Below are 70,762 nucleotides of genomic sequence, written 5' to 3'. Positions count from 1 at the left end.
AAAACACACAGCTAAAAGCACCCAAGAATGGAAAAGAACAAAACATTGGACTATTCTGAAGTGGCCTTCTATGAGTCCTGATCCGAATCCTATCGAACATGTATGGAAAGAGCTGAAACTTGCAGTCTGGAGAAGGCACCCATCAAACCTGAGACAGCTGGAGCAGTTTGCTCAGGAAGAGTGGGCCAAACTACCTATTAACAGGTGCAGAAGTCTCATTGAGAGCTACAAAAAACGTTTGATTGCCTCTAAAGGTTGTGCAACAAAATATTAGGTTAGCGGTCCCATCATTTTTGTCCATGCCATTTTCATTTGTTTTATTATTTACAATATTATGTTGAATAAAAAATCAAAAGTAAAGTCTGATTTCTATTAAATATGGAATAAACAATGGTGGATGCCAATTACTTTTGTCAGTTTCAAGTTATTTCAGAGAAAATTGTGCATTCTTCGTTTTTTGTGGAGGGGTACCAACAAATTTGAGCACATCTGTATGTATATATATATATATATATATATATATATATATATATATATATATATATATATACCCCTTCATCAGGGACCCGCTTCGAGGCGTTGGGCCCCGGGGAAATTTCCCTATCCTCTCGGTGGGCCTGTTCATACCAGGTGGTTCCCGGTTCAAATCCCAACTCGCACTGTGTGTGACCCAGAGCAAATCACTTTGTCTCCTTGTGCTCCGTCCTTGAGACGTAAAACTGAGGTCCTATTGGAGGTGACTGTGATGCATAGTTTGCCCCTAGTCTCTGGAAGTCGCTTTGGATAGAAGCATCTGCTAAAATGACCAATTATAATAATGAATTATTAAGAGGCAAAACTGCTTGATGCAGAAACTCCAGACCGCACCCAAATTCCCATTGAGAACGGGTAATAACCATTCCTTTTTACTGCTTACTACTTAATATTGTTTGGTACTGTACTGGAAGTTAAATAAAGGTTTTGTTGATTGATGGGTTACACTTGCATCAAGTGTCTGATTTATTACTAACACCTTCCAGGAATATTCTAAAACATTTGCGAGGTTTAAAAATCTTACACTCTTGAAAAAGTATTCCAAGAAACCGTATTTCAGGGGTTCCAAATAGTACACAAAGAACCTTTTTAAACAGCAGGCTAATCAACCATAAATAAATGTTGGAATCTCGAAGGATTAATAAGAAACCCTAAAACACCCAAGGAACCCACTGGGGTTCTGATCTACAGAGCCTTCTAATACTAAAAAAGCCATGCAAATTGATTAAAACGCACAGATTTTGTGCATGGCTCCACATTTGAAAGCCATATATTCAATTAGACTTCAGCAGTAAATACCGCGTAAACATTCCGCTACTTATTAGCAATAAAGGTGACACTGTAGCGAGGGCTAAACCGAGTTTAAAATATAATTTATGGTAGCTGCCTATGCCACTGAAGGCACTACCTTAAAATTAAGTTAAATATTTTAGGTTGTTATCACCAGGTTATTTTATAACAGGGGATAAGGTCTTGACCAAATACAACACAATCACAATATAAATGGCAGGGATGTAAAATAGTCAAATTTATTTAAAACACAATTTCATTTCAATTCTCATATTGCACAAACTAGTGCTGTCTGTTAGTTACAGCCAAATACTTCAATTCGATACATTTTTCAGGGGTTCAGTCGTTCTCTCAGGCATTACACTGTTACATAGTTTACTATAGCAGCAACTCATTTAGAGCAAGAATACATTGTTTCATTTCTCTCTCGTATTCACACACACACACAGCACTAGACAAGACAGGAGGTTTCCAAATTAGACAAAAGCGATTAATGAAAATGTTTATTCTGTTTATTTTATTTATGCATATGACACGCAATGTAAAAACAAATTCAATTTTGAAGAAAATGGGAAATGCATCAAGGTTTCTGTATTTGAAGTCACCCTGCATAACATTAAAATCTAAACTGTTTTTCTTTGTTTGCTCGTTTTTCCTTACATGTTGTAAACTACATAATTGTGTGTTTGCTTGCCTTTGCACTGAATTTGCATTGTATCCATTTTTTATGAAATATACTGTATGTATATATGAATATGTTAAATACATTTAAACTTTATCATTGTAAGCAAGAACAAAAGTTGTGAAACTGTTGCAGCTATATATATACACGTGTTATTTTTTAAATCACATATATACTAACGGTTACAGTTAGGGGCTACCAGCAATTCTAGACCTTTGCAATGGTTCTACTTGTGCAAATACTGTTACTTTATCACCTCCTTCCCTGCAAAGTAGAAAGAAGGCCTCACTATATTCCACTATAAAGAAAAAGATAAAAACTATGTTATTCACTATGGTTCTGCTAAAATAATATTAAATAAATAGATAATATAAAAACAAAATAAATAGTTTTATTACTCGGAATGGGCAGTTAAAGGTGGGTTCTCTCAAAGGTGTTATGTTGTTCTCACTTAGTTGTATTGTGTGTATCATTGTCATAATCTTTGCAGCTTCGGAACCCCGTGCTCAGGACGGTTTTGTCTATACAGCTGTTTATTGCACGGAATGAGCAGTTAAAGGTCAGTTTGGTGGGTTTTTTCAATAATGTCATGTTGTTCCCACTTAGTTGCATTGTGTGTATAATGTTCGTCGTCTTTGCACCTTCGGAACCCAGTGTTCCCAGGAGCTTTTTGGTGATAAAAAGGGTTCTGGCCCCGAACAGGTTAATGACAGCGCGTTATTAATCGGTTCTGATTGTTAAAATATTCTCCCCATGTGTCTAACTTTTTATGCTGTTTTTAAAAGCAATTGAATTCATTAAAGTTCAGTTCCAGCTTTTACCCCATCCCCAGTATTAGACTTGAGTTGAAAACAAAATAAATCGGTTATAATAGACAGTTAATAGTACTATCATTTTCCACGAACAACCAGCTTACATTTTCGTCCTCACTGTCAGACTGATGATCTTGTAAAATATTAACAAAGGTGTTTTCAATCATTGTGTTTCTCACCGGCGACTTCCATTTTCAAACCATTTTAGGTCGTTGAAAAACTAAAAGAAAAAAAATGCTCTTAAGCACCTAAGGAGATTCCTCGGATGCTCTTTCAGTGTCAGATTGAGTTTATGAACACACCCGATCTTTCTAGGAAATTTGAATCAATGGATTATTTTCTTTTTTGGGAAAATAATTCTGTAAACGTGCCTGAGAAGTAATTAGGCTATTTGTATTTAGCTGTATCAATTTACTGTAATGAATTACAATTGACCTATAAAAGAACTGCTTCATTGACACTTCAATACAAAAAGTGGGCATTCCAGGTTTCCCAGGATGCTTGGAACACATTAATGTGATCTGGCAACAAATTCAATCGGCTAAAAAGGAGAGGAAGGAGCTCCATGTGACATTCCTGGATTTGGCTAATGCACCATTTCTCCACTGGCTTTTACCATGGCAATGGAAGCAATCATTAGGGCATCAAATTGGGTAAAGGTGAGGCAATACCAAGAATGTCTGAGAAGCCAGTGAAGAGTCTTGGGAGATGGTACGACAGCGATCTAAAGGACACAGTTTGTGTGGGAGAAGTTAGACAACAAGCAGTGGAAGGGTTGAAGAGCATAGACAGCAGTGCTTAACCAGGCAAACTAAAACTCTGGTGCTTTCAGTTTGGTCTACTGCCGAGGTTGCTGTGGCCACTGACTGTGGACGAGGTTTCTTTGACAACAGTAGAGAAGCTGGAAGCTTTAATCAGTTCATACATCAGGAAATGGTTGGGAGTTCCACGCTGCCTCAGCAGAGTGGGACTTTATGGTAAAAGAATACTGCAGCTACCAGTCTCCGCTCTAACCGAGGAGTTTAAGTGTGCCAAGGTCAGCCTGGAAATGACATTAGTAGAGTCACGCGACAAATGCGTAAGGGAGGCAGCACCTGTGTTGAAAACTGGAAGAAAGTGGACAGCAAAGAAAGCTGTGGAGGATGTAGGCTGCCCATCGAATTGGTGATATCATGGGGCAAGTTCAGCATGGAAGAGGGGGTCTTGGTCTCAGTTCAGCTCCTTGGCCAAGAGTTGCATTGCACAGTGAATAACTTATCTGAAGTTATCTGACTGGCTGTGGTTGAGACGGAAAGATTCTGGCTGGGGATCTCAAGCACAACAGAAAAGAAAGAAACGCTGATGTATGGGTAAGTAAACTGGGCTGAGTTGAGTGGGGGACGGAGTGGGGTGATGCTGGGACACCAGAATCACCATCGACACCTTGAGGTATCGTGGGCTAGTCGACGAAACACAGAGGATGGAGACCGCACTGTGGTTGATCCCCGGAGCCAGCATCGCAGCCGTTGTGTGTGCTGATGCGCTAGGGAGGCAATAAGCCGATCCCTGGAGCCAGCATTGCACTTCAGCCATCAACACCAGACAGAAGGATATCTACATCATCATATGGAAGGAAGCGCAAATGGATGGGAGACAGAGATGGTTCACATTAGTTTACTGTAAAGCTACGTCTTAGTTGGTGCTTATCTTGGCGAGAGCCAAGTTCAAATCAGCATGAAGTTTTAACATCTACTCTCGTGTAATGGAAATCATGTGTTCAAGTAACCTTTTAAATTGACGTGTTGCAACCATTAAATGGTAAAGTTGCTTATCATCTTGAACATGCCTTTTTAATAATGAAAATTTCAAATCAAAACATTGATGGCAGAGGCGCTTAACATAGTTAAAAATATCAATAAAACTGCATGAGCCATAAAAACATCAGAACAGTAAGAGTCATATAAGAATGGAAACGATAGATCATAAATTAATTTTCAGTCTTGACAAATTGCAACGGGTGAGGCCTCCAATAGAGCCAGGGACAGCGTTCCACAGTACAAGGGCCCTATAACTGAACTCTCTACCTGTGTTTTACTTCAAAGCCCTTGGGATCGTAAGGGCCCTTCAGGGCTTCATAGGTTAGCAGCAGGACCTTAAAATCCACTTGTAGACCGCACCGGGAACCCATTTAGGGCTGCTAGCACAGGGGAAATATGTTCACGTGTTTTTGTTCTGTTGGAACCCTGGCCGCAGCTAAATAAACATGGATATTAACTTGTGATATGGTTGGTAGAGTAATCAACAAAACAGAGTTATTTTTTTAAAAAAGGTCAGGTTCTCTATTTTATTCAACATAGCAAAATCTGATGCATTTAAATCATTTGTTTCAGATATGGGATAGTTTACAGAGTGTCTCGGATTGAAGTGTTTTTTTTTTTTTTTACTACCTAGGCAACTGCCTAAACTTGTGCAAAACTACAATTGGGGTAAAGAAATAGCAATAGTGGCCAATCTGGGGGAAACAAGCAAACACAAAATCAGTATAAATATACACGATCAAAACCAAACACAAATGAAACAGCCACATTATCAACACCAAGCAAATCAAATTATATTGTATCAAGAAACCACAAGCAGCACGCAACAAACATATTCCTTAATCTAATTCATAGCACACAGTTTTTAAAAGATTTAAAACCTTTTCAAACAGTTAAAGCATCCTTCCAAACAAAGCTGCCCCAATGCCACAGGTGTTCTCAGTTTATACAAATAAAATCCAGGGTGCGTCCACCAGAGGTAACTCTAACTTAACCCATTTCCTGCCAAACTGGCCACATGAGTTTGAACTTTTAGTTTCCTTTTTGGATTCTTGGCTCACCTCTTATTCTCATTTGTTTCATTTCATTTTTTATAATGATCAAAAAGATGACATACCAAAATGTTAGTGTCTTATGAACACCTCCCGTGTCTGCTGGCTTTCATTCCTGCCTAACTCCCAGCTAACTAGGCCCTTCATTTCACGGATCATTTTTAATAGCCAGTTAATACTTGTTTTCACCTTTAAAGTTGGAGATTTCAAGTTAGCTATAACATTATCAGTCCACTAACTTTAACTCTGCAACTGTTTAGAGCTGAAAACCAATTAAAAGGATCTAATTAAGTCAATTATCAGTTCAATTGTTAATATTAAAGCTTTTCTGACCGTCGGGGATCGCTTTTGTGGCGGGATTTTAACTTTCCGACTTGTTCCGAGCAAAAATCCCTGATTCAGACAGTATGAAGGATGTTATGCAAATTAAGCGGGTACTTAATTAACATTCGCTCTCAAATGTAATTTACGGTTTATCTTCTCTATTTGATTTTGCTGTTACTACTAACTATATTGTAATTTTAACTGCTTTTATATGTAATGTGATATTTTGTAACAACTGTAAGCCGCCCTGGCTAAGGGCATCTAAGAAATACATTTAAAAAAATAAAAGGCTACAGTAAAATAGGAGCTCTTCCTCTTTGTCCTGATGTACTTGCTTTATTATTGTGTTCTATTAAATGTCTCCTCTCTGCTTCTCCTGAAACAGGCGTCTTATTTTTCTCCACCTTTATTATTATTATTCTGATTTATTTCTTAGCAGACGCCCTTAAGGCACCGACGAGAGGGGAGGCATGCCTGCATTTAGTCTTTTCAAATAACGAAGACAGAATAACAGAGAACCATTGGGAAACTCAGACCACAACATGGTCTCATTTGAAATGTTTTCTAAAACCCCAAAAGTAATGACTAAAGCTAAGGTTTACAATTTTAGAAAAGCAAACCATGAAGGTATGAAACAGAGACTAACAAAACTAGATTGGAGTAAAATAGAGAAAAAATCCACAGAAAAAGGATGGCTGTTTTTTAAAAATGTGCTACTAGAGGCGCAAAACAATTCAATCCCAAAAGTAGACAAATCTAAACCTAAAACAAAATGGCCAAAATGGTTTAATAGATCAATTAAAAAAATATTCAGTGAAAAAAGGCACTTTACAGAGCGTTTACAGGGACCAAAAACAAAGTTCACAGAAAGAGTACTTGGAACTGCAAACACAAGTCAAAAAGGAAGTTAGAAAGGCCAAGGGAGAGATGGAAATCAATATTGCTCAGGGGGCTAAAACCAATTCCAAAATGTTTTTCCAATATTATAACAGCATGAGAACATTCAAAGAGCAGGTTAAATGTCTAAGAGACACAAATGGCAAAATCATAGACGAAAAAAAACAACAAATATATTAAAGGATTACTTTTCACTGTTTTTTACAAAAGAGGACATGGACAACATGCCCCACATTTTGACCTGTTCCTATCCAGTTTTAAATAACTTTAGCATAACAGAGGCAGAAGTGTTAAAGGGACTAGGAGCTCTTAAAATAAACAAATCCCCTGGGCCTGATGAGATCCTCCCAATAGTACTCAAAGAAATGAGAGAAGTTATTTAACAATCATGCAACAGTATCTTGACACAGAGGTTGTACCGACAGACTGGAAAATTGCAAATGTAATACCGATCCACAAAAAGGGAGACAAAACTGAGCCAGGTAACTACAGATCAATAAGCCTGACTTCTATTATATGTAAACTTATGGAAACTATAATAAGATCTAAAATGGAAAATTACCTTTATGGTAACAATATCCTGGGAGACAGTCAGCATGGTTTTAGGAAAAGGAGATCATGTCTAACTAACCTGCTTGATTTTTTTGAGGATGCAACATCGACAATGGATAATTGCAAAGCATACGACATGGTTTATTTAGATTTCCAGAAAAGCTTTTGACAAAGTCCCGCATAAAAGATTAATTCTCAAACTGAACGCAGCAGGGATTCAAGGAAATGCATGCACATGGATTAGGGAGTGGTTAACATGTAGAAAACAGAAAAGTACTGATTAGAGGAGAAACCTCAAAATGGAGCGAGGTAACCAGTGGTGTACCACAGGGATCAGTATTAGGTCCCCTGCTATTCCTAATCTACATTAATGATTTAGATTCTGGTATAGTAAGCAAACTTGTTAAATTTGCAGATGACACAAAAATAGGAGACGACTACGTGGTGATCTGATTCAAGCATTCAGAATCCTAAAAGGTATAGACAATGTCGACCCTGGTGACTTCTTTGACTAGAAAAAAGAAACAAGGACCATGGGTCACAAATGGAGATTAGATAAAGGGGCATTCAGAATAGAAAATAGGAGGCACTTTTTTACACAGAGAATTGTGAGGGTCTGGAACCAACCAGTGATGTTGTTGACACTGAAACCCTGGGATCATTCAAGAAGCTGCTTGATGAGATTCTGGGATCAATAGGCTATTAACAACCGAACGAGCAAGATGGGCTGAATGGCCTCCTCTCGTTTGTAAACTTTCTTATGTTCTTTTGTTCTAATACGTATCATTTTGATTGATGATCGCTTGTTGTCAAACTTTGTTATGCAATAATATTTAACTTAAATGCATTAGTTAGCATCTTCTGGAGGCAGTGGGAAAAGGGTAGGAAAGTAAATAAAATGACTTCTAGCCTGATCCAGTTTTTTCTCGAAGAAATGGGAAATGTGTTACTACCGATGCTAACAACTCCACATATTGCTAATGGTACGGGTACCCTTTAATAATCAACATGATTAATATACACAAAAAATTATGTTGTAATCTAGAAAATATTATAGCGGCCCAGGCAAAAGACAGAGACTTTGGATATTTATAATAGTAAACAGTTGCCTATGCGTTTGTGTAGAACAGTCTATGTCTGTGTGTTGGAACTTTGTTAGAGACTGGGTCTGGCTTTAGTCCAATCATCAGCGTGCATTGCAGGTTGAGGTTTGGGGCTTGCAGATGTGTGGCGATGGTTGGTCGCCTTGTGTGGGAAAAGTGTGTTCTGCAGGGATTGGAGTGCGTTTGTCGCTCTCACATGTTATTGTGGGGTGTTGGTTGGCTGTGTGGGAGGGCGAAAGAGGGTGGAGAAAAGTAACTGCAAAAGCTCTATTCTGTTGGATCCGGGATTTTAAACTTACATTGTGAAGGAACTGAGATGGTCAAACAGCACTTGCAGCAAGGCTGTTTATCGTTGTCCTTTTTGCAGATTTAAGTTAGTCATGCTGATTTTGCAGGGCTGTCCTCATCATAGGTGGAAACATGGGCAAAGCTCCTACAACTCCAGAATTTGCATGTACCTCGCGTAGAGGTGCATGCAAGACTCTGAAAAAAGAATAAATTATGGAGTCACAAATTTTATAAATGTATAATAACTAAAGCATTTAAAATGTGTTAGAAATGTGATTGATTACATTGTTTCAACGTCACACTTAATGTGTACCACAACAAAATGCATAGGTCACAGTAAATTGTATTGGTAAATTGTTAAAAAGGAGAGGAAAAAGTCGTCAAAAACCAAAAGCACCAATTAAAATGTATTTACAGGTCAATGTGTGACGCGTTTGGCTTTTAACTTATTTTAATTAGCGGTTCTCATAACGGGGGGCACGGAATGTAGGCTATGGGGGGACGTGAAAAGCTTTAGGAAAAAATAGTTACGTCAAACGTATTATGTACTGTAACTGTATATTTGAATGGCTGTGTTTGAATGAAATCCTTACAGTTCTTATTTAAGGAGTTTAACGTAGTTTCTGGTACTTGGGGGTGGGTGTTGTTACGTAATTACCCAGACACCACAAATTGAGTCCCGCCCAAATATCCTTCCCTCTTTGCAGTCACCCTCCTTTCAAAAGCACATTCTGTCGCTGTCCACTCCAGAGCTGCGGACTCCATCCACCTGTCACCCGTTGGCGCCTCGATCACCATTATGTGGGTGACGTCACTCGCACACAGACACTCACGCAGGCAGGCAGGCAGGCAAGTCTGCCAGTGAAACAGAAATTTATTCACGCACGCAGCAGTACACGAAACAACTACGCTTTTACGGTGTCAGACACGCGTAACTTACTGTTTCATTTCGTACAGATATATATATATATATAATATTGTTTTGCTCACATAATCAATTACTAAATCCTACAAACACTTGTATCTGCCTCATAGGCAGTAACCGGCTGTTATCGAGTTTCGTATTAACTTGAAGGGAGGGAAGGCGGTCAGAATTCTCAATTTGAAAATCACAACATTCTTCTCAGGCGCCGCTTGATTTTCTTGGCCCGCTAAACTCCACCTATGACGTTTTTTTCGATTTTCTCATCTGCGCTTTAGGGCTTTGGCAACTTTCGAATATACAATATTCAATTTATGTTTTTATATAGCGGCTAAACATTAAAAGTTTCCTCAAAGCGCTGTACAGGAGAAAAATAAATACAAATAAAACAGAATCTTAATTCTTAAAAGGAACACAACAAATGAATACATTGGTATAAATACATTAATAAAGAGCGGTAAAAACTTAGGCTAACAATAGGTAACGTTATTATTTCTAGCAGCAAATTAAAATATTGGCTATAAAGTGTAAAGGGATTTAATTACCAACCGCTTTCCTCCAAGTCTGGAACGCCTCTGACAATTATATTGAGATTCCCTCGAGGCAGAGACTCACGAGACATGTTGAACTGCCTATTTTAAAATGGTTCTTTAAAAGAACCCTTTGACTTGAGAATGAAAACGGTTCTATATGAAACCATTGAATGCTGTAAAGAACCCTTAAAGGGTGCAAAGAACCATTTTCTCTAGGGTGTAGCTACGCCGCTGGACTGATGGTATTCTATCGACGCAAAAAAAAAAAACCCACACACCACACCTGAACAGAAGCAGACTTAATTACAGTAATATAGTATTAGGGGATGGGGTAAAAGCCGGAACGAGGCGGAACGGTACTTTAATGAATTCAATTGCTTAAAAAAACAGCATAAAACGTTAGACATATGAGGAGAATATTTTAACAAATCAGAACCAATTAATAACGCGCTGTCATTAACCCGTTCCGGGCCAGAACCCTTTCTATCACCAAAAACCTCCCGTAACACTGGGTTCTGAAGGTGTAAAAGACGACGAAAATTACACACACACACACACACACACACACACACACACACACACACAATACAACTAAATGGGAACAACATAACTTTAAAAATACGACCCAGGATGCAGGAAATTGATTTTCCGCACTGACGCGCTATATTTTTTAATAATAAACACAAAATCAAACAAACAAAACAGTACACAAAATAAACACCAGGTTATTTTCCTCACTAACTCGCAGGACGGCTAGGCCGTTTACCTGCCAAACACCAAAACCACACGTGCTTAACACAGCACTTACTTTTAATTAGGGCTACTCGGAGACAGCACCTCTTCTGCCTCCTTCTATTCAACAGCCTTGAGCAGTCTGACTGCTCCTCTTAAATACCCTGCACCTGGTCCCAATTTAACAATAGCTACCAGGTGCAGGGGATAATTAGTAATAAAACAATTAACAAATTAAATGAAACAATAAAACCAAACAATCAAACAAAAAGGTGCATTCTGCACGTTTCTCTCGCAGGGAGGTTTTAACCCCCTCCCTGCTGTCTCACATTCCTGCTGCTGTTACACCAGGTAACTACAGACCAATAAGCCTGACTTCTATTATATGGAAACTATAATAAGATTCAAAATGGAAAATTACCTATATGGTAACAATATCCTGGGAGACAGTCAGCATGGTTTTAGGAAAGGGAGATCATGTCTAACTAACCTACTTGACTTTTTTGAGGATGCAACATTGAAAATGGATAACTGCAAAGCATACGACATGGTCTATTTAGATTTCCAGAAAGCCTTTGACAAAGTCCCGCATAAAAGATTAATTCTCAAACTGAACGCAGTAGGGATTCAAGGAAATGCATGCACATGGATTAGGGAGTGGTTAACAGGTAGAAAACAGAAAGTACTGATTAGAGGAGAAACCTCAAAATGGAGCGAGGTAACCAGGGGAGTACCACAGGAATTAGTATTAGGTCCTCTGCTATTCCTAATCTACATTAATGATTTAGATTCTGGTATAGTAAGCAAACTTGTTAAATTTGCAGACGACACAAAAATAGGAGGAGTGGCAAACACTGTTGAAGCAGCAAAGGTCATTCAAAATGATCTAGACAGCATTCACAACTGGGCAGACACATGGCAAATGAAATTTAATAGAGAAAAGTGTAAAGTATTGCATGCGGGAAATAAAAATGTACATTATAAATATCATATCGGAGATAGTGAAATTGAAGAAGGGAACTATGAAAAAGACCTAGGAGTTTATGTTGACTCAGAAATGTCTTCATCTAGACAATGTGGGGAAGCTATAAAAAAGGCTAACAAGGTGCTCGGATATATTGTGAGAAGTGTTGAATTTAAATCAAGGGAAGTAATGTTAAAACTCTACAATGCAGCAGTGTGGAGTAGTGGTTAGGGCTCTGGACTCTTGACCGGAGGGTCGTGGGTTCAATCCCCGGTGGGGACACTGCTGCTGTACCCTTGAGCAAGGTACTTTACCTAGATTGCTCCAGTAAAAACCCAACTGTATAAATGGGTAATTGTATGTAAAAATAATGTGATATCTTGTAACCATTGTAAGTCGCCCTGGATAAGGGCGTCTGCTAAGAAATAAATAATAATAATAATAATAATGCATTAGTAAGACCTCACCTAGAATATTGTGTTCAGTTCTGGTCACCTCGTTACAAAAAGGATATTGCTGCCCTAGAAAGAGTGCATGTCGTATGCAGACAGGCTAAAATAATTGAATCTATTCAGTCTTGAAGAAAGAAGACTACACGGCGATCTGATTCAAACATTCAAAATACCTAAAAGGTATAGACAATGTCAACCAGAGGGACTTCTTTGACTTGAAAAAAGAAAAAAGGACCAGGGGTCATAAATGGAGATTAGATAAAGGGGCATTCAGAACAGAAAATAGGAGGCACTTTTTTACACAGAGAATTGTGAGGGTCTGGAACCAACTCCCCAGTAATGTTGTTGAAGCTGACACCCTGGGATCCTTCAAGAAGCTGCTTGATGAGATTCTGGGATCAATAAGCTACTAACAACCAAACGAGCAAGATGGGCTGAATGGCCTCCTCTCGTTTGTAAACTTTCTTATATTCTTATGTTCTTATGAATGAGGCAGGCATTTAGGATTTTTTTTTTTTACAACACAACACAAGCCATTGTTTATAAGAAAAAGGTAACGGGAACCCGGAGCAAATAAAAGACTGAAGTTATTTGTAAACCCCGGCGGCCACGACAAAGCCCAATAATAAACCCCCCCAGATAACCCCACAATCACACTCCACACACTTGCTCACAATATCCAGCCATTCAGTAATTGCTCACTCCCTCCCTGGCCGAACAACCAACAATAGCCCCCAACACAACCCTGCCCAAAACACCTCCTCCTCCTGTTACATTAGTAAATGTGCTCCCTCTGTGCACAGAATATTATAGGCTACAGTGTAATTATTGGACTAACTGTCATGCACTTGGCTAAGAATGACATAAGAAAAGAGCGAGAGTCGAGAGTTAAAAATGTGAATTAGCTAGGTATTCGATGAAGTGGGTAAGGTCCCAGTGGTTAAAGACAAAGGCTTCATACCCAGGACCGCCGAGAGCCGTCATGGGCCACGGGGAAGGATTGGTATGTCCCCCTCCCCCTCCCCCTCCATGGTACTACATTCATTCGACTTTGTAGTGTACTGTAGTCTAAACCAAGCTTCTAAACAAAGCAGTAATACTTGCAATCTTAGCAGTGTCTGAGGAAGAAGATCATTTCAACCGATACATTATTTTGATCATGGGTTTGAAGGAAACTGTCAACGATGCCTAGAAGTTTCAATATCTCAATTAAAATCTGCAGCAGGATAGTTTACTTTTTCTCAAAGTAATTGTTTAAGTTATTTACAGTATTAAATTTTTTTTTTAGGTAAATGAATAAATATTTTTGTACAAACGCCACGTGTAATAGTCACTAACCGGAAGCTTACTTAACTTGAAATAACATACGTTTTTAGCATAAACTACATTTTAATGGTGTTGCTATACACTATTTTATTTATCCCGTGCAAAAATAAACCACTCATCTCTGCTCTTAACCAATAGCCTGTATTGGTAAATTTGTATTTTAAGCAATACCGATCATTCTCTAATTGTGTTTACCACCAGGTGAAGAAAGTACTTTAGTTTACACAAAACCATTCTTCTAACAAACTGCTGCATCACCTTGTTTTGAGCAAATTATAGATCTTAATAGAATAATTCATACTGTGGTAAATTTTGTGCAACTTTAGGGTTCTTTTAAAGTTTTTAAAAGTCTTAAAAAAACACAATATTGCTATGCCTTTTTTCAGCTTTTTGGTGTAGTAAAATATGAAATGCGAAAGTTCAAATCATTGTGTGAAAGGAAGTGTTTGACAGTGCCTGGATACACAATCATTACACACAGAAGCACATTGGCTCGGTGTGCAGTACGGCAGTTTTTCTTTTTAATGAGGTGGTGGGAAGAAAGAGTCTTGTGCAGGGCTAGTTTTAAAATATTTTATAGGAATATATATATATATATTTAAAAAAAACATCAGGGACCCCCTTCGAGGCGTTGGGCCCCGGGGAAATTTCCCTATCCTCTCGGTGGGCCTGTTCATACCAGGTGGTTCCCGGTTCAAATCCCAACTCGCACTGTGTGTGACCCAGAGCAAATCACTTTGTCTCCTTGAGACGTAAAACCGAGGTCCCATTGGAGGTGACTGTGATGCATAGTTTACCCCTAGTCTCTGGAAGTCGCTTTGGATAGAAGCATCTGCTAAAATGACTAATTAATAATAATAATGAATTATTAAGAGGCAAAACTGCTTGATGCAGAAACTCCAGACCGCACCCAAATTCCCATTGAGAATGGGTAATAACCATTTGTTTTGACTGCTATGGCTTAATATTGTTTGGTACTGTACTGGAAGTTAAATAAAGGTTTTGTTGATTGATGGGCTACACTTGCATCAAGTGTCTGATTTATTACTAACAGGAATAGTCTAAAACATTCGTGAGGTTTAAAAATCTTACTCTCTTGAAAAAGTATTCCAAGAAACCGTATTTCAGGGGTTCCAAATAGTATACAGCTCGCCAAATGGTACCTGTCACCTCCTCAGCACGCGTACTGGACCAGCGACCCTACGCGGGGTCCCAGCTGCACGCCAAATGTTCCTGGCACCTCCCCAGCATGCGAACGGGGCCCAGGGACCCCGGGAGGGGCCCCAGCGGCTTCCCAAAGGGTCCCTTGCACCTCCCCAGCACGCGCAGGGGTCCCAGCGGCTTGCCAAATAGTGTGTGGCCCCTCCACAGCATGCGCACAGGCCCCAAGCGGTTCACCAAATGGTCCCTGGCACCTACACAGCGCGCTCACGGGAGGGGCCCAGCAACCCCGCTCGGGATCCCAGCTGCTCGCCAAAGAGTCCCTGGCACCTCACCAGCACGCGCACATGTACCAGCTATCCCATGCGGGGTCCCAACGGCTCGCCTAACCGTCCCTGGCGCCTCCCCAGCACGCGCACAGGCCCCAGTGACCCCGTACGGGGTCCCAGCTGCTCGCCAAATGGTCCCTGGCACCTCCCCAGCACACGAACAGGGCCCAAGGACCCCGGGAGGGGCCCCAGAGGCTTCCCAAAGGGTCCCTTGCACCTCCCCAGCACGCGCACGGGTCCCGGCGACTTCGCACAGGGTCCCAGCGGCTTGCCAAATAGTCCGTGGCCCCTCCCCAGTGCGCACACAGGCCCCTGAGACCCTGTGCGGGGCTCGTACAGCTCACCAAACGATCCCTGGCACCTCCCAAGCACACGCACGGGCCCTAGCGACTTGGTGTGGGGTCCCAGCAGCTCGCCAAATGTTCCCTGGCACATCCCCAGCACGCGCATGGGCCCCAGCGACTTCGTACTGGGTCCCAGCTGCACGCCTAACGGTCTTTGGCACCTCCCAAGCACGCCAGTGGGCACGAGCGACCCCATGTGGGGTCCCAGCAGCTCGCCAAATGTTCCCTGGCACCTACCCAGCGCACGTACATGGCCCAACGACCGCATGCGAGGTCTTAGCAGCTCGCCAAATGTTCCATGGCACCTCCCCAGCGCGGGCACAGGGCCCAACGCCGCTGCGCGGGGTCCCAGTGGCTTGCCAAATGGTAACTGGCACCTCCCCAGCACACGCGCAGGGCCCAGCCGCTCACCAAATGTTCCCTGGCACCTCCGCAGCGCGCGCACGGACCCTAACAACTTCGCACGGGGCCCAGCGAACGTGGGCGTCGTCCCAGCGGCTCGTCAAATGGTCCCTGGCACCTCCGCAGCGCACGCACTGGGCCCAGCGACCGCATGCGGAGTCCCAGCGGCTCGCAAAATGGTCCCTGGCACATCCCCAGTGAGCGCACGGGACCCTGTGACTTCGCGCGGGGTACCAGCGGCTAGCCAAATCGTCCCTGGCCCCTCCCCAGCACGCGCACGGGCCCCAACAACTTTGCTCGGGGTGCCAGCGGCTCGCCAAATGGTCCCTGGCACCTCCCCAGCACGCACACCGGGCCCAGCGACACCGTGCGGGTTCCCAGCGGCTCTCCAAATCGTCCCTGGCACCTCCCAAGCGGGCACGGGGCCCAGCGACCTTGTGCAGGTTCCCAGCGGCTCTCCAAATGTTCCCTGGCACCTCCCCAGCGCGTGCACAGGGCCTAGCGACCCAGCTTGGGGTCCCAGCGGCTCGCCAAACGGTCCCTGGCACCTCCCCAGCACGCGCACAGGCCCTAGCGACCCCGTGCGTAGTTCCTGCGGCTCATCAAATGATCCCTGGCACTTCCCCAATGCGCGCACGGGCCCCAGCGACTTCGCTCGGGTTACCAGTGGCTTGCTAAATAGTCCCTGGCACCTCCCCAGCGCGCACACAGGCCCCAGCAACCCCGCATGGGGTCCCAGCGGCTCGCCAAATGGTCCCTGGCACATCTCCAGCCCGCGCACAGGCCCCAGCAACCCAGCGTGTTCCCAGCGGCACGCCAAACGGTTCCTGGCACCTCCCCAGCACGCGCATGGGCCCCAGCGACCCCGCGGGGTGTCCTAGTGGCTCGCCAAATGGTCCCTGGTACCACCCTGGCACGCACCCTGTGCCCAGCGACCCCTCGTGGTGTCCGAGCAGCTCACCAAACGGTCCCTGGCACCTTCCCAGCATGCGCACTGGGCCCAGCGACACTGTTCGGTGTCCCAGCGGCACGCCAAACATTCCCTGGCACCTCCCCACCAAACGCATGGGGCCCACCGACCCCACTCGGTGTCCCAGGGGCTCACCAAATGGTCCCTGGCACCTGCCCAGCACACGCACGAGACTCAGTGAGCCTGAGTGGAGCCCCAGCGGCTTGCCAAAAGGTCCCTGGACCCTCCCCAGCATGCACACTGGGACCAGCGACCCCGTGCGGGGTCCCTGCGGCTCGTCAAATGGCCCCTGGCCCCTCCCCAGCGCGAGCACGGGGCCCAGTGACCCCGTGCTTGGTCCAACCAGCTCACAAGCTTTCCCTGGCATCTCCCCAGTGCGCGCACGGGACCCATCGACCCCGAGCGGAGTCCAGCGGCTCGCCAAATGGTCCCTGGCACCTCCCCAGTGCGCGCACGGATACCAACGACCCCGAGCGGAATCCCAGCAGCTCGCCAAATGGTCCCTGGCACCTCCCCACCGCGCTCACGGACACTATTGATCCCACCCGGGGTCCCAGCGGCTCGCCACACGGTCCCTGGCACCTCCCCAGCGCACGCATGGACCCCAGCGACTTCGCGCAGGGTCCCAGCAGCTTGCCAAATGGTCCCTGGCCCCTCCCAGCGCATGCACGGGCCCAGCAACCCCGCGCAGGGTCCCAGCAGCTCTCCAAAACGACCCTGGCACCTCCCAAGTGCGTGCATGGGAAACACCGACCCCGCGCGGGGTCCCAGCAGCTCGCAAAACGGTCCCTTCCACCTCCCCATCCCGCACACAGGTCCCAGCGACCCCGCTTGGGGTCCCAGCGGCTAGTAAAAATATCCCTGGCACCTCCCCAGAGCACGCACAGTCCCCAGCGAATCAGCGTGGGGTCCCAGTTGCTTGCCAAAATGACCCTGGCACCATCCCAGCGCGCGCACTGGGACCAACGACCCCGCGCAGAGTCACAGCGGCTCGCCAAACGGTGCCTGGCACCTCCCAAGCGCGCGCACGGGCACCAGCGACCGTTTGCAGTGTCTGAGCGGCTCGCCAAATGGTCCCTGGCACCTCCCCAGCATGAGCACGGGCCCCAGCGACATGGCGTGCAGTCCCAGCGGCTTTCCAAAGGGTCCCTGGCACCTCCCCTGAGCACGCACAGTCCCCAGCGAATTATTATTATTATTATTTATTTCTTAGCAGACGCCCTTATCCAGGGCGACTTACAATTGTTACAAGATATCACATTATACATTATTTCACATTATACAGATATCACATTATTTTACATACAATTACCCATTTATACAGTTGGGTTTTTACTGGAGCAATCTAGGTAAAGTACCTTGCTCAAGGGTACAACAGCAGTGTCCTCACTGGGGATTGAACCCACAACCCTCCGGTCAAGAGTCCAGAGCCCTAACCACTACTCCACACCGCTGCCCAAAGGTCCCTGGACCCTCCCCAGCATGCACACTGGGACCAGCGACCCCGTGCGGGGTCCCTGCGGCTCGTCAAATGGCCCCTGGCCCCTCCCCAGCGCGAATCAGTGTGGGGTCCTAGTTGCTCGCCAAAATGACCCTGGCACCTCCCCAGCGCGCGCACAGGGCCCAATGTCCCTGCGCGGGGTACGAGTGACTCGCCAAATAGTCCCTGGCCCCTGCCCAGCGCACGCACAGGGCCCTGCGACCCCGCACGGGGTCCCAGCGGCTCGCCAAACAGTTCCTGGCACCTACCCAGCGAGTGCTGTGGCCACAGCGACCTCGCGCAGGGTCACAGCAGCTCGCCAAACTCTCCCAGGCAGTTCCCCAGTGCACACACGGGCACTAGTGACCCCACGCTGGGTCCAAGCTGCTCGGCAAATGGTCCCTGGTACCTACCCATTGCGTGCAAGGGGCCCAGCAACTGCGTGCGGGGTCCGAGCGTCTCTCCAAATAGTACCTGGAACCTCCCCAGCACAAGCACGGGCCCCAGCGCCCCCACGCGGGGTCCCAGCGGTTCGCCACACAGTCCCTGGCACCTCCCCAGCATGCGCACTGGGCCCAGCGACACCGCTTGGGTCCCAGCGGCTCGCCAAAATATCCCTAGCACCACCCCAGCGAGAGCACGGGCCCCAGCTACTTCGCGTGAGTCCCAGCAGCTCATCAAATGGTCCCTGGCCTCTCCCAGCGCGCGCACGGGGAATGGCGACCCCCCGAGGAGTCTCACCGACTCGCCAAATGCTCCCGGGCACCTACTCAATGTGAGCACGGTCCCGGAGACCCCGCGCGGGGTCTGAGCGGCTCTCCAAAGGGTCCCAGGCACGTCCCCAGCGCGTGCACACTGCCCAGCAACCCAGCTTGGGGTCCCAGCGGCTCCCCAAACTGTTCCTGGCACCTCCCCAGCAGCGCACGGACACTAGCGACCCCACGTGGGTTCCCAGCGGCACACCAAACGGTCCCTGGCACCTCCCCAGCACGCGCACATAGAACAGCGACCCCACGCAGTGTCCCAGTGGCACGGCAAACGGTCCCTGGCATCTCCCCAGCGCGCGCACAAGCCCCAGCGACCCCACGTGGGATCCCAGCTGCTCGCCAAATAATCCCTGGCACCTCCCCAGCACGCACACAGGCCTCAGTGAGCATGCGCGGTGCACCAGCAGTTTGCCAAATGGTCCCTAGCACCACCCCAGCACACGCACGAGACCCAGCGACTTTTGCGCAGGGTCCCGGCAGCTCGCCAAATTGTCCCTGGCCCCTCCCAAGCACGCACAGGGGTCCCAGCGTCACCGCGCGGGGTCCCAGTGGCTTGCCAAACGGTCCCTGGTACCTCCACGGCACGCGCCCTGGGCCCAGCGACCCCGCGTGGTGTCCAAGTGGCTCGCCAAATGGTCCCTGGCACCTCCCCCGCACGCGCACTGGACCCAGCGACACTGTTCGGTGTCTCAGCGGCACGCCGAACGTTCCATGGCACCTCCACACCAAACTCACGGGGCCCACCGACCCCACTTGGGGTCCCAGGGGCTCACCAAATGGTCCCTGGCAGCTCCAAGCACACGCATGAGCCCCAGTGTTGCCGCCGGGGGTCCCAGCGGCTTGCCAAATGATCCCTGGTACCTCCCCAACACGCGCACTTGGCCCAGCGACCCCACTCGGTTTCCCAGCGGCTCACCTGATGGTCCCTGGCCGCTACCCAGCGCGTGCACATGGGGTTCCAGCAGCTCGCCAAATGGTCCCTGGTACTTGCCCAGCACGCACGGGCCACAGCAACTTTGCGGCGGATCCCAGCGGCTCGCCAAACGATCCCTGGGACCTCAACAGCACGCACACGGGGCGTAGCAACCACATTCGGGGCCCCAGCGGCACAAAAAACCGGTCCCTGGCACATACCCAGCGAGCGCCCTGGACCCAGCGACCCTGCGCGGGGACCCAGTGGCTCGCCAAACGGTCCCTGGCACCTCCCCAGCGAACGAACTGGGCACAGCGACATCGCACGGTGTCTCTGTGGCTCGCCAAATCCTCCCTGGCACCTCCCCAGCATGCGCATGTGCCCCAGAGGCCCCGTGCGGGGTCAGAGCAGCTAGCCAAATGGTCACTGGCCCCTCCCCAGCGCGCAAGCGTCCTAGTGACCCCACTCGGAGTCCCAGCGGCACAGCAGATGGTCCCTGGCCCCTACCCAGCGCGTGCACAGGGCCAGCGACCCCGCGCGGGGTCCCAGCGGCTTGCCAAATGGTCTCTGGCACCTCCCCAGCGCGCATGGGCCCCAGCGACCCTGTGCGTGGTCCTAGCGGCTCGCCCAATTGTCCCTGGCACCTCCCCAGCACGCGCACAAGCCCCAGCGACCCCACATGGGATCCCAGCGGCTCGCCAAGTAGTCCCTGGCACCTCCCCAGCACATGCGCAGCTGCGTTCAGGACTGCACAGCCCTTTTATATTTGGTGACGTTTTGCGCATATGAATGGTAAAATGCAGTTTTGAACGGCGAACGCAAACGCATGCGCAGCTGGGTAGTTTTAGCCGAGTTTCTACGCATGCGCAGCTGTATAGTTTTAGCCGAGTTACTGCGCATGCGCAGCTGCGTTCAGGACTGTGCAGGCCTTTCATTTTTGGTGACATTTTGCGCATATGAAAGGTAAAATGCAGTTTTGAACGGCGAACGCATGGGCATGCGCAGCTGTATAGTTTTAGCAGAGGCTCTGCGCATGCGCAGCTGCATAGTCTTAGCTGAGTTGCTGCGCATGCGCAGATGCGTTCAGGACTGCGCTGGCCTTTCATTTTTGGTGACGTTTTGCGCATATAAATGGTAAAATGCAGTTTTGAAAGGCGAACGCATACGCATGCGCAGCTGGGTAGTTTTAGCCGAGTTACTGCACATGCACAGCTGTGTAGTTTTAGTCGAGTTACTGCGCATGCGCAGCTGCAAAGCTTTCGACGAGTTGCTGCACATTAGCGGGTGTGTTCAGAACTGCGCAGGCCTTTCATTTTTGGTGTCGTTTTGCGAATATGAATGGTAAAATGTAGTTTTAAACAGCTAACCCTAACCCTAACCCTGACCCTGACGCTGACCCTAACCCTAACCCTAACCCTAAGGTCTGCACATTTCTGAACCCTAACCCTAACCCTAACCCTAACCCTGACGGTGACCCTGACCCTGACCTTGACCCTAACCCTAACCCTGACCATGACCCTAACCCTGACCATGACCATAACCCTAACCCTAACCCTGACCCTGACCCTAACCCAAACCCTAACCGTTCAGGACTGCGCAGGTCTTTCATTTTTGGTGTCGTTTTGCGCATATAAATGGTAAAATGTAGTTTTGAACGGCTAACCCTGACCCTGACCCTGACCCTGACCCTAACCCTAATCTTAAACCTAACCCTAACCCTAACCCTAACCCTAAAGTCTGCTCATTTCTGAACCCTAACCCTAACCCTAACACTGACCCTAACCCTAACCCTAAGTGCTGCGCATTTCTGAACCCTAACCCTGACAATGACCCTAACCCGCTGGGACTCCGCGCGAAGTCGCTGGGGCCCATGCTCATGCTGGGGATGTGCCAGAGACTATTTGCGAGCCGCAGGGACCCCGCACGGGGTGGCTCGGGACCGTGCGAGAACTGCTGAGGTGCCAGGGAACATTCGGTGAACCAGTGGGACCCCGCGCGGGGTCGCTGTGCCCCGTGCGCGCACTAGGGATCTGCCAAGGACTATTTGCGAGCTGCTGGGATGTCGCACGTGGTTGCTGGGACTTCTGCGCGTGTTGGTTAGGTGCCAGGGACTGGTTGCAGAGCCAATCGGACCCTGCGCGGGGTCTCTGGGGCCCGTGCGTGTGCTGGGGAGGTGCCAGTCACTGCTTGGCGAGCCGTTGGGAACCAACGTAGGGTCGCTGGGTCCAGTGTGTGCGCTGGGAAGGTACCAGGGACCATTTGGCGAGCCGCAGGGACACTGTTGTGATGCCAGGGACCATTTGCGAGCAGTTGGGACCGCGCGTGATGTCGCTGGGGTCGTGTGCGTGCTGGGGAGGTGCCAGAGACCATTTGGAGAGCCGCTCGGACCGTGCGCGAGGTTGCTGGGCCCCATGCGCGCGTTGGGGAGTTGCCAAGGACCATTTGGTGAGCCGCTTTGACACTGTGCGAGGTCACTGGGGCTCTTGCGATCGCTGGGGAGTTGTCAAGGACCGTTTGGTAAGCTGCTGGAACCCCACGCAAAGTCGCTGGGGCCCGTGCGGGTGCTGGGGTGATGCCAGGGACCATTTGGCAAGCCGCTTTGACCCAGCGCGATGTCGCTGGGACCCGTGCATGCGCTGCGGATGTGCCAGGGACCATTTGCAATCTGTTGGGACACCGCGCGATGTCGCTGGGGACCGTGTGCGTGCTGGGGATGTGCCAGGTATCATTTGATGCACCTCTGGGACTCTGCGCGAGGTTGCTGGGGCTCGTGCGATCGCTGGTGGGTGTCTGGGACCGTTTGGCTGGCCGCTGGAACCTTGCGTGAAGTTACTGGGACCCATGTGCGTGCTGGGGAGGTGTCAGGTACTGTTCGGCGGGCCGCTGGAACCCCACGCGAAGTCGCTGGTGACCGTGCGCATGATGGGGAGGTGCCAGGGAACATTTGGCGAGCCGCTTTGACCCCGTGCAGGGTCGCTGGGCCCCATGCGTGCACTGGGGAAGTGCCAGGGACAGTTTGGCAAGCCGCTGGAACCGCACACGAAGTCGCTGGGGCCCGTGTTCATGCTGGGGAGGAGCAAGGGACCATTTGGCGAGCAACTCGGACCCAGAGCAGGGTCGCGCGCGCGCGCTGGGGAGGTGCCAAGGACCATTTGGCGAGCCGCTGGGACACCACGCCATGTCGCTGGGGACCCTGCGCGTGCTGGTGAGGTGCCAGGGACAGTTTGGGATGACACTTGGAGTCCATGCGGGGTCGCTGGGGCCTGTGTCCGGGCTGGGGATGTGCCAGGGATCATTTGGCAAGCCGCTGGGACCCCGCACGAAGTTGCTGGGACTTCTCTGCGTGTTGGTTAAGTGCCAGGGACTGGTTGTAGAGCTGCTCGAACTCTGCGAGGGGTCTCTGGGGCTCGTGCGCGCACTGGGCAGGTGCCAGTGACTGCTTGGCGAGCCGCTGGGACCCTGTGTGGGGTCACTGGGTCCTGTGCATGCGCTGGGAAGGTACCAGGGACCATTTGGTGAGCCGCAGGGACACCGCACGGGGTCGTGGGGGCCTGTGCGTGTGCTGCTGAGGTGCCAGGGACCGTTTGGTGAGCCGATGCGACCCTGTGCGGGATCACTGGGCCCCATGCGCATGCTGGGGAGGTGCCAAGGACCGTTTGGTGAGCCGCTGGGACCCCGCGTGGGGTATCTGGGCCCAGTGCTTGCGCTGGGGATGGACCAGGGACTATTTGGTAATCTGCTTTGACCCCACGCGAAGTCGCTGCGGCCCTTGCGCATGCTGGGGAGGTGCCAGGGAACATTTGGCGAGCCGCTGGGACCCCGCGTGAAGTTGCTGGGACCCGTGTGCGTGCTGGGGAGGTACCAGTGAACATTTGGCGAGCCGCTGGGACCCCGCGTGAAGTTGCTGGGACCCGTGTGTGCGCTGGGGAAGTGCAAGGGACAGTTTGGCGAGCCGCTGGAACCCCACATGAAGTCGCTGGGGCCCGTGTGCATGCTGGGGATGTGCCAGGGACCATTTGGCGAGCCGCTTTGAACCTGTGCAAGGTCGTTGGGGCTCGTGCGATCGCTGGGGAGGTGTCAGGGACCATTTTGCAAACCGCTTTTGCCACGCGCGGGGTCTCTGAGGTCCATGCACGCGCTGGGGATGTGTCAGGGACAATTTGCGAGCCACTGGGACCCAGCGCAAATTCGCTGGGGCCCGTGCACGTGCTGGGGATGTGCCAGTTATAATCTAGCCAGCTAATCGGACCCCGTGCGGGGTCGCTGTGGCCCGTTCACGTGCTGGGGAGGTGCCAGGGACCATTTGGCAAGCCACTTTGATCCTGCGCGAAGTCGCTGGGGCCCGTGCGTGCGCTGGGGATGTGCCAGGGACCATTTGCGAGCTGTTGGGACACCACGATGTAGCTGGGGCCCGTGCGTGTGCTGGGGAGGTGCCAGGGACCATTTGATGAGCCGTCGGGACCCTGCTTGGGGTGGCTGGGCTCCATTCACACGCTGGGGAGGTGTGAGGGATCTTGGCGAGCCGCTGGGACCCTGCGCGGGGTCACTGGGCCCCATGTGCGCGCTGGGGAAGTGCCAGGGACAGTTTGGCGAGCCGCTGGAACCCCACACGAAGTCGCTGCGCGAAGTCGCTGGGGCCCGTGCGTGTGCTGGGGAGGTGCCAGGGACCAGGGAACATGGGCTAGGGAGGTGCCAGGGACCATTTGATGAGCCGTCGGGACCCTGGCTGGGCTCCATTCGCACGCTGGGGAGGTGTGAGGGATCTTGGCGAGCCGCTGGGACCCTGCGCGGGGTCACTGGGCCCCATGTGCGCGCTGGGGAAGTGCCAGGGACAGTTTGGCGAGCCGCTTGAACCCCACACGAAGTCGCTGCGGCCCGTGTGCGTGCGCTGGGGAGGTGTCATGGACCATTTGCGAGCAGTTGGGACCCTGCACGATGTTGCTGGGGCCCAGTGCTTGTGCTGGGGAGGAACCAGGGACCATTTGGCGATCCTCTGGGACCCTGCGCGAGGTCGCTGGGGCTCTTGCGATCGCTGGGGAGGTGTCAGGGACCGTTTGACGGGCAGCTGGAACCCGACGCGAAGTCGCTGGAGCCCGTGCGCGTGCTGGGGAAGTGCCAGGGACCATTTGACGAGACTCTTGGACCCCACACGAAGTCGCTGGAGCCCGTGTGCGTGCTGGGGAGGTACCAGGGGCCTTTTGGCGACCTGCTGGAACCCCGTGCTTGCGCTGGGGAGGTGTCAGGGACCATTTGCGAGCAGTTGGGACCCTGCGCGATGTCGCTGGGGCCCAGTGCTTGCGCTGGGTAGGGACCAGGGACCATTTGGCGAGCCTCTGGGACCCTGTGCGAGGTCGCTGGGGCTATTGCGATCGCTGGGGAGGTGTCAGGGACCGTTTGTCGGGCCGCTGGAACCCCACGCGCAGTCGCTGGGGTCTGTGCGCGTGCTGGGGAAGTGCCAGGGACCATTTGGCGAGACTCTGGGACCCCGTGCGGGGTCGCTGGGCCCCATGTGCACGCTGGGGATGTGGCAGGGACAGTTTGGCGAGTCGCTGGAGCGTGTGTGCTGGGGAGGTGCCAGGGGCCTTTTGGCGAGCCGCTGGGACCCCGCACGTGCGCGCGCAGGGGAGGTGTCAGGGACCATTTGATGAGCCGTCGGGAACCTGCTCGGGGTGGCTGGGCTCCATTTGCGCGCTGGGGAGGTGAGATGTATCTTGGCGAGCCGCTGGGACCCTGTGCGGGGTAGCTGGGCCCCATGCGGGTGCTGGGGTGATGCCAGGGACCATTTGGCAAGCCGCTTTGACCCTGCGCGATGTCGCTGGGGCTCGTGCGTGCGCTGCGGATGTGCCAGAGACCATTTGCAATCTGTTGGGACACCGCGCGATGTCGCTGGGGACCGTGTGCATGCTGGGGATGTGCCAGGTATCATTTGGCGAACCTCTGGGACTCTGCGCGAGGTTGCTGGAGCTCGTGCGATCGCTGGTGGGTGTCTGGGACCGTTTGGCTGGCCGCTGGAACCCTGCGTGAAGTTACTGGGACCCATGTGCGTGCTGGGGAGGTGTCAGGTACTGTTCGGCAGGCCGCTGGAACCCCACGCGAAGTCGCTGGGGCCCGTGTGCATGCTGGGGAGGTGCCAGGGACCATTTGCGAGCAGTTGGGACCCCGTGCGAAGTCTCTGCGGTCCGTGTGCGTGTTGCTGAGGTGCCAGGGACCATTTGATGAGCCGCTCGGACCCCGCGCTGGGTCGCCGGGCCCAGTGCATGCGCTCAGGTGGTGTCACAGACCATTTGCAAGCAATTGGGACCGCGCGTGATGTCGCTGGGGTCGTGTGCGTGCTGGTGAAGTTCCAGAGACCATTTGGAGAGCCGCTCGGACCCTGTGTGGGGTTGCTGGGCCCCATGCGCGCGTTGGGGAGTTGCCAAGGACCATTTGGTGATCCGCTTTGACACTGTGCGAGGTCACTGGGGCTCTTGCGATCGCTGGGGAGTTGTCAGGGACCGTTTGGCAAGCCGCTGGAACCCCACGCGAAGTCGCTGGGGCCTGTGCGGGTGCTGGGGTGATGCCAGGGACCATTTGGCAAGCCGCTTTGACCCTGCGCGATGTCGCTGGGGCTCGTGCGTGCGCTGTGGATGTGCCAGGGACCACTTGCAATCTGTTGGGACACCGCGCGATGTCGCTGGGGACCGTGTGCGTGCTGGGGATGTGCCAGGTATCAGTTGACGCACCTCTGGGACTCTGCACGAGGTTGCTGGGGCTCGTGCGATCGCTGGTGGGTGTCTGGGACCGCTTGGCTGGCCGCTGGAACTTTGCGTGAAGTTACTGGGACACATGTGCGTGCTGGGGAGGTGTCAGGTACTGTTCGGCGGGCCGCTGGAACCCCACGCGAAGTCGCTGGTGACCGTGCGCATGCTGGGAATGTGCCAGGGATCATTTGGCGAGCCTCTGGGACCCTGCGTGAAGTTTCTGGGGCTCGTTCGATCGACTGGGAAGGTGTCAGGGACTGTTTGGCGGGCCGCTGGAACCCCACACGAAGTCGCTGGGGCCCGTGCGCGTGCTGGGGAGGTTCCAGGGACCATTTTGCAAACCGCTTTTGCCACGCGCGTGGTCTCTGAGGTCCGTGCATGCGCTGGGCATGTGTCAGGGACAATTTGCGAGCCACTGGGACCCAGTGCAAATTCGCTGGGGCCCGTGCACGTGCTGGGGATGTGCCAGTTATAATCTGGCCAGCTAATCGGACCCCGCGCGGGGTCGCTGTGGCCCGTTCACGTGCTGGGGAGCTGCCAGGGACCATTTGACAAGCCACTTTGATCCCGCGCGATGTCGCTGGGGTCCATGCGTGCGCTGGGGATGTGCCAGGGACAGTTTGGCGAGCCTCTGGGACCCTGCGTGAAGTTGCTGGGGCTCGTTCGATCGCTGGGAAGGTGTCAGGGACCGTTTGGCAGGGCGCTGGAACCCCACGCGAAGTCGCTGGGGCCCGTGCGCGTGCTGGGGAGTCGCCAGGGAACATTTGGCGAGCCACTCGGACCCAGAGCAGGGTCGCTAGGCCCCATGCGCGAGCTGTGGATGTGCCAGGGACCATTTGGTGAGCTGCTGGGACCCCGCGCGGGGTCGCTGGGCCCCGTGTGCGCGCTGGGGAGGTGCCAGGGACCATTTGGCAAGCCGCTTTGACCCCGCGCGAAGTCGTTGGGGCCCATGCGTGCGCTGGGGATGTGCCAGAGACCATTTGCGAGCAGTTGGGACCCCGTGCGAAGTCTCTGGGGTCCGTGTGCGTGTTGCTGAGGTGCCAGGGACCATTTGATGAGCCGCTCGGACCCCGCGCTGGGTCGCCGGGCCCAGTGCATGCGCTCAGGAGGTGTCACAGACCATTTGCGAGCAATTGGGACCGCGCGTGATGTCGCTGGGGTCGTGTGCGTGCTGGGGAAGTGCCAGAGACCATTTGGAGAGCCGCTCGGACCTTGTGTGGGGTTGCTGGGCCCCATGCGCGTGTTGGGGAGTTGCCAAGGACCATTTGGTGAGCCGATTTGACACTGTGCGAGTTCACTGGGGCTCTTGCAATCGCTGGGGAGTTGTCAGGGACCGTTTGGCAAGCCGCTGGAACCCCACGCGAAGTCGCTGGGGCCCGTACGGGTGCTGGGGTGATGCCAGGGACCATTTGGCAAGCCGCTTTGACCCTGCGCGATGTCGCTGGGGCCCGTGCGTGCGCTGTGGATGTGCCAGGGACCATTTGCGAGCTGTTGGGACACCGCGATGTAGCTGGGGCCCGTGCGTGTGCTGGGGAGGTGCCAGGTACCATTTGATGAGCCGTCGGGACCCTGCTTGGGGTGGCTGGGCTCCATTCGCACGCTGGGGAGGTGTGAGGGATCTTGGCGAGCCGCTGGGACCCTGCGCGGGGTCACTGGGCCCCATGTGCGCGCTGGGGAAGTGCCAGGGACAGTTTGGCGAGCCGCTGGAACCCCACATGAAGTCGCTGCGGCCCGTGTGCGTGCGCTGGGGAGGTGTCAGGGACCATTTACGAGCAGTTGGGACCCTGCGTGATGTCGCTGGGGCCCAGTGGTTGTGCTGGGGAGGTGCCAGGGACCGTTTGGTGAGCTGATGGGACCCCATGCGAAGTCGCGGTGGCCTGTGCACAATGCTTCCCTATGCTTTTCCATAGCTCTCTGACCTTTACAACGATTTATAATACCTTTGCAATTGGGACCGCACGTGATGTCGCTGGGGTCGTGTGCGTGCTGGGGAAGTGCCAGAGACCATTTGGAGAGCCGCTCGGACCTTGTGTGGGGTTGCTGGGCCCCATGCGCGCGTTGGGGAGTTGCCAAGGACCATTTGGTGAGCCGATTTGACACTGTGCGAGTTCACTGGGGCTCTTGCAATCGCTGGGGAGTTGTCAGGGACCGTTTGGCAAGCCGCTGGAACCCCACGCGAAGTCGCTGGGGCCCGTACGGGTGCTGGGGTGATGCCAGGGACCATTTGGCAAGCCGCTTTGACCCTGCGCGATGTCGCTGGGGCCCGTGCGTGCGCTGGGGAGTCGCCAGGGAACATTTGGCGAGCCACTCGGACCCAGAGCAGGGTCGCTAAGCCCCATGCGCGAGCTGTGGATGTGCCAGGGACCATTTGGTGAGCTGCTGGGACCCCGCGCGGGGTCGCTGGGCCCCGTGTGCGCGCTGGGGAGGTGCCAGGGACCATTTGGCAAGCCGCTTTGACCCCGCGCGAAGTCGTTGGGGCCCATGCGTGCGCTGGGGATGTGCCAGAGACCATTTGCGAGCAGTTGGGACCCCGTGCGAAGTCTCTGGGGTCCGTGTGCGTGTTGCTGAGGTGCCAGGGACCATTTGATGAGCCGCTCGGACCCCGCGCTGGGTCGCCGGGCCCAGTGCATGCGCTCAGGAGGTGTCACAGACCATTTGCGAGCAATTGGGACCGCGCGTGATGTCGCTGGGGTCGTGTGCGTGCTGGGGAAGTGCCAGAGACCATTTGGAGAGCCGCTCGGACCTTGTGTGGGGTTGCTGGGCCCCATGCGCGCGTTGGGGAGTTGCCAAGGACCATTTGGTGAGCCGATTTGACACTGTGCGAGTTCACTGGGGCTCTTGCAATCGCTGGGGAGTTGTCAGGGACCGTTTGGCAAGCCGCTGGAACCCCACGCGAAGTCGCTGGGGCCCGTACGGGTGCTGGGGTGATGCCAGGGACCATTTGGCAAGCCGCTTTGACCCTGCGCGATGTCGCTGGGGCCCGTGCGTGCGCTGTGGATGTGCCAGGGACCATTTGCGAGCTGTTGGGACACCGCGATGTAGCTGGGGCCCGTGCGTGTGCTGGGGAGGTGCCAGGTACCATTTGATGAGCCGTCGGGACCCTGCTTGGGGTGGCTGGGCTCCATTCGCACGCTGGGGAGGTGTGAGGGATCTTGGCGAGCCGCTGGGACCCTGCGCGGGGTCACTGGGCCCCATGTGCGCGCTGGGGAAGTGCCAGGGACAGTTTGGCGAGCCGCTGGAACCCCACATGAAGTCGCTGCGGCCCGTGTGCGTGCGCTGGGGAGGTGTCAGGGACCATTTACGAGCAGTTGGGACCCTGCGTGATGTCGCTGGGGCCCAGTGCTTGTGCTGGGGAGGTGCCAGGGACCGTTTGGTGAGCTGATGGGACCCCATGCGAAGTCGCGGTGGCCTGTGCACAATGCTTCCCTATGCTTTTCCATAGCTCTCTGACCTTTACAACGATTTATAATACCTTTGCAATTGGGACCGCACGTGATGTCGCTGGGGTCGTGTGCGTGCTGGGGAAGTGCCAGAGACCATTTGGAGAGCCGCTCGGACCTTGTGTGGGGTTGCTGGGCCCCATGCGCGCGTTGGGGAGTTGCCAAGGACCATTTGGTGAGCCGATTTGACACTGTGCGAGTTCACTGGGGCTCTTGCAATCGCTGGGGAGTTGTCAGGGACCGTTTGGCAAGCCGCTGGAACCCCACGCGAAGTCGCTGGGGCCCGTACGGGTGCTGGGGTGATGCCAGGGACCATTTGGCAAGCCGCTTTGACCCTGTGCGATGTCGCTGGGGCCCGTGCGTGCGCTGTGGATGTGCCAGGGACCATTTGCGAGCTGTTGGGACACCGCGATGTAGCTGGGGCCCGTGCGTGTGCTGGGGAGGTGCCAGGGACCATTTGATGAGCCGTCGGGACCCTGCTTGGGGTGGCTGGGCTCCATTCGCACGCTGGGGAGGTGTGAGGGACCTTGGCGAGCCGCTGGGACCCTGCGCGGGGTCACTGGGCCCCATGTGCGCGCTGGGGAAGTGCCAGGGACAGTTTGGCGAGCCGCTGGAACCCCACATGAAGTCGCTGCGGCCCGTGTGCGTGCGCTGGGGAGGTGTCAGGGACCATTTACGAGCAGTTGGGACCCTGCGCGATGTCGCTGGGGCCCGTGCGTGCGCTGTGGATGTTGCAGGGACCACTTGCAATCTGTTGGGACACCGCGCGATGTCGCTTGGGACCGTGTGCGTGCTGGGGATGTGCCAGGTATCATTTGACGCGCCTCTGGGACTCTGCGCGAGGTTGCTGGGGCTCGTGCGATCGCTGGTGGGTGTCTGGGACCGTTTGGCTGGCCGCTGGAACCTTGCGTGAAGTTACTGGGACCCATGTGCGTGCTGGGGAGGTGTCAGGTACTGTTCGGCGGGCCGCTGGAACCCCACGCGAAGTCGCTGGTGACCGTGCGCATGCTGGGAATGTGCCAGGGATCATTTGGCGAGCCTCTGGGACACTGCTTGAAGTTGCTGGGGCTCGTTCGATCGCTGGGAAGGTGTCAGGGACTGTTTGGCGGGCCGCTGGAACCCCACACGAAGTCGCTGGGGCTTGTGCGCGTGCTGGGGAGGTTCCAGGGACCATTTTGCAAACCGCTTTTGCCACGCGCGGGGTCTCTGAGGTCCGTGCATGCGCTGGGCATGTGTCAGGGACAATTTGCGAGCCACTGGGACCCAGTGCAAATTCGCTGGGGCCCGTGCACGTGCTGGGGATGTGCCAGTTATAATCTGGCCAGCTAATCGGACCCCGTTGGGGAGTTGCCAAGGACCATTTGGTGAGCCGCTTTGACACTGTGCGAGGTCACTGGGGCTCTTTCGATCGCTGGGGAGTTGTCAGGGACCGTTTGGCAAGCCGCTGGAACCCCACGCGAAGTCGCTGGGGCCCGTGCGGGTGCTGGGGAGGTGCCAGGGACCATTTGGCAAGCCACTTTGATCCCGCGCGAAGTCGCTGGGGCCCGTGCGTGCTCTGGGGATGTGCCAGGGACTATTTGCGAGCTGTTGGGACACCGCGATGTAGCTGGGGCCCGTGCGTGTGCTGGGGAGGTGCCAGGGACCATTTGATGAGCCGTCGGGACCCTGCTTGGGGTGGCTGGGCTCCATTCGCACGCTGGGGAGGTGTGAGGGATCTTGGCGAGCCGCTGGGACCCTGCGCGGGGTCACTGGGCCCCATGTGCGCGCTGGGGAAGTGCCAGGGACAGTTTGGCGAGCCGCTGGAACCCCACACGAAGTCGCTGCGGCCCGTGTGCGTGCGCTGGGGAGGTGTCAGGGACCATTTACGAGCAGTTGGGACCCTGTGTGATGTCGCTGGGGCCCAGTGCTTGTGCTGGGGAGGTGCCAGGGACCGTTTGGTGAGCTGATGGGACCCCATGCGAAGTCGCGGTGGCCCGTGCACACGGTGAGGAGGTGCCAGGGATCTTTTGCCAGCTGCTGGGACCCCGCGTGGGGTATCTGGGCCCAGTGCTTGCGCTGGGGATGGACCAGGGACTATTTGGTAATCTGCTTTGACCCCACGCGAAGTCGCTGCGGCCCTTGTGCGTGCTGGGGAGGTGCCAGGGAACATTTGGCGTGCCGCTGGGACCCCGCGTGAAGTTGCTGGGATCAGTGTGTGTGCTGGGGAGGTACCAGTGAACATTTGGCGAGCCGCTGGGACCCCACGTGAAGTTGCTGGGACCCGTGTGTGCGCTGGGGAAGTGCAAGGGACAGTTTGGCGAGCCGCTGGAACCCCACATGAAGTCGCTGGGGCCCGTGTGCATGCTGGGGATGTGCCAGGGACCATTTGGCGAGCCGCTTTGAACCTGCGCAAGGTCGTTGGGGCTCGTGCGATCGCTGGGGAGGTGTCAGGGACCATTTTGCAAACCGCTTTTGCCATGCGCGAGGTCTCTGAGGTCCGTGCACGTGCTGGGGATGTGTCAGGGACAATTTGCGAGCCACTGGGACCCAGCGCAAATTCGCTGGGGCCCGTGCACGTGCTGGGGATGTGCCAGTTATAACCTGGCCAGCTAATCGGACCCCGTGCGAGGTCGCTGTGGCCCGTTCACGTGCTGGGGAGGTGCCAGGGACCATTTGGCAAGCCACTTTGATCCCGCGCGAAGTCGCTGGGGCCCGTGCGTGCGCTGGGGATGTGCCAGAGACCATTTGCGAGCAGTTGGGACCCCGTGTGAAGTCTCTGGGGTCCGTGTGCGTGTTGCTGAGGTGCCAGGGACCATTTGATGAGCCGCTCGGACCCCGCGCTGGGTCGCCGGGCCCAGTGCATGCGCTCAGGAGGTGTCACAGACCATTTGCGAGCAATTGGGACCGCGCGTGATGTCGCTGGGGTCGTGTGCGTGCTGGGGAGGTGCCAGAGACCATTTGGAGAGCCGCTCGGACCCTGTGTGGGGTTGCTGGGCCCCATGCGCGCGTTGGGGAGTTGCCAAGGACCATTTGGTGAGCCGATTTGACACTGCGAGTTCACTGGGGCTCTTGCGATCGCTGGGGAGTTGTCAGGGACCGTTTGGCAAGCCGCTGGAACCCCACGCGAAGTCGCTGGGGCCCGTGCGGGTGCTGGGGTGATGCCAGGGACCATTTGGCAAGTTGCTTTGACCCTGCGCGATGTCGCTGGGGCCCGTGCGTGCGCTGTGGATGTGCCAGGGACCACTTGCAATCTGTTGGGACACCGCGCGATGTCGCTGGGGACCGTGTGCGTGCTGGGGATGTGCCAGGTATCATTTGACGCACCTCTGGGACTCTGCGCGAGGTTGCTGGGGCTCGTGCAATCGCTGGTGGGTGTCAGGGACTGTTTGGCGGGCCGCTGGAACCCCACACGAAGTCGCTGGGGCCCGTGCGCGTGCTGGGGAGGTTCCAGGGACCATTTTGCAAACCGCTTTTGCCACGCACGGGGTCTCTGAGGTCCGTGCATGCACTGGGCATGTGTCAGGGAAATTTTGCAAGCCACTGGGACCCAGTGCAAATTCGCTGGGGCCCGTGCACGTGCTGGGGATGTGCCAGTTATAATCTGGCCAGCTAATCGGACCCCGTGCGAGGTCGCTGTGGCCCGTTCACGTGCTGGGGAGGTGCCAGGGACCATTTGGCAAGCCACTTTGATCCCGCGCGAAGTCGCTGGGGCCCGTGCGTGCGCTGGGGATGTGCCAGAGACCATTTGCGAGCAGTTGGGACCCCGTGTGAAGTCTCTGGGGTCCGTGTGCGTGTTGCTGAGGTGCCAGGGACCATTTGATGAGCCGCTCGGACCCCGCGCTGGGTCGCCGGGCCCAGTGCATGCGCTCAGGAGGTGTCACAGACCATTTGCGAGCAATTGGGACCGCGCGTGATGTCGCTGGGGTCGTGTGCGTGCTGGGGAGGTGCCAGAGACCATTTGGAGAGCCGCTCGGACCCTGTGTGGGGTTGCTGGGCCCCATGCGCGCGTTGGGGAGTTGCCAAGGACCATTTGGTGAGCCGATTTGACACTGCGAGTTCACTGGGGCTCTTGCGATCGCTGGGGAGTTGTCAGGGACCGTTTGGCAAGCCGCTGGAACCCCACGCGAAGTCGCTGGGGCCCGTGCGGGTGCTGGGGTGATGCCAGGGACCATTTGGCAAGTTGCTTTGACCCTGCGCGATGTCGCTGGGGCCCGTGCGTGCGCTGTGGATGTGCCAGGGACCACTTGCAATCTGTTGGGACACCGCGCGATGTCGCTGGGGACCGTGTGCGTGCTGGGGATGTGCCAGGTATCATTTGACGCACCTCTGGGACTCTGCGCGAGGTTGCTGGGGCTCGTGCAATCGCTGGTGGGTGTCAGGGACTGTTTGGCGGGCCGCTGGAACCCCACACGAAGTCGCTGGGGCCCGTGCGCGTGCTGGGGAGGTTCCAGGGACCATTTTGCAAACCGCTTTTGCCACGCACGGGGTCTCTGAGGTCCGTGCATGCACTGGGCATGTGTCAGGGAAATTTTGCAAGCCACTGGGACCCAGTGCAAATTCGCTGGGGCCCGTGCACGTGCTGGGGATGTGCCAGTTATAATCTGGCCAGCTAATCGGACCCCGCGCGGGGTCGCTGTGGCCCGTTCACGTGCTGGGGAGCTGCCAGGGACCATTTGGCAAGCCACTTTGATCCCGCACGAAGTCGCTGGGGTCCATGCGTGCGCTGGGGATGTGCCAGGGACCATTTGCGAGCTGTTGGGACACCGCGATGTAGCTGGGGCCCGTGCGTGTGCTGGGGAGGTGCCAGGTACCATTTGATGAGCCGTCGGGACCCTGCTGGGGTGGCTGGGCTCCATTCGCACGCTGGGGAGGTGTGAGGGATCATGGCGAGCCGCTGGGACCCTGCGTGGGGTCACTGGGCCCCATGTGCGCGATGGGGAAGTGCCAGGGACAGTTTGGCGAGCCGCTGGAACCCCACACGAAGTCGCTGCGCGAAGTCGCTGGGGAGGTGCCAGGGACCATTTGCGAGCTGTTGGGACACTGCGATGTAGCTGGGGCCCGTGCGTGCGCTGGGGAGGTGCCAGGGACCATTTGATGAGCCGTCGGGACCCTGCTTGGGGTGGCTGGGCTCCATTCGCACGCTGGGGAGGTGTGAGGGATCTTGGCGAGCCGCTGGGACCCTGCACGGGGTCACTGGGCCCCATGTGCGCGCTGGGGAAGTGCCAGGGACAGTTTGGCGAGCCGCTGGAACCCCACACGAAGTCGCTGCGCGATGTCGCTGGGGCCCGTGCATGCGCTGGGGATGTGCCAGGGACCATTTGCGAGCTGTTGGGACACCGCGATGTAGCTGGGGCCCGTGCGTGTGCTGGGGAGGTGCCAGGGACCATTTGATGAGCCGTCTGTACCCTGCTTGGGGTGGCTGGGCTCCATTCGCACGCTGGGGAGGTGTGAGGGATCTTGTCGAGGCGCTGGGACCCTGCGCGGGGTCACTGGGCCCCATGTGCGCGATGGGTAAGTGCCAGGGACAGTTTGGCGAGCCGCTTGAACCCCACACGAAGTCGCTGGAGCCCGTGTGCGTGCTGGGGAGGTACCAGGGGCCTTTTGGCGACCTGCGGGAACCCCGTGCTTGCGCTGGGGAGGTGTCAGGGACCATTTGCGAGCAGTTGGGACCCTGCGCGATGTCGCTGGGGCCCAGTGCTTGCGCTGGGTAGGGACCAGGGACCATTTGGCGAGCCTCTTGGACCCTGTGCGAGATCGCTGGGGCTCTTGCGATCACTGGGGAGGTGTCAGGGACCGTTTGGCGGGCCGCTGGAACCCCACGCGAAGTCGCTGGGGCCTGTGCGCGTGCTGGGGAAGTGCCAGGGACCATTTTGCGAGACTCTGGGACCCCGTGCGGGGTCGCTGGGCCCCATGTGCACGCTGGGGATGTGCCAGGGACAGTTTGGCGAGCCGCTGGAGCCCATGTGTGTGCTGGGGAGGTTCCAGGGGCCTTTTGTAGAGCCGCTGGGACCCCGCATGTGCGCGCGCAGGGGAGGTGTCAGGGACCATTTGATGAGCCGTCGGGAACCTGCTCGGGGTGGCTGGGCTCCATTTGCACGCTGGGGAGGTGAGATGTATCTTGGCGAGCCGCTGGGACCCCGTGCGGGGTCGCTGGGCCCCATGTGCACGCTGGGGAAGTGCCAGGGACCGTTTGGCAAGCCGCTTGAACCCCACGCAAAGTCGCTGGGCCCGTGCGGGTGCTGGGGTGATGCCAGGGACCATTTGGCAAGCCGCTTTGACCCTGCGCGTTGTCGCTGGGGCCCGTGCATGCGCTGCGGATGTGCCAGGGACCATTTGCAATCTGTTGGGACACCGCGCGATGTCGCTGGGGACCGTGTGCGTGCTGGGGATGTGCCAGGTATCATTTGGCGAACATCTGGGACTCTGCGCGAGGTTGCTAGAGCTCGTGCGATCGCTGGTGGGTGTCTGGGACCGTTTGGCTGGCCGCTAGAACCCTGCGTGAAGTTACTGGGACCCATGTGCGTGCTGGGGAGGTGTCAGGTACTGTTCGGCGGGCCGCTGGAACCCGACGCGAAGTCGCTGGTGACCGTGCGCATGCTGGGAATGTGCCAGGGATCATTTGGCGAGCCTCTGGGAACCTGCGTGAAGTTGCTGGGGCTCGCTCGATCGCTGGGAAGGTGTCAGGGACCATTTGCAATCTGTTGGGACACCGCGCGATGTCGCTGGGGTCCGTGTGCTTGTTGCTTAGGTGCCAGGGACCATTTGATGAGCCGCTCGGACCCCGCGCTGGGTCGCCGGGCCCAGTGCATGCGCTCAGGAGGTGTCATAGACCATTTGCGAGCAATTGGGACCGCGCGTGATGTCGCTGGGGTCGTGTGCGTGCTGGGGAAGTGCCAGAGACCATTTGGAGAGCCGTTCGGACCCTGTGTGGGGTTGCTGGGCCCCATGCGCGCGTTGGGGAGTTGCCAAGGACCATTTGGTGAGCCGCTTTGACACTGTGCGAGGTCACTGGGGCTCTTTCGATCGCTGGGGAAGTGCCAGGGACCGTTTGGCAAGCCGCTGGAACCCCACGCGAAGTCGCTGGGGCCCGTGCGGGTGCTGGGGTGATGCCAGGGACCATTTGGCAAGCTGCTTTGACCCTGCGCGATGTCGCTGGGGCCCATGCGTGCGCTGCGGATGTGCCAGGGACCATTTGCAATCTGTTGGGACACCGCGCGATGTCGCTGGGGACCGTGTGCGTGCTGGGGATGTGCCAGGTATCATTTGGCGAACCTCTGGGACTCTGCACGAGGTTGCTGGGGCTCGTGCGATCGCTGGTGGGTGTCTGGGACTGTTTGGCTGGCCGCTGGAACCCTGCGTGAAGTTACTGGGACCCATGTGCGTGCTGGGGAGGTGTCAGGTACTGTTCGGCGGGCCGCTGGAACCCCACGCGAAGTCGCTGGTGACCGTGCGCATGCTGGGAATGTGCCAGGGATCATTTGGCGAGCCTCTGGGACCCTGCGTGAAGTTTCTGGGGCTCGTTCGATCGCTGGGAAGGTGTCAGGGACTGTTTGGCGGGCCGCTAGAACCCACACGCGAAGTCGCTGGGGCCTGTGCGCGTGCTGGGGAAGTGCCAGGGACCATTTTGCGAGACTCTGGGACCCCGTGCGGGGTCACTGGGCCCCATGTGCACGCTGGGGATGTGCCAGGGACAGTTTGGCGAGCCGCTGGAGCCCATGTGTGTGCTGGGGAGGTGCCAGGGGCCTTTTGTCGAGCCGCTGGGACCCCGCATGTGCGCGCGCAGGGGAGGTGTCAGGGACCATTTGATGAGCCGTCGGGAAACTGCTCGAGGTGGCTGGGCTCCATTTGCACGCTGGGGAGGTGAGATGTATCTTGGCGAGCCGCTGGGACCCCGTGCGGGGTCGCTGGGCCCCATGTGCGCGCTGGGGAAGTGCCAGGGACCGTTTGGCAAGCCGCTTGAACCCCACGCAAAGTCGCTGGGCCCGTGCGGGTGCTGGGGTGATGCCAGGGACCATTTGGCAAGCTGCTTTGACCCTGCGCGATGTCGCTGGGGCCCGTGCATGCGCTGCGGATGTGCCAGGGACCATTTGCAATCTGTTGGGACACCGCGCGATGTCGCTGGGGACCGTGTGCGTGCTGGGGATGTGCCAGGTATCATTTGGCGAACCTCTGGGACTCTGCACGAGGTTGCTGGGGCTCGTGCGATCGCTGGTGGGTGTCTGGGACTGTTTGGCTGGCCGCTGGAACCCTGCGTGAAGTTACTGGGACCCATGTGCGTGCTGGGGAGGTGTCAGGTACTGTTCGGCGGGCCGCTGGAACCCCACGCGAAGTCGCTGGTGACCGTGCGCATGCTGGGAATGTGCCAGGGATCATTTGGCGAGCCTCTGGGACCCTGCGTGAAGTTTCTGGGGCTCGTTCGATCGCGGTGAAGGTGTCAGGGACTGTTTGGCGGGCCGCTGGAACCCCACGCGAAGTCGCTGGGGCTTGTGCGCGTGCTGGGGAAGTGCCAGGGACCATTTTGCGAGACTCTGGGACCCCGTGCGGGGTCGCTGGGCCCCATGTGCACGCTGGGGATGTGCCAGGGACAGTTTGGCGAGCCGCTGGAGCCCATGTGTGTGCTGGGGAGGTGCCAGGGGCCTTTTGTCGAGCCGCTGGGACCCCGCATGTGCGCGCGCAGGGGAGGTGTCAGGGACCATTTGATGAGCCGTCGGGAAACTGCTCGAGGTGGCTGGGCTCCATTTGCACGCTGGGGAGGTGAGATGTATCTTGGCGAGCCGCTGGGACCCCGTGCGGGGTCGCTGGGCCCCATGTGCGCGCTGGGGAAGTGCCAGGGACCGTTTGGCAAGCCGCTTGAACCCCACGCAAAGTCGCTGGGCCCGTGCGGGTGCTGGGGTGATGCCAGGGACCATTTGGCAAGCCGCTTTGACCCTGCGCGATGTCGCTGGGGCCCGTGCATGCGCTGCGGATGTGCCAGGGACCATTTGCAATCTGTTGGGACACCGCGCGATGTCGCTGGGGACCGTGTGCATGCTGGGGATGTGCCAGGTATCATTTGGCGAACCTCTGGGACTCTGCACGAGGTTGCTGGGGCTCGTGCGATCGCTGGTGGGTGCCTGGGACTGTTTGGCTGGCCACTGGAACCCTGCGTGAAGTTACTGGGACCCATGTGCGTGCTGGGGAGGTGTCAGGTACTGTTCGGCGGGCCGCTGGAACCCCACGCGAAGTCGTTTGAGGTGATGCAAGTGCATCCAGGAGGAAATAGCAGACAGACAGGTAGAGATACGGGAGGAGATGGTGGAGTCAGAGGTGGGGAAGGAGAGAAAAATTTGAGCATCATCAGCATAGAAATGGTATGAGAAACCATAGGATGCGATGAGGGGGCACAGGGAGCAGGTGTAGAGCGAGAACAGGAGAGGACACAAAACTGACCCTTGGGGACTCCTGTTAAGAGAGGGTGAGGTGTAGAGGTTGCTCCACGCCAGGTTACCTGGTAAGTGCGGTTGGAGAGGTAGGAGGTGAACCAGGCCAGAGCAGTGCCAGAGATCCCCAGGTCAGCGAGAGATGATAGTAGAATAGAGTGATCAACAGTGTCAAAGGCAGCAGAGAGGTCGAGGAGAATTAGGACAGAGGAGAGAGAGGCAGCTCGGGCAGACTTAAGTGAGTTGGTGACAGACAGGAGGGCGGTTTCAGTGGAGTTAGCAGAGCGGAAGCCAGATTGGAGAGGGTCGAGCAGAGAGTGGTTGGACAGGAAAGCAGAGAGCTGGCAGTGTACAGTCCGCTCGAGGGTTTTGGAGAGGAAGGGTAGGAGGGAGACAGGACAGTAGCTCTGGAGGTAGGTGGGGTCGAGGGTAGGCTTTTTGAGGAGGGGAGTGATAGAGGCTTTTTTGAAGGCAGAGAGAAAGAGACCAGAAAGGAGAGAGGTGTTCAGAAGGGAGGAGATGAAGGGAAGTAGAGCAGGAGCAGCAGCTTGAAAGAGGTGAGTGGGGATGGGGTCCAGGGCACACGTGGTGGGTTTGTGACCCTGGAGCAGGGAGGAGAGGTCAGAGTCTGAGAGGGGCAAGAAGGTGGAGAATGAGGGTGAGTTAGTAGGGGATGCAGTGGGTGTAGGGGTTGGAGCAGGAGGGGGTGCGGGGGAGGGAGAGGTGTTAAAGAGTTTGCGGATATCTGAGATTTTAGAAGAGAAGGAGGCAAAGTCATCAGGGGAGATGGAGGAGGGAGGAGGAGGGGGGGAGGGTTTAGGAGGGAGGAGAAGGTAGAGAATAGTTTACGTGGGTTGTTAGTGGAGGCTTGGATTACAGATTGGAAATAAGTACATTTAGCAGAGGAGAGAGTAGAGGAGAAGGAGGAGAGGAGAGTGCGGTAAAGGTCTAGGGCAGCAGGGAGTTTGGTTCTCTTCCATTTCTTTAAAGCAGATCGCAGTGTGATTCTTGCTGAGCGGAGTGCAGAGGAGAGCCAGGGTTGGGGAGGGGAGGGGTAAGCAGGTCGGGAGGTGAGAGGACAGAGGGAGTCGAGGGAGGAGGTGAGAGAGGAGAAGAGGGTGGAGGTAGCAGAGTCTATGGAGAGTTGTGAAAAGGAGTCGATAGGAGGGAGGTGAGAGAGAGCAGTGGAGGCAAGGACAGAGGGGGAGAGAGAGCGGAGGTTACGGCGAGAGGTGACAGTGGGGGTAGGAGGAGCAGGGAGAGAGGGGAGAGACAGAGAAAAAGAGATGAAATAGTGATCAGAGAGGTCCAGGTGGGTGACAGAGAGGGTGGAGGGGCAGCAGTCCCTGGAGAAGGTGAGGTCCAGTTGACGGCCAGCTTTGTGGGTAGGGGGGGATGGAGAGAGACAGAAGTCGAAGGAGTGAAGGAGAGGGAGGAATCCAGCAGAGTGGCTGGGGTTGGAGAGATGGATGTTGAAGTCACCTAACAGGACAGTTGGGGTAGACAGAGAGGGGAGAGAGGAGAGTAGATAGTCGAGTTCATCCAGAAAGTGAGCGAGAGGCCCAGGGGTGCGGTACAGTACGATGAGCAGGAGTTGACAGGGAGAGGTTAGTTGGACGTCATGAAATTCAAAGATATTAACAGAGAGTGAGGAGAGATCGGAGGGGACAGAAAAGAGTAAGGAGGGAGAGAGAAGACCAGTCCCATCTCCCCGTCCAGTGAGACGCGGGGTATGGGACAGGACGTAGAGAGAGGACAGGGTAGCAGGAGTTACAGTGTTATTAGGAGACAGCCAGGTTTCAGTGAGAGCAAGGAAATCGAGAGAGAGGTGGGAGGCAAAGGCAGAGATGAAATCAGCTTTGTTAGCAGAAGAGTGACAGTTGCAGAGTGCACCAGAGAGTGTGCGGGAGGGGGGGAGAGGCAGAGGGATGAGATTAGAGGGGTTGGAGGAGCAGCAGCGGAGAGAGGGCAGAGGACGAGGGCGAGAGGACAGAACAGGGATTTGAGAGACAGTCATAGCAGGACAGGCAAGACAAATAGGCACAGTGGGAGCAGTGGGGTGGAGGGTACAGACCTGACTAGTAGATGGCTTCTTCCAGAGCGCTGCTAGGTTCGGATCTATTCCAACAGCGACTCGGCGCAGGCCTCCCCTTGCTGGACTCCCACAGCTAGACTCCCGGCTCTTTTGTTGAGGCTCTTCGGTTTGCTGGCGCCGAAATAGGCTGACCAATAAGTCTGACTTCTATTATATGTAAACTTATGGAAACTATAATAAGATCCAAAATGGAAAATTACTTATATGGTAACAATATCCTGGGAGACAGCCAGCATGGTTTTAGGAAAGGGAGATCGTGTCTCACTAACCTACTTGACTTTTTTGAGGATGCAACATTGAAAATGGATAACTGCAAAGCATACAACATGGTCTATTTAGATTTCCAGAAAGCTTTTGACAAAGTCCCGCATAAAAGATTAATTCTCAAACTGAACACAGTAGGGATTCAAGGAAATGCATGCACATGGATTAGGGAGTGGTTAACATGTAGAAAACAGAAAGTACTGATTAGAGGAGAAACCTCAAAATGGAGTGAGGTAACTTTTTTACACAGAGAATTGTGAGGGTCTGGAACCAGGGACACTTTGGTGAGCCGCTGGGACCCCGGATGGGGTCGCTGGGCCCCGTGCGTGCGCTGGGGATGTTCCAGGGATCATTTGGCAAGCCGCTGGGTCCCAGTACGGGGTCGCTGGGCCCCGTGCGTGCGCTGGGGAGGTGCCAGAAACCATTTGGCGGGCCGCTGGAACCCCGCGCGGGGTCTCTGGGGCCCGTGTGCATGATGATGATGTGCCAGGGATCATTTGGCGAGTCACTGGCACCCCGCGCTGGGTCTCTGGGCCCCATGCGTGGGCTGGGGAGGTGCCAGGGACCATGTGGCGAGCCGCTTTGACCCCGCATGAAGAGCGCAGGGAATGTGCCAGGGAGCATTTGCTAGCAGTTTGGACCCTGCGCGATGTCGCTGGAGCCCGTGCGCGTGCTGGGGAGGTGCCATGGACCATTTGGTTGGCCTCTGGGACCCTGCGTGAGGTCTCTGGTATCTGGGTGCGTGCTGGGGATGTGCCAAGGATCATTTGGCACGCCGCTGGCAACCCGCGCCGGTCCCTGGCAACCCGCGCCGGTCCCTGGGCCCCGAGCGAGCGCTGGGGAGGTGCCAGGGACCATTTGGTGAGCCGCCGGGACACTGCGCGAGGTCGCTTGGGCTCTGCGATCGCTGGAGAGGTGTCAGGGACCGTTTGGCAAGCCGCTTTTACCCAGCACGAAGTTGCTGGTTGCCGTACGTGCGCTGGGGATGTGCCAGGGACCATTTGGTGAGCCTCTGGGATCCCGCGAGAAGTCACTGGGGCCCTTGTGCATGCTGGGGAGGTGCCAGGGACCGTTTGGCGGACCGCTGGAACCCAATGCGAAGTCGCCGGTGCCCGTGCGCGTGCTGGGGTGGTGCCAGGGATCTTTTGGCGAGCCGCTGGCACCCCGCGCGAGGTCGGGCGCACTACAGAGGTGTCAGGGAGTATTTGGCAAGCCGCTTTGACCCAGCACGAAGTCGCTGTGGCCCCTGCATGCGCTGGGGAGGTGCCAGGGACCGTTTGGCGGACCGCTGGAACCCAATGCGAAGTCGCTGGAGCCTGTGCGCGTGCTGGGGTGGTGCCAGGGATCTTTTGGCGAGCCGCTGGCACCCCGCGCTAGGTCCCTGGGTAGTGTGCGGGCGCTGGGGAGGTACCAGGGACCACTTGGCGAGCCACTGGGCCCCTGCGCGAGGTCATTGGGGGTCGTGCGATCGCTGTGGAGGTGTCAGGAACCATTTCGCTGGCCGCTGGAACCCCTCACGAAGTTGCTGAGGCCTGTGTGCCTGCTGGGGATGTGCCAGGGATCATTTAGCGAGCCGCTGGCACCCTGTGCTGGCTCCCTGGGCACCGTGCGTGCGCTGGGGAGGTGCCAGGGACCACTTGGCGAGCCACTGGGCCCCTGCGCGAGGTCATTGGGGGTCGTGCGATCGCTGTGGAGGTGCAAGGGACCATTTCGCTGGCCACTGGGACCCCGCGCGAGGTCGCTGTGGCCCGTGCGCGCGCTGGGGATGGAGCCAGGGAATATTTGGCGAGCCGCTGTAACCCCACACGAAGTGACTGGGGCCCGTGTGCGTGCTGGGGAGGTGCCAGCGGCCATTTGGCAAGCCGCTTTGACCCCGTGCGATGTCGCTGGGGCCCGTTCATGTGCTGGGGTGGTGCCAGGGACCATTTGGCAAGCCGCTTTGACCCCGTGCGATGTCGCTGGGGCCCGTTCGTGCGCTGGGGTGGTGCCAGGGACCATTTGGCGAGCTGCTGGGACACTGCGTGAGGTCGCTCGTGCTCTGCGATCGCTGGGGAGGTGTCAGGGACCATTTGGCAAGCCGCTTTGATCCAGCGCGAAGTCGCTGGTTACCGTGCATGCGCTGGGGATGTGCCAGGGACCATTTGGCTAGCCTCTGGGATCCCGCGCGAGGTCGCTTGGGCCCCGTGCTCACTCGGGAGGTGCCAGGGACCATTTGGCAAGCCGCTGGGACACTGCACGAGGTTGCTTGGGCTCTGCGATCGCCGGGGAGGTGTCAGGGACCGTTTTGCAAGCCGCTTTGACCTAGCGCGAAGGCGCTGGTTACCGTGCGTGCGCTGGGGATGTGCCAGGGATCATTTGGCGAGTAGCTGGCACCCCACACAAAGTCGCTGGGGCCCGTGTGCGTGCTGTTGAGGTGGCAGGGACCATTTGGCGAGCCGGTGGGACCCCGCGCGAAATCGCTGCCCCGTGCGCTTGTTGGGGAGGTGCCAGGGACATTTTGGTGTGCCGCTGGGACTACATGCCTGGTAGGTGGGGCCAGTGCACGCACAGGGGAGGTGCAAGGGACTATTTGGCAAGCCGCTGTAACCCCACGCGAAGTCACTGGTGCCCGTGCGCGTGCTGGGGAGGTGCCAGGGACTATTTTGCGAGCCGCTCGGTCCCCGCGCGGGGTCTCTGGGCCCTGTGCATGCGCTGGGGAGGTGCCAGGGATCATTTGGCGAGTAGCTGGCACCCCACACAAAGTCGCTGGGGCCCGTGTGCGTGCTGTTGAGGTGGCAGGGATCATCTGGTGAGACGCTCGGACCCCGTGCGAAGTCACTGGGGCCCGTGCCTGCGCTGTGGAGGTGCCAGGGACCATTTGGCGAGAAGCTGGGACACTGCGCGGGGTCGCTGGGCCCGTGTGCGCACGATGGGGAGGTGCCAGGGACCATTTGGAAAGCCGCTTTGACCCCGCGCGAGGTCGCTGGGGCCCGTGTTTGCGCTGGGGATGTGCAAGGGACCATTTGCGAGCTGTTGGGACTGCGCGTGATGTCACTGGGGCCCGTGTGCCTGCTGGGGGTGTGCCATGGACCATTTGGCGAGCCTCTGGGAACCTGCGTGAGGTCTCTGGACCCCGTACCCGCGCTGAGGGCGTGCCAGGGACCATTTGGCGAGCCGCTGGGACACTGCGCGAGGTCGCTTGGGCTCTGCGATCACTGGGGAGGTGTCAGGGTCCGTTTGGCAAGTCGGTGGAACCCCACGCGAAGTTGCTGGGTCCCGTGTGCGTGCTGGGGATTTGCCAGGGACCATGTGGCGAGCCGCTTTGACCCCGCATGAAGAGTGCAGGGAATGTGCCAGGGAGCATTTGCTAGCAGTTTGGACCCTGCGCGATGTCGCTGGAGCCCGTGCGCGTGCTGGGGAGGTGCCATGGACCATTTGGTTGGCCTCTGGGACCCTGCGTGAGGTCTCTGGTATCTGGGTGCGTGCTGGGGATGTGCCAAGGGTCATTTGGCACGCCGCTGGCAACCCGCGCCGGTCCTTGGGCCCCGAGCGCGCGCTGGGGAGGTGCCAGGGACCGTTTGGCGAGCCACCGGGACACTGCGCGAGGTCGCTTGGGCTCTGCAATCGCTGGAGAGGTGTCAGGGACCGTTTGGCAAGCCGCTGGGACACTGCGCGAGGTCGCTTGGGCTCTGCGATCGCTGGGGAGGTGTCAGGGACCGTTTGGCAAGGCTCTTTGACCTAGCGCGTAGTCGCTGGTTACCGTGCGTGCGCTGGGGATGTGCCAGGGACCATTTGACGAGCCTCTGGGATCCCGCGCGAAGTCGCTGGGCCCCGTGCGCGTGCTGGAGAGGTTCCAGGGACCATTTGGCAAGCCGCTTTGACCCCGTGCGATGTCGCTGGGGCCCGTTCGTGTGCTGGGGTGGTGCCAGGGACCATTTGGCAAGCCGCTTTGACCCCGTGCGATGTCGCTGGGGCCCGTTCGTGCGCTGGGGTGGTGCCAGGGACCATTTGGCGAGCTGCTGGGACACTGCGTGAGGTCGCTCGTGCTCTGCGATCGCTGGGGAGGTGTCAGGGACCATTTGGCAAGCCGCTTTGATCCAGCGCGAAGTCGCTGGTTACCGTGCATGCGCTGGGGATGTGCCAGGGACCATTTGGCTAGCCTCTGGGATCCCGCGCGAGGTCGCTTGGGCCCCGTGCTCACTCGGGAGGTGCCAGGGACCATTTGGCAAGCCGCTGGGACACTGCACGAGGTTGCTTGGGCTCTGCGATCGCTGGGGAGGTGTCAGGGACCGTTTTGCAAGCCGCTTTGACCTAGCGCGAAGGCGCTGGTTACCGTGCGTGCGCTGGGGATGTGCCAGGGATCATTTGGCGAGTAGCTGGCACCCCACACAAAGTCGCTGGGGCCCGTGTGCGTGCTGTTGAGGTGGCAGGGACCATTTGGCGAGCCGGTGGGACCCCGCGCGAAATCGCTGCCCCGTGCGCTTGTTGGGGAGGTGCCAGGGACATTTTGGTGTGCCGCTGGGACTACATGCCTGGTAGGTGGGGCCAGTGCACGCACAGGGGAGGTGCAAGGGACCATTTGGCGAGCTGATGGGACCCCGCGCGAGGTCTCTGTGGCCCGTGCGCGCGCTGGGGATGGAGCCAGGGACTATTTGGCAAGCCGCTGTAACCCCACGCGAAGTCACTGGTGCCCGTGCGCGTGCTGGGGAGGTGCCAGGGACTATTTTGCGAGCCGCTCGGTCCCCGCGCGGGGTCTCTGGGCCCTGTGCATGCGCTGGGGAGGTGCCAGGGATCATTTGGCGAGTAGCTGGCACCCCACACAAAGTCGCTGGGGCCCGTGTGCGTGCTGTTGAGGTGGCAGGGATCATCTGGTGAGACGCTCGGACCCCGTGCGAAGTCACTGGGGCCCGTGCCTGCGCTGTGGAGGTGCCAGGGACCATTTGGCGAGAAGCTGGGACACTGCGCGGGGTCGCTGGGCCCGTGTGCGCACGATGGGGAGGTGCCAGGGACCATTTGGAAAGCCGCTTTGACCCCGCGCGAGGTCGCTGGGGCCCGTGTTTGCGCTGGGGATGTGCAAGGGACCATTTGCGAGCTGTTGGGACCGCGCGTGATGTCACTGGGGCCCGTGTGCCTGCTGGGGGTGTGCCATGGACCATTTGGCGAGCCTCTGGGAACCTGCGTGAGGTCTCTGGACCCCGTACCCGCGCTGAGGGCGTGCCAGGGACCATTTGGCGAGCCGCTGGGACACTGCGCGAGGTCGCTTGGGCTCTGCGATCACTGGGGAGGTGTCAGGGTCCGTTTGGCAAGTCGGTGGAACCCCACGCGAAGTTGCTGGGTCCCGTGTGCGTGCTGGGGATTTGCCAGGGACCATGTGGCGAGCCGCTTTGACCCCGCATGAAGAGCGCAGGGAATGTGCCAGGGAGCATTTGCTAGCAGTTTGGACCCTGCGCGATGTCGCTGGAGCCCGTGCGCGTGCTGGGGAGGTGCCATGGACCATTTGGTTGGCCTCTGGGACCCTGCGTGAGGTCTCTGGTATCTGGGTGCGTGCTGGGGATGTGCCATGGATCATTTGGCACGCCGCTGGCAACCCGCGCCGGTCCCTGGGCCCCGAGCGAGCGCTGGGGAGGTGCCAGGGACCATTTGGTGAGCCGCCGGGACACTGCGCGAGGTCGCTTGGGCTCTGCGATCGCTGGAGAGGTGTCAGGGACCGTTTGGCAAGCCGCTTTTACCCAGCACGAAGTTGCTGGTTGCCGTACGTGCGCTGGGGATGTGCCAGGGACCATTTGGTGAGCCTCTGGGATCCCGCGAGAAGTCACTGGGGCCCTTGTGCATGCTGGGGAGGTGCCAGGGACCGTTTGGCGGACCGCTGGAACCCAATGCGAAGTCGCCGGTGCCCGTGCGCGTGCTGGGGTGGTGCCAGGGATCTTTTGGCGAGCCGCTGGCACCCCGCGCGAGGTCGGGCGCACTGCAGAGGTGTCAGGGAGTATTTGGCAAGCCGCTTTGACCCAGCACGAAGTCGCTGTGGCCCCTGCATGCGCTGGGGATGTGCCAGGGACCATTTGGCGGGCCGCTGGAACCCAATGCGAAGTCGCTGGAGCCTGTGCGCGTGCTGGGGTGGTGCCAGGGATCTTTTGGCGAGCCGCTGGCACCCCGCGCTAGGTCCCTGGGTAGTGTGCGGGCGCTGGGGAGGTACCAGGGACCACTTGGCGAGCCACTGGGCCCCTGCGCGAGGTCATTGGGGGTCGTGCGATCGCTGTGGAGGTGTCAGGAACCATTTCGCTGGCCGCTGGAACCCCTCACGAAGTTGCTGAGGCCTGTGTGCCTGCTGGGGATGTGCCAGGGATCATTTAGCGAGCCGCTGGCACCCTGTGCTGGCTCCCTGGGCACCGTGCGTGCGCTGGGGAGGTGCCAGGGACCACTTGGCGAGCCACTGGGCCCCTGCGCGAGGTCATTGGGGGTCGTGCGATCGCTGTGGAGGTGCAAGGGACCATTTCGCTGGCCACTGGGACCCCGCGCGAGGTCGCTGTGGCCCGTGCGCGCGCTGGGGATGGAGCCAGGGACTATTTGGCGAGCCGCTGTAACCCCACACGAAGTGACTGGGGCCCGTGTGCGTGCTGGGGAGGTGCCAGGGACCATTTGGCGAGAAGCTGGGACACCGCACGGGGTCGCTGGGCCCATGTGCGCACGATGGGGAGGTGCCAGGGACCATTTGGCAAGCCGCTTTGACTCCACGCGAGGTTGCTGGGGCCCGTGTTTGCGCTGGGGATGTGCAAGGGACCATTTGCAAGCCGTTGGGACCGCGTGTGATGCCACTGGGGCCTGTGTGCCTGCTGGGGATGTGCCATGGACCATTTGGCGAGCCTCTGGGAAGCTGCGTGAGGTCTCTGGACCCCGTACCCGCGCTGAGGGCGTGCCAGGGACCATTTGGCGAGCCGCTGGGACACTGCGCAAGGTCGCTTGGGCTCTGCGATCACTGGGGAGGTGTCAAGTCGGTGGAACCCCACGCGAAGTTGCTGGGTCCCGTGTGCGTGCAGGGGAATTTCCAGGGACCATGTGGCGAGCCGCTTTGACCCCGCATGAAGAGCGCAGGGAATGTGCCAGGGACCATTTGCTAGCAGTTGGGACCCTGCGCGATGTCGCTGGGGCCCGTGCGTGTGCTGGGGAGGTGCCATGGACCATTTGGTGAGCCTCTGGGACCCTGCGTGAGGTCTCTGGTATCCTGGTGCGTGCTGGGGATGTGCCAAGGGTCATTTGGCACGCCGCTGGCAACCCGCGCCGGTCCTTGGGCCCCGAGCGCGCGCTGGGGAGGTGCCAGGGACCGTTTGGCGAGCCACCGGGACACTGCGCGAGGTCGCTTGGGCCCCGTGCTCACTCGGGAGGTGCCAGGGACCATTTGGCAAGCCGCTGGGACACTGCGCGAGGTCGCTTGGGCTCTGCGATCGCTGGGGAAGTGTCAGGGACCGTTTGGCAAGCCTCTTTGACCTAGCGCGTAGTCGCTGGTTACCGTGCGTGCGCTGGGGATGTGCCAGGGACCATTTGACGAGCCTCTGGGATCCCGCGCGAAGTCGCTGGGCCCCGTGCGCGCGCTGGAGAGGTTCCAGGGACCATTTGGCAAGCCGCTTTGACCCTGTGCGATGTCGCTGGGGCCAGTTCGTGCGCTGGGGAGGTGCCAGGGACCACTTGGCGAGCCACTGGGCCCCTGCGCGAGGTCATTGGGGGTCGTGCGATCGCTGTGGAGGTGTCAGGAACCATTTCGCTGGCCGCTGGAACCCCTCACGAAGTTGCTGATGCCTGTGTGCCTGCTGGGGATGTGCCAGGGATCATTTAGCGAGCCGCTGGCACCCTGTGCTGGCTCCCTGGGCACCGTGCGCGTGCTGGGGTTGGAGCCAGGGACTATTTGGCGAGCCGCTGTAACCCCACACGAAGTGACTGGGGCCCGTGTGCGTGCTGGGGAGGTGCCAGGGACCATTTGGCGAGAAGCTGGGACACCGCGCGGGGTCTCTTGGGCTCTGCGATCGCTGGGGAGGTGTCAGGGACCGTTTGGCAAGCCGCTTTTACCCAGCACGAAGTCGCTGGTAACTGTGCGTGCGCTGGGGATGTGCCAGGGACCATTTGGCCAGCCTCTGGGATGCCGTGAGAAGTCGCTGAGGCCCTTGTGCATGCTGGGGAGCTGCTAGGGACCGTTTGGCGGGCCGCTGGAACCCAATGCGAAGTCGCCGTTGCCCATGCGCTTGCTGGGGTGGTGCCAGGGATCTTTTGGCGAGCCGCTGGCACCCCGCGCGAGGTCGGGCGCACTACAGAGGTGTCAGGGAGTATTTGGCAAGCCGCTTTGACCCTGCGCGAAGTCGTTGTGGCCCCTGCATGCGCTGGGGATGTGCCAGGGACCATTTCCTAGCAGTTTGGACCCTGCGCAATGTCGCTGGAGCCTGTGCGCGTGCTGGGGAGGTGCTATGGACCATTTGGTGGGCCTCTGGGACCCTGCGTGAGGTCTCTGGTATCTGGGTGCGTGTTGGGGATGTGCCAAGGATCATTTGGCACGCCGCTGGCAACCCGCGACGGTCCCTGGGCCCCGAGCGCGCGCTGGGGAGGTGCCAGGGACCATTTGGCGAGCCGCCGGGACACTGCGCGAGGTCGCTTGGGCTCTGCGATCGCTGGAGAGGTGTCAGGGACCGTTTGGCAAGCCGCTTTTACCCAGCACGAAGTTGCTGGTTGCCATACGTGCGCTGGGGATGTGCCAGGGACCATTTGGTGAGCCTCTGGGTTCCCGCGAGAAGTCACTGGGGCCCTTGTGCATGCTGGGGAGGTGCCAGGGACCGTTTGGCTGACCGCTGGGCCCCTGCGCGAGGTCATTGGGGGTCGTGCGATCGCTGTGGAGGTGTCAGGAGCCATTTCGCTGGCCGCTGGAACCCCTCACGAAGTTGCTGATGCCTGTGTGCCTGCTGGGGATGTGCCAGGGATCATTTAGCGAGCCGCTGGCACCCTGTGCTGGCTCCCTGGGCACCGTGCGCGTGCTGGGGTTGGAGCCAGGGACTATTTGGCGAGCCGCTGTAACCCCACACGAATTGACTGGGGCCCGTGTGCGTGCTGGGGAGGTGTCAGGGACCATTTGGCGAGAAGCTGGGACACCGCGCGGGGTCGCTGGGCCCATGTGCGCACGATGGGGAGGTGCCAGGGACCATTTGGCAAGCCGCTTTGACCCCGTGCGAAGTCGCCGGTGCCCGTGCGCGTGCTGGGGATGTGCCAGGGACCATTTGGCGAGCCTCTGGGATCCCGCGCGAAGTCGCTGGTCCCCGTGCACGCGCTGGGGAGGTTCCAGGGACCATTTGGCGAGCCGCTTTGACCCAGTGCGATGTCGCTGGGGCCCGTTCGTGCGCTGGGGAGGTGCCAGGGACCATTTGTGGGCCGTTGGGACCAAGAGCGATGTTGCTGGGGCCCGTCTGCATGCTGTTGTGGTGTCGGGGACTATTTTGCGAGGCGCTCGGTCTCCGCGCGGGGTCTCTGGGCCCTGTGCATGCCCTGGAGAGGTGCCAGGGATCATTTGGCGAGTAGCTGGCACCCCACATGAAGTCGCTGGGGCCCGTGTGCGTGCTGTTGAGGTGGCAGGGACCATCTGGTGAGACGCTCGGACCCCAGACGAGGTCGCTGTGGCCAGTGTGCATGCTGTTGAGACGCCAGGGACCATCTGGTGAGACGCTCGGACCCCGCGCGAAGTCGCTGGGGACCGTGCTTGCGCTGTGGAGGTGCCAGGGACCATTTGGCGAGCCGCTGGCACCCCTCACGAAGTTGCTGATGCCTGTGTGCCTGCTGGGGATGTGCCAGGGATCATTTAGCGAGCCGCTGGCACCCTGTGCTGGCTCCCTGGGCACCGTGCGCGTGCTGGGGTTGGAGCCAGGGACTATTTGGCGAGCCGCTGTAACCCCACACGAATTGACTGGGGCCCGTGTGCGTGCTGGGGAGGTGTCAGGGACCATTTGGCGAGAAGCTGGGACACCGCGCGGGGTCGCTGGGCCCATGTGCGCACGATGGGGAGGTGCCAGGGACCATTTGGCAAGCCGCTTTGACCCCGTGCGAAGTCGCCGGTGCCCGTGCGCGTGCTGGGGATGTGCCAGGGACCATTTGGCGAGCCTCTGGGATCCCGCGCGAAGTCGCTGGTCCCCGTGCACGCGCTGGGGAGGTTCCAGGGACCATTTGGCGAGCCGCTTTGACCCAGTGCGATGTCGCTGGGGCCCGTTCGTGCGCTGGGGAGGTGCCAGGGACCATTTGTGGGCCGTTGGGACCAAGAGCGATGTTGCTGGGGCCCGTCTGCATGCTGTTGTGGTGTCGGGGACTATTTTGCGAGGCGCTCGGTCTCCGCGCGGGGTCTCTGGGCCCTGTGCATGCCCTGGAGAGGTGCCAGGGATCATTTGGCGAGTAGCTGGCACCCCACATGAAGTCGCTGGGGCCCGTGTGCGTGCTGTTGAGGTGGCAGGGACCATCTGGTGAGACGCTCGGACCCCAGACGAGGTCGCTGTGGCCAGTGTGCATGCTGTTGAGACGCCAGGGACCATCTGGTGAGACGCTCGGACCCCGCGCGAAGTCGCTGGGGACCGTGCTTGCGCTGTGGAGGTGCCAGGGACCATTTGGCGAGCCGCTGGCACCCCGCACGGGGTCCATGGGCGCTGTGTGCACGCTGTGGAGGTGCCAGGGACCATTTGGCGAGCTGCTGTCACACCCGCGCGAGGTCGCTTGGGCTCTGCGATCGCTGGGGAGGTGTCAGGGACCGTTTGGCAAGCCGCTTTTACCCAGCACGAAGTCGCTGGTTACTGTGCGTGCGCTGGGGATGTGCCAGGGACCATTTGGTGAGCTTCTGGGATCCCGCGGGAAGTCGCTGGGGCCTTTGTGCGTGCTGGGAAGGTGCCAGGGACCGTTTGGTGGGCCGCTGGAACCCAATGCGAAGTCGCCGGTGCCCTTGCGCGTGCTGGGGTGGTGCCAGGGATCTTTTGGCGAGCCGCTGGCACCCCGCGCGAGGTCGGGCGCACTACAGAGGTGTCAGGGAGTATTTGGCAAGCCGCTTTGACCCAGCGCGAAGTCGCTGTGGCCCCTGCATGCGCTGGGGATGTGCCAGGGAGCATTTGTGAGTAGTTGGGACCCCGCGCGATGTCGCTGGGGCTCGTGTGCGTGCTGGGGATGTGCCAGGGACTATCTGGCGAGCCGCTGGCACCCCGCGCTGAGTCTCTGGTCACAGTGCGCGCGCTGGGAATGTGCCAGGGACCATTTGCTAGCAGTTTTGACTCTGCGCAATGTCGCTGGAGCCCGTGCGCGTGCTGGGGAGGTGCTATGGACCATTTGGTGGGCCTCTGGGACCCTGCGTGAGGTCTCTGGTATCTGGGTGCGTGCTGGGGATGTGCCAAGGATCATTTGGCACACCGCTGGCAACCCGCGACGGTCCCTGGGCCCCGAGCGCGCGCTGGGGAGGTGCCAGGGACCATTTGGCGAGCCGCCGGGACACTGCGCGAGGTCGCTTGGGCTCTGCGATCGCTGGAGAGGTGTCAGGGACCGTTTGGCAAGCCGCTTTTACCCAGCACGAAGTTGCTGGTTGCCATACGTGCGCTGGGGATGTGCCAGGGACCATTTGGTGAGCCTCTGGGTTCCCGCGAGAAGTCACTGGGGCCCTTGTGCATGCTGGGGAGGTGCCAGGGACCGTTTGGCGGACCGCTGGGCCCCTGCGCGAGGTCATTGGGGGTCGTGCGATCGCTGTGGAGGTGTCAGGAGCCATTTCGCTGGCCGCTGGAACCCCTCACGAAGTTGCTGATGCCTGTGTGCCTGCTGGGGATGTGCCAGGGATCATTTAGCGAGCCGCTGGCACCCTGTGCTGGCTCCCTGGGCACCGTGCGCGTGCTGGGGTTGGAGCCAGGGACTATTTGGCGAGCCGCTGTAACCCCACACGAATTGACTGGGGCCCGTGTGCGTGCTGGGGAGGTGTCAGGGACCATTTGGCGAGAAGCTGGGACACCGCGCGGGGTCGCTGGGCCCATGTGCGCACGATGGGGAGGTGCCAGGGACCATTTGGCAAGCCGCTTTGACCCCGTGCGAAGTCGCCGGTGCCCGTGCGCGTGCTGGGGATGTGCCAGGGACCATTTGGCGAGCCTCTGGGATCCCGCGCGAAGTCGCTGGTCCCCGTGCACGCGCTGGGGAGGTTCCAGGGACCATTTGGCAAGCCGCTTTGACCCAGTGCTATGTCGCTGGGGCCCGTTCGTGCGCTGGGGAGGTGCCAGGGACCATTTGTGGGCCGTTGGGACCAAGAGCGATGTTGCTGGGGCCCGTCTGCATGCTGTTGTGGTGTCGGGGACTATTTTGCGAGGCGCTCGGTCCCCGCGCGGGGTCTCTGGGCCCTGTGCATGCCCTGGAGAGGTGCCAGGGATCATTTGGCGAGTAGCTGGCACCCCACATGAAGTCGCTGGGGCCTGTGTGCGTGCTGTTGAGGTGGCAGGGACCATCTGGTGAGACGCTCGGACCCCAGACGAGGTCGCTGTGGCCAGTGTGCATGCTGTTGAGATGCCAGGGACCATCTGGTGAGACGCTCGGACCCCGAGCAGGGTCGCTGGGCCCCATGCGCGCGCTGGGGAGGTGCCAGGGACCATTTGCGAGCCATTCTGACCCCGCGCGAAGTCGCTGGGGACCGTGCTTGCGCTGTGGAGGTGCCAGGGACCATTTGGCGAGCCGCTGGCACCCCGCACGGGGTCCATGGGCGCTGTGTGCACGCTGTGGAGGTGCCAGGGACCATTTGGCGAGCCGCTGTCACACCCGCGCGAGGTCGCTTGGGCTCTGCGATCGCTGGGGAGGTGTCAGGGACCGTTTGGCAAGCCGCTTTTACCCAGCACGAAGTCGCTGGTTACTGTGCGTGCGCTGGGGATGTGCCAGGGACCATTTGGTGTGCTTCTGGGATCCCGCGGGAAGTCGCTGGGGCCTTTGTGCGTGCTGGGAAGGTGCCAGGGACCGTTTGGTGGGCCGCTGGAACCCAATGCGAAGTCGCCGGTGCCCTTGCGCGTGCTGGGGTGGTGCCAGGGATCTTTTGGCGAGCCGCTGGCACCCCGCGCGAGGTCGGGCGCACTACAGAGGTGTCAGGGAGTATTTGGCAAGCCGCTTTGACCCAGCACGAAGTCGTTGTGGCCCCTGCATGCGCTGGGGATGTGCCAGGGAGCATTTGTGAGTAGTTGGGACCCCGCGCGATGTCGCTGGGGCTCGTGTGCGTGCTGGGGATGTGCCAGGGACTATCTGGCGAGCCGCTGGCTCCCCGCGCTGAGTCTCTGGTCACAGTGCGCGCGCTGGGAATGTGCCAGGGACCATTTGCTAGCAGTTTTGACTCTGCGCAATGTCGCTGGAGCCCGTGCGCGTGCTGGGGAGGTGCTATGGACCATTTGGTGGGCCTCTGGGACCCTGCGTGAGGTCTCTGGTATCTGGGTGCGTGCTGGGGATGTGCCAAGGATCATTTGGCACACCGCTGGCAACCCGCGACGGTCCCTGGGCCCCGAGCGTGCGCTGGGGAGGTGCCAGGGACCATTTGGCGAGCCGCCGGGACACTGCGCGAGGTCGCTTGGGCTCTGCGATCGCTGGAGAGGTGTCAGGGACCGTTTGGCAAGCCGCTTTTACCCAGCACGAAGTTGCTGGTTGCCGTACGTGCGCTGGGGATGTGCCAGGGACCATTTGGTGAGCCTCTGGGATCCCGCGAGAAGTCACTGGGGCCCTTGTGCATGCTGGGGAGGTGCCAGGGACCGTTTGGCGGACCGCTGGAATCCAATGCGAAGTCGCCGGTGCCCGTGCGCGTGCTGGGGTGGTGCCAGGGACCATTTGGCGAGCCTCTGGGATCCCGCGCGAAGTCGCTGGTCCCCGTGCACGCGCTGGGGAGGTTCCAGGGACCATTTGGCAAGCCGCTTTGACCCAGTGCGATGTCGCTGGGGCCCGTTCGTGCGCTGGGGAGGTGCCAGGGACCATTTGTGGGCCGTTGGGACCAAGAGCGATGTTGCTGGGGCCCGTCTGCATGCTGTTGTGGTGTCGGGGACTATTTTGCGAGGCGCTCGGTCCCCGCGCGGGGTTGCTGTGGCCAGTGTGCATGCTGTTGAGATGCCAGGGACCATCTGGTGAGACGGTCGGACCCCGAGCAGGGTCGCTGGGCCCCATGCGCGCGCTGGGGAGGTGCCAGGGACCATTTGCGAGCCATTCTGACCCCGCGCGAAGTCGCTGGGGACCGTGCTTGCGCTGTGGAGGTGCCAGGGACCATTTGACGAGCCGCTGGCACCCCGCACGGGGTCCATGGGCGCTGTGTGCACGCTGTGGAGGTGCCAGGGACCATTTGGCGAGCCGCTTTCACACCCGCGCGAGGTCGCTTGGGCTCTGCGATCGCTGGGGAGGTGTCAGGGACCGTTTGGCAAGCCGCTTTTACCCAGCACGAAGTCGCTGGTTACTGTGCGTGCGCTGGGGATGTGCCAGGGACCATTTGGTGAGCTTCTGGGATCCCGCGGGAAGTCGCTGGGGCCTTTGTGCGTGCTGGGAAGGTGCCAGGGACCGTTTGGTGGGCCGCTGGAACCCAATGCGAAGTCGCCGGTGCCCTTGCGCGTGCTGGGGTGGTGCCAGGGATCTTTTGGCGAGCCGCTGGCACCCCGCGCGAGGTCGGGCGCACTACAGAGGTGTCAGGGAGTATTTGGCAAGCCGCTTTGACCCAGCACGAAGTCGCTGTGGCCCCTGCATGCGCTGGGGATGTGCCAGGGAGCATTTGTGAGTAGTTGGGACCCCGCGCGATGTCGCTGGGGCTCGTGTGCGTGCTGGGGATGTGCCAGGGACTATCTGGCGAGCCGCTGGCACCCCGCGCTGAGTCTCTGGTCACAGTGCGCGCGCTGGGAATGTGCCAGGGACCATTTGCTAGCAGTTTTGACTCTGCGCAATGTCGCTGGAGCCCGTGCGCGTGCTGGGGAGGTGCTATGGACCATTTGGTGGGCCTCTGGGACCCTGCGTGAGGTCTCTGGTATCTGGGTGCGTGCTGGGGATGTGCCAAGGATCATTTGGCACACCGCTGGCAACCCGCGACGGTCCCTGGGCCCCGAGCGCGCGCTGGGGAGGTGCCAGGGACCATTTGGCGAGCCGCCGGGACACTGCGCGAGGTCGCTTGGGCTCTGCGATCGCTGGAGAGGTGTCAGGGACCGTTTGGCAAGCCGCTTTTACCCAGCACGAAGTTGCTGGTTGCCATACGTGCGCTGGGGATGTGCCAGGGACCGTTTGGCGGACCGCTGGAATCCAATGCGAAGTCGCCGGTGCCCGTGCTCGTGCTGGGGTGGTGCCAGGGATCTTTTGGCGAGCCGCTGGCACCCCGCGCGAGGTCGGGCGCACTACAGAGGTGTCAGGGAGTATTTGGCAAGCCGCTTTGACCCAGCACGAAGTCGCGGTGGCCCCTGCATGCGCTGGGGAGGTGCCAGGGACCGTTTGGCGGGCCGCTGGAACCCAATGCGAAGTCGCTGGTGCCAGTGCGCATGCTGGGGTGGTGCCAGGGATCTTTTGGCGAGCCGCTGGCACCCCGCGCTAGGTCCCTGGGTAGTGTGCGGGCGCTGGGCAGTTACCAGGGACCACTTGGCGAGCCACTGGGCCCCTGCGCGAGGTCATTGGGGGTCGTGCGATCGCTGTGGAGGTGCCAGGAGCCATTTCGCTGGCCGCTGGAACCCCTCACGAAGTTGCTGAGGCCTGTGTGCCTGCTGGGGATGTGCCAGGGATCATTTAGCGAGCCGCTGGCACCCTGTGCTGGCTCCCTGGGCACCGTGCGCGTGCTGGGGATGTGTCAGGGACCATTTAGCGAGCCTCTGGGACCCCGCGCGAGGTCATTGGGGGTCGTGCGATCGCTGTGGAGGTGTCAGGGACCATTTCGCTGGCCGCTGGAAACCCACGGAAAGTCGCTGGGGCCCGTGCATGCGCTGGGGAGATGCCAAGGACCACTTGGCGAGCCACTGGGCCCCTGCGCGAGGTCATTGGGGGTCGTGCGATCGCTGTGGAGGTGTCAGGGACCATTTCGCTGGCCGCTGGGACCCCGCGCGAGGTCGCTGTGGCCCGTGCACACGCTGGGGATGGAGCCAGGGACTATTTGGCGAGCCGCTGTAACCCCACACGAAGTGACTGGGGCCCGTGTGCGTGCTGGGGAGGTGCCAGGGACCATTTGGCGAGAAGCTGGGACACCGCGCGGGGTCGCTGGGCCCATGTGCGCACGATGGGGAGGTGCCAGGGACCATTTGGCAAGCCGCTTTGACCCCGTGCGAAGTCGCCGGTGCCCGTGCGCGTGCTGGGGATGTGCCAGGGACCATTTGGCGAGCCGCTGGGACACTGCGTGAGGTCGCTTGGGCCCCGTGCTCACTCGGGAGGTGCCAGGGACCATTTGGCTAGCCTCTGGGATCCCGCGCGAGGTCGCTTGGGCCCCGTGCTCACTCGGGAGGTGCCAGGGACCATTTGGCAAGCCGCTGGGACACTGCGCGAGGTTGCTTGGGCTCTGCGATCGCTGGGGAGGTGTCAGGGACCGTTTTGCAAGCCGCTTTGTCCTAGCGCGAAGTCGCTGGTTACCGTGCGTGCGCTGGGGATGTGCCAGGGACCATTTGGCGAGCCTCTGGGATCCCGCACGAAGTCGCTACCCCGTGCGCTTGCTGGGGAGGTGCCAGGGACATTTTTGGGAGCCGCTGGGACTCCATGCCTGGTAGGTGGGGCCAGTGCGCGCACAGGGGAGGTGCAAGGGACCATTTGGCGAGCTGATGGGACCCCGCGCGGGGTCGCTGTGGCCCGTGCGCGCGCTGGGGATGGAGCCAGGGACTATTTGGCGAGCCGCTGTAACCCCACACGAAGTGACTGGGGCCCGTGTGCGTGCTGGGGAGGTGCCAGGGATCATTTGGCGAGCCACTGGGACCCTACGCGAAGTTGCTGGGGCCCGTTCGCGTGCTGGGGATGTGTCAGGGACCATTTGGCGAGCCTCTGGGACCCTGTGCGAGAGCGTTGCGGGTCGTGCGATCAATGGGGACGTGTCAGGGTCCATTTCGCGGGCCGCTGGAAACCCACGTGAAGTCGCTGGGACCCGTGCGTGCGCTGGAGAGGTGCCAGGGACCATTTGGCGAGCCGCTTTGACCCCGCGCGTGGTCGCTGGGGCCCGTGTTTGCGCTGGGGATCTGCAAGGGACCATTTGCGAGCCGTTGGGACCGCGCGTGATGCCACTGGGGCCCGTGTGCCTGCTGGGGATGTGCCATGGACCATTTGGCGAGCCTCTGGGAAGCTGCGTGAGGTCTCTGGACCCCATACCCGCGCTGAGGGCGTGCCAGGGACCATTTGGCGAGCCGCTGGGACACTGCGCGAGGTCGCTTGGGCTCTGCGATCATTGGGGAGGTGTCAGGGTCCGTTTGGCAATTCGGTGGTACCCCACGCGAAGTTGCTGGGTCCCGTGTGCGTGCTGGGGAGTTGCCAGGGACCATGTGGCGAGCCGCTTTGACCCCGCATGAAGAGCGCAGGGAATGTGCCAGGGACCATTTGCTAGCAGTTGGGACCCTGCGCGATGTCGCTGGGGCCCGTGCGTGTGCTGGGGAGGTGCCATGGACCATTTGGTGAGCCTCTGGGACCCTGCGTGAGGTCTCTGGTATCCGGGTGCGTGCTGGGGATGTGCCAAGGATCATTTGGCGCGCCGCTGGCAAACCGCGCCGGTCCCTGGGCCCCGAGCGAGCGCTGGGGAGGTGCCAGGGACCATATGGCGAGCCGCCGGGACACTGCGCGAGGTCGCTTGGGCCCCGTGCTCACTCGGGAGGTGCCAGGGATTATTTGCCGAGCCGCTGGGACACTGCGTGAGGTCGCTTGGGCTCTGCGATCGCTGGGGAGGTGTCAGGGACCGTTTGGCAAGCCGCTTTGATCCAGCGCGAAGTCGCTGGTTACCGTACGTGCGCTGGGGATGTGCCAGGGACCATTTGGCGAGCCTCTGGGATTCCGCGCGAAGTCGCTGGTCCCCGTGCGCATGCTGGGGTAGTGCCAGGGACCAATTGGCAAGCCGCTTTGACCCCGTGCGATGTCGCTGGGGCCCGTTCGTGCGCTGGGGAGGTGCCAGGGTACTATTTGTGGGCTGTTGGGACCAAGAGCGATGTCACTGGGGCCCGTGTGCATGCTGTTGTGGTGTCAGGGACTATTTTGCGAGCCGCTCGGTCCCCGCGCGGGTCTCTGGGCCCTGTGCATGCGCTGGGGAGGTGCCAGGGATCATTTGGCGAGTAGCTGGCACCCCACAAGAAGTCACTGGGGCCCGTGTGCTTGCTTTTGAGGTGGCAGGGACCATCTGGTGAGACGCTCGGACCCCAGACGAGGTCGCTGTGGCCAGTGTGCATGCTGTTGAGATGCCAGGGACCACCTGGTGAGACGCTCGGACCCCGAGCAGGGTAGCTGGGCCCCATGCGCGCGCTGGGGAGGCGCCAGGGACCATTTCGCGAGCCGTTCTGACCCCGCGCGAAGTCGTTGGGGCACGTGCGTGCGCTGTGGAGGTGCCAGGGACCATTTGGCGAGCCGCTGGCACCCCGCGCGAGGTCGGCCGAACTACAGAGGTGTCAGGGAGTATTTGGCAAGCTGCTTTGACCCAACGCGAAGTCGCTGTGGCCCCTGCATGCGCTGGGGAGGTGCCAGGGAGCATTTGTGAGTAGTTGGGACCCCGCGCGATGTCGCTGGGGCCCGTGTGCGTGCTGGGGAGGTGCCAGGGACCATGTGGCGAGCCGCTTTGACCCCGCATGAAGAGCGCAGGGAATGTGCCAGGGACCATTTGCTAGCAGTTGGGACCCTGCGCGATGTCGCTGGGGCCCGTGCGTGTGCTGGGGAGGTGCCATGGACCATTTGGTGAGCCTCTGGGACCCTGCGTGAGGTCTCTGGTATCCGGGTGCGTGCTGTGGATGTGCCAAGGATCATTTGGCGCGCCGCTGGCAAACCGCGCCGGTCCCTGGGCCCCGAGCGAGAGCTGGGGAGGTGCCAGGGACCATTTGGCGAGCCGCCGGGACACTGCGCGAGGTTGCTTGGGCCCCGTGCTCACTCGGGAGGTGCCAGGGACTATTTGGCGAGCCGCTGGGACACTGCGTGAGGTCGCTTGGGCTCTGCGATCGCTGGGGAGGTGTCAGGGACCGTTTGGCAAGCCGCTTTGATCCAGCGCGAAGTCGCTGGTTACCGTGCGTGCGCTGGGGATGTGCCAGGGACCATTTGGCAAGCCTCTGGGATTCCGCGCGAAGTCGCTGGTTCCCGTGCGCATGCTGGGGTAGTGCCAGGGACCAATTGGCAAGCCGCTTTGACCCCGTGCGATGTCGCTGGGGCCCGTTCGTGCGCTGGGGAGGTGCCAGGGTACTATTTGTGGGCTGTTGGGACCAAGAGCGATGTCACTGGGGCCCGTGTGCATGCTGTTGTGGTGTCAGGGACTATTTTGCGAGCCGCTCGGTCCCCGCGCGGGTCTCTGGTATCCGGGTGCGTGCTGTGGATGTGCCAAGGATCATTTGGCGCGCCGCTGGCAAACCGCGCCGGTCCCTGGGCCCCGAGCGAGAGCTGGGGAGGTGCCAGGGACCATTTGGCGAGCCGCCGGGACACTGCGCGAGGTTGCTTGGGCCCCGTGCTCACTCGGGAGGTGCCAGGGACTATTTGGCGAGCCGCTGGGACACTGCGTGAGGTCGCTTGGGCTCTGCGATCGCTGGGGAGGTGTCAGGGACCGTTTGGCAAGCCGCTTTGATCCAGCGCGAAGTCGCTGGTTACCGTGCGTGCGCTGGGGATGTGCCAGGGACCATTTGGCAAGCCTCTGGGATTCCGCGCGAAGTCGCTGGTTCCCGTGCGCATGCTGGGGTAGTGCCAGGGACCAATTGGCAAGCCGCTTTGACCCCGTGCGATGTCGCTGGGGCCCGTTCGTGCGCTGGGGAGGTGCCAGGGTACTATTTGTGGGCTGTTGGGACCAAGAGCGATGTCACTGGGGCCCGTGTGCATGCTGTTGTGGTGTCAGGGACTATTTTGCGAGCCGCTCGGTCCCCGCGCGGGTCTCTGGGCCCTGTGCATGCGCTGGGGAGGTGCCAGGGATCATTTGGCGAGGTGCTGGCACCCCATAAGAAGTCACTGGGGCCCGTGTGCTTGCTTTTGAGGTGGCAGGGACCATCTGGTGAGACGCTCGGACCCCAGACGAGGTCGCTGTGGCCAGTGTGCATGCTGTTGCGATGCCAGGGACCACCTGGTGAGACGCTCGGACCCCGCGCTGAGTCTCTTGGGCTCTGCGCGCGCTGGGGAGGTACCAGGGACCACTTGGCGAGCCACTGGGACCCTACGCGAAGTTGCTGGGGCCCGTTCGCGTGCTGGGGATGTGTCAGGGACCATTTGGCGAGCCTCTGGGACCCTGTGCGAGAGCGTTGCGGGTCGTGCGATCAATGGGGACGTGTCAGGGTCCATTTCGCGGGCCGCTGGAAACCCACGTGAAGTCGCCGGGACCCGTGCGTGCGCTGGAGAGGTGCCAGGGACCATTTGGCAAGCCGCTTTGACCCCGCGCGAGGTTGCTGGGGCCCGTGTTTGCGCTGGGGATCTGCAAGGGACCATTTGCGAGCAGTTGGGACCGCGCGTGATGCCACTGGGGCCCGTGTGCCTGCTGGGGATGTGCCATGGACCATTTGGCGAGCCTCTGGGAAGCTGCGTGAGGTCTCTGGACCCCATACCCGCGCTGAGGGCGTGCCAGAGACCATTTGGCGAGCCGCTGGGACACTGCGCGAGGTCGCTTGGGCTCTGCGATCACTGGGGAGGTGTCAGGGTCCGTTTGGCAAGTCGGTGGAACCCCACGCGAAGTTGCTGGGTCCCGTGTGCGTGCTGGGGAGGTGCCAGGGACCATGTGGCGAGCCGCTTTGACCCCGCATGAAGAGCGCAGGGAATGTGCCAGGGACCATTTGCTAGCAGTTGGGACCCTGCGCGATGTCGCTGGGGCCCGTGCGTGCGCTGTGGAGGTGCCAGGGACCATTTGGCAAGCCGCTGGCACCCCGCGCGAGGTCGGGCGCACTACAGAGGTGTCAGGGAGTATTTGGCAAGCTGCTTTGACCCAACGCGAAGTCGCTGTGGCCCCTGCATGCGCTGGGGAGGTGCCAGGGAGCATTTGTGAGTAGTTGGGACCCCGCGCGATGTCGCTGGGGCTCGTGTGCGTGCTGGGGATGTGCCAGGGACTATCTGGCGAGCCGCTGGCACCCCGCGCTGAGTCTCTTGGGCTCTGCGATCGCTGGGGAGGTGTCAGGGATTGTTTGGTAAGCCTATTTGACCCCATGCGAAGTCGCTGGGGCCCGTGCCTGCTATGGTGATGTGCTAGCGATCATTTAGCGAGCCACTGGCACTCCGCGCTGGCTCCCTGGGCACCGTGCGCGCGCTGGGGAGGTACCAGGGACCACTTGGCGAGCCACTGGGACCCTACGCGAAGTTGCTGGGGCCCGTTCGCGTGCTGGGGATGTGTCAGGGACCATTTGGCGAGCCTCTGGGACCCTGTGCGAGAGCGTTGCGGGTCGTGCGATCAATGGGGACGTGTCAGGGTCCATTTCGCGGGCCGCTGGAAACCCACGTGAAGTCGCCGGGACCCGTGCGTGCGCTGGAGAGGTGCCAGGGACCATTTGGCAAGCCGCTTTGACCCCGCGCGAGGTTGCTGGGGCCCGTGTTTGCGCTGGGGATCTGCAAGGGACCATTTGCGAGCAGTTGGGACCGCGCGTGATGCCACTGGGGCCCGTGTGCCTGCTGGGGCGGCGCAGGGACCCCGAGCAGGGTAGCTGGGCCCCATGCGCGCGCTGGGGCGGCGCAGGGGCCATTTCGCGAGCCGTTCTGACCCCGCGCGAAGTCGTTGGGGCCCGTGCGTGCGCTGTGGAGGTGCCAGGGACCATTTGGCGAGCCGCTGGCACCCCGCGCGAGGTCGGGCGCACTACAGAGGTGTCAGGGAGTATTTGGCAAGCTGCTTTGACCTAACGCGAAGTCGCTGTGGCCCCTGCATGCGCTGGGGAGGTGCCAGGGAGCATTTGTGAGTAGTTGGGACCCCGCGCGATGTCGCTGGGGCTCGTGTGCGTGCTGGGGATGTGCCAGGGACTATCTGGCGAGCCGCTGGCACCCCGCGCTGAGTCTCTTGGGCTCTGCGATCGCTGGGGAGGTGTCAGGGACTGTTTGGTAAGCCTATTTGACCCCATGCGAAGTCGCTGGGGCCCGTGCCTGCTATGGTGATGTGCTAGCGATCATTTAGCGAGCCACTGGCACTTCGCGCTGGCTCCCTGGGCACCGTGCGCGCGCTGGGGAGGTACCAGGGACCACTTGGCGAGCCACTGGGACCCTACGCGAAGTTGCTGGGGCCCGTTCGCGTGCTGGGGATGTGTCAGGGACCATTTGGCGAGCCTCTGGGACCCTGTGTGAGAGCGTTGCGGGTCGTGCGATCAATGGGGACGTGTCAGGGTCCATTTCGCGGGCCGCTGGAAACCCACGTGAAGTCGCCGGGACCCGTGCGTGCGCTGGAGAGGTGCCAGGGACCATTTGGCAAGCCGCTTTGACCCCGCGCGAGGTCGCTGGGGCCCGTGTTTGCGCTGGGGATCTGCAAGGGACCATTTGCGAGCCGTTGGGACCGCGCGTGATGCCACTGGGGCCCGTGTGCCTGCTGGGGATGTGCCATGGACCATTTGGCGAGCCGCTTTGACCCCGCATGAAGAGCGCAGGGAATGTGCCAGGGACCATTTGCTAGCAGTTGGGACCCTGCGCGATGTCGCTGGGGCCCGTGCGTGTGCTGGGGAGGTGCCATGGACCATTTGGTGAGCCTCTGGGACCCTGCGTGAGATCTCTGGTATCCGGGTGCGTGCTGGGGATGTGTCAAGGATCATTTGGCGCGCCGCTGGCAAACCGCGCCAAATGGTCCCTGGGCCCCGAGCGAGCGCTGGGGAGGTGCCAGGGATCATTTGGCGAGCCGCCGGGACACTGCGCGAGGTCGCTTGGGCCCCGTGCTCACTCGGGAGGTGCCAGGGACTATTTGGCGAGCCGCTGGGACACTGCGTGAGGTCGCTTGGGCTCTGCGATCGCTGGGGAGGTGTTAGGGACCATTTGGCAAGCCGCTTTGACCCCGTGCGAGGTCATTGGGGGTCGTGCGATCGCTGTGGAGGTGTCAGGAACCATTTCGCTGGCCGCTGGAACCCCTCACGAAGTTGCTGAGGCCTGTGTGCCTGCTGGGGATGTGCCAGGGATCATTTAGCGAGCCGCTGGCACCCTGTGCTGGCTCCCTGGGTACCATGCGTGCGCTGGGGAGGTGCCAGGGACCACTTGGCGAGCCACTGGACCCCTGCGCGAGGTCATTGGGGGTCGTGCGATCGCTGGGGAGGTGCAAGGGACCATTTCGCTGGCCACTGGCCACTGTGGCCCGTGCGCGCGCTGGGGATGGAGCCAGGGACTATTTGGCGAGCCGCTGTAACCCCACACGAAGTGACTGGGGCCCGTGTGCGTGCTGGGGAGGTGCCAGGGACCATTTGGCGAGAAGCTGGGACACCGCGCAGGGTCGCTGGGCCCATGTGCGCACGATGGGGAGGTGCCAGGGACCATTTGGCAAGCCGCTTTGACCCCACGCGAGGTCGCTGGGGCCTGTGTTTGCGCTGGGGATGTGCAAGGGACCATTTGCGAGCCGTTGGGACCGCGCGTGATGCCACTGGGGCCTGTGTGCCTGCTGGGGATGTGCCATGGACCATTTGGCGAGCCTCTGGGAAGCTGCGTGAGGTCTCTGGACCCCGTACCCGCGCTGAGGGCGTGCCAGGGACCATTTGGCGAGCCGCTGGGACACTGCGCGAGGTTGCTTGGGCTCTGCGATCACTGGGGAGGTGTCAAGTCGGTGGAACCCCACGCGAAGTTGCTGGGTCCCGTGTGCGTGCTGGGGAGTTGCCAGGGACCATGTGGCGAGCCGCTTTGACCCCGCATGAAGAGCGCAGGGAATGTGCCAGGGACCATTTGCTAGCAGTTGGGACCTTGCGCGATGTCGCTGGGGCCCGTGCGTCTGCTGGGGAGGTGCCATGGACCATTTGGTGAGCCTCTGGGACCCTGCGTGAGGTCTCTGGTATCCGGGTGCGTGCTGGGGAGGTGCCAGGGACCGTTTGGCGAGCCACCGGGACACTGCGCGAGGTCGCTTGGGCCCCGTGCTCACTCGGGAGGTGCCAGGGACCATTTGGCAAGCCGCTGGGACACTGCGCGAGGTCGCTTGGGCTCTGCGATCGCTGGGGAGGTGTCAGGGACCGTTTGGCAAGCCTCTTTGACCTAGCGCGTAGTCGCTGGTTACCGTGCGTGCGCTGGGGATGTGCCAGGGACCATTTGACGAGCCTCTGGGATCCCGCGCGAAGTCGCTGGGCCCCGTGCGCGCGCTGGAGAGGTTCCAGGGACCATTTGGCAAGCCGCTTTGACCCTGTGCGATGTCGCTGGGGCCCGTTCGTGCGCTGGGGAGGTGCCAGGGACCGTTTGGCAAGCTGCTTTGACCCCGTGCGATGTCGCTGGGGCCCGTTCGTGTGCTGGGGAGGTTCCAGGGACCATTTGGCAAGCCGCTTTGACCCAGTGCGATGTCGCTGGGGCCCGTTCGTGCGCTGGGGAGGTGCCAGGGACCATTTGTGGGCCGTTGGGACCAAGAGCGATGTTGCTGGGGCCCGTGTGCATGCTGCTGTGGTGTCAGGGACTATTTTGCGAGGCGCTCGGTCCCCGCGCGGGGTCTCTGGGCATTGTGCATGCCCTGGGGAGGTGCCAGGGATCATTTGGCGAGTAGCTGGCACCCCACATGAAGTCGCTGGGGCCCGTGTGCGTGCTGTTGAGGTGGCAGGGACCATCTGGTGAGACGCTCGGACCCCAGACGAGGTCGCTGTGGCCAGTGTGCATGCTGTTGAGATGCCAGGGACCATCTGGTGAGACGCTCGGACCCCATGCGCGCGCTGGGGAGGTGCCAGGGACCATTTTGCGAGTTGTTCTGACCCCGCGCGAAGTGGCTGGGGCCCGTGCTTGCACTGTGGAGGTGCCAGGGACCATTTGGCGAGCCGCTGCCACCCTGCACGGGGTCCATGGGCACTGTGTGCACGCTGTGGAGGTGCCAGGGACCATTTGGCGAGCCGCTGTCACACCCGCGCGAGGTCGCTTGGGCTCTGCGATCGCTGGGGAGGTGTCAGGGACCGTTTGGCAAGCCGCTTTTACCCAGCACGAAGTCGCTGGTAACTGTGCGTGCGCTGGGGATGTGCCAGGGACCATTTGGCCAGCCTCTGGGATGTCGTGAGAAGTTGCTGGGGCCCTTGTGCATGCTGGGGAGCTGCTAGGGACCGTTTGGCGGGCCGCTGGAACCCAATGCGAAGTCGCCGTTGCCCGTGCGCTTGCTGGGGTGGTGCCAGGGATCTTTTGGCGAGCCGCTGGCACCCCGCGCGAGGTCGGGCGCACTACAGAGGTGTCAGGGAGTATTTGGCAAGCCGCTTTGACCCAACGCGAAGTCGCTGTGGCCCCTGCATGCGCTGGGGATGTGCCAGGGACCATTTGCTAGCAGTTTGGACCCTGCGCAATGTCGCTGGAGCCTGTGCGCGTGCTGGGGAGGTGCCATGGACCATTTGGTGAGCCTCTGGGACCCTGCGTGAGATCTCTGGTATCCGGGTGCGTGCTGGGGATGTGTCAAGGATCATTTGGCGCGCCGCTGGCAAACCGCGCCAAATGGTCCCTGGGCCCCGAGCGAGCGCTGGGGAGGTGCCAGGGACCATTTGGCGAGCCGCCGGGACACTGCGCGAGGTCGCTTGGGCCCCGTGCTCACTCGGGAGGTGCCAGGGACCGTTTGGCAAGCCGCTTTTACCCAGCACGAAGTTGCTGGTTGCCATACGTGCGCTGGGGATGTGCCAGGGATCATTTGGTGAGCCTCTGGGTTCCCGCGAGAAGTCACTGGGGCCCTTGTGCATGCTGGGGAGGTGCCAGGGACCGTTTGGCGGACCGCTGGAATCCAATGCGAAGTCTCCGGTGCCCATGCGCGTGCTGGGGTGGTGCCAGGGATCTTTTGGCGAGCCGCTGGCACCCCGCGCGAGGTCGGGCGCACTACAGAGGTGTCAGGGAGTATTTGGCAAGCCGCTTTGACCCAACGCGAAGTCGCTGTGGCCCCTGCATGCGCTGGGGATGTGCCAGGGACCATTTGCTAGCAGTTTGGACCCTGCGCAATGTCGCTGGAGCCTGTGCGCGTGCTGGGGAGGTGCCATGGACCATTTGGTGAGCCTCTGGGACCCTGCGTGAGATCTCTGGTATCCGGGTGCGTGCTGGGGATGTGTCAAGGATCATTTGGCGCGCCGCTGGCAAACCGCGCCAAATGGTCCCTGGGCCCCGAGCGAGCGCTGGGGAGGTGCCAGGGACCATTTGGCGAGCCGCCGGGACACTGCGCGAGGTCGCTTGGGCCCCGTGCTCACTCGGGAGGTGCCAGGGACCGTTTGGCAAGCCGCTTTTACCCAGCACGAAGTTGCTGGTTGCCATACGTGCGCTGGGGATGTGCCAGGGATCATTTGGTGAGCCTCTGGGTTCCCGCGAGAAGTCACTGGGGCCCTTGTGCATGCTGGGGAGGTGCCAGGGACCGTTTGGCGGACCGCTGGAATCCAATGCGAAGTCTCCGGTGCCCATGCGCGTGCTGGGGTGGTGCCAGGGATCTTTTGGCGAGCCGCTGGCACCCCGCGCGAGGTCGGGCGCACTACAGAGGTGGCAGGGAGTATTTGGCAAGCCGCTTTGACCCAGCACGAAGTCGCGGTTGCCCCTGCATGCGCTGGGGAGGTGCCAGGGACCGTTTGGCGGGCCGCTGGAACCCAATGCGAAGTCGCTGGTGCCAGTGCGCGTGCTGGGGTGGTGCCAGGGATCTTTTGGCGAGCCGCTGGCACCCCGCGCTAGGTCCCTGGGTAGTGTGCGGGCGCTGGGCAGGTACCAGGGACCACTTGGCGAGCCACTAGGCCCCTGCGTGAGGTCATTGGGGGTCGTGCGATCGCTGTGGAGGTGTCAGGAGCCATTTCGCTGGCCGCTGGAACCCCTCACGAAGTTGCTGATGCCTGTGTGCCTGCTGGGGATGTGCCAGGGATCATTTAGCGAGCCGCTGGCACCCTGTGCTGGCTCCCTGGGCACCGTGCGCGTGCTGGGGATGGAGCCAGGGACTATTTGGCGAGCCGCTGTAACCCCACACGAATTGACTGGGGCCCGTGTGCGTGCTGGGGAGGTGTCAGGGACCATTTGGCGACAATCTGGGACACCGCGCGGGGTCGCTGGGCCCATGTGCGCACGATGGGGAGGTGCCAGGGACCATTTGGCAAGCCGCTTTGACCCCGTGCGAAGTCGCCGGTGCCCGTGCGCGTGCTGGGGATGTGCCAGGGACCATTTGGCGAGCCTCTGGGATCCCGCGCGAAGTCGCTGGTCCCCGTGCACGCGCTGGGGAGGTTCCAGGGACCATTTGGCAAGCCGCTTTGACCCCGTGCGAGGTCATTGGGGGTCGTGCGATCGCTGTGGAGGTGTCAGGAACCATTTCGCTGGCCGCTGGAACCCCTCGCGAAGTTGCTGGGGCCTGTGTGCCTGCTGGGGTGGTGCCAGGGATCATTTAGCGAGCCGCTGGCACCCTGCGCTGGCTCCGTGGGCACTGGCCCGTGCGCGTGCTGGGGATGTGTCAGGGACCATTTGGCAAGCCTCTGACACCCTGCGCGAGGTCGTTGCGGGTCGTGCGATCAATGGGGAAGTGTCAGGGTCCATTTCGCGGGCCGCTGGAAACCCATGCGAAGTCGCTGGGACCCGTGCGTGCGCTGGAGAGGTGCCAGGGACCACTTGGCGAGCCACTGGGCCCCTGCGCGAGGTTATTGGGGGTTGTGCGATCGCTGTGGAGGTGTCAGGGACCATTTCGCTGGCCACTGGAACCCCTCGCGAAGTAGCTGTGTCCCGTGTGCGTGCTGGGGAGGTGCTAGGGAAAATTTGGCGAGCCGCTCGGACCCCATGCGGGGTGTTTGGTGCACATGCGCGCGCAGGGGAGGTGCCAGGTACCATTTGGTAAGCCACTTTGACCCCGCACGAAGTGCTCTGGGGATGTGCCAGGGACCATTTTGCGAGCCTCTCGGTCCCCGCGCGGGGTCTCTGGGCCCCGTGCACTCGCTGGGGAGGTGCCAGGGATCATTTGGCGAGTCGCTGGCACCCCGCTCTGGGTCGCTGGTCCCAGTGCGTGTGCTGGAGATGGGCCAGGGACCATTTGGCCAGCCGCTTTGACCCTGTGCGAAGTCGCTGGGGTACGTGCTTGCGCTGGGGATGTGCCAGGGACCGTTTGGCGGGCCGCTGGAACCCCATGCGAAGTCACTGGTGCCCGTATGTGTGCTGGGGAGGTGCCAGGGACCATTTGGCGAGCCTCTAGGACCCTGCTAGAGGTCTCTGGGACCCAAACGATTGCTAGGGAGGTGCCAGGGACCATTTGCGAGACACTGGGACCCCGCACGTTGTCACTGGGTCCAGTGTGCGTGCTGGGGATGTGCCAGGGACCATTTGGCGAGCCTCTGGGACCCTGCGCGAGGTCGTTTGGGCTTGTGCGATCGCTGGGTAGGTGTCAGGGACTGTATGGCGATCCGCTGTAACCTCACAAGAAGTCGCTGGGGCCCGTGCGCGTGCTGGGGAGGTGCCAGGGACCATTTGGCGAGCCGCTCGGACCCAACTCGGGGTCTCTGGGGCCCGTGTGTGTGTGATGGGGATATGCCAGGTATCATT

This window comes from Acipenser ruthenus, chromosome 48 (assembly GCF_902713425.1).
Source record: "Acipenser ruthenus chromosome 48, fAciRut3.2 maternal haplotype, whole genome shotgun sequence".
In the NCBI taxonomy this organism is placed as follows: Eukaryota; Metazoa; Chordata; class Actinopteri; order Acipenseriformes; family Acipenseridae; genus Acipenser; species Acipenser ruthenus.
The sequence above is the reverse complement of the archived record's forward strand: the minus strand, read 5'-3'. Positions refer to the sequence as shown.